General features: G+C 45.5%; 1 long non-coding RNA gene across 1 annotated transcript; it reads left to right on the top strand.

Moving 5' to 3' along the window:
• Window positions 1–17,032: 17,032 nt before the first annotated feature.
• On the top strand, window positions 17,033–44,849 carry LOC126529275 (uncharacterized). The gene is made up of 4 exons (XR_007599201.2): window positions 17,033–17,141; window positions 27,309–27,430; window positions 36,113–36,224; window positions 44,673–44,849. It is a non-coding gene; the product is annotated as an uncharacterized lncRNA (long non-coding RNA).
• Window positions 44,850–71,399: the final 26,550 nt, after the last annotated feature.

The raw sequence follows: 71,399 nt of genomic DNA, 5'->3' as shown, positions 1-71,399 counted from the left end.
AACGAAATCTCGCAGGAGCCCTCGGCAAGAGCGCCCGAATCTCACACGCAAGCGTGCGTAAGTACGCTCGTGTGTGATCCTGATATCACGCATATCTTACGCACGCTCGTAAGCTATCACGCATATCTTGCGCACGCGCGTAAGATATGCGTGCGTAAGTACGGAAGGCTCAAAGTTCATGTTACGTTCTACACGTGGTACAACGCTGATGCTTAACCGGCTTGCGTAAGTAAGCTTCTTGCGCACTTACGCTAAGCAAAAGTTGTCGGCTGTCGCGAGTTTTATTTGTTGCTGAGGCTGCCGCACTCCAATGACGACTAATCGAAACACTACCACACAGAGGAGGCCTAGGTCATCGGGGTGATGGTGAACGCTAGAAGAATCCCCGGCTGTCATCAATAATCCCAAGCCCTGCCCAACGGATTTTCTCGTACAACTTTTCGTACCACTTGTTGTGCCACAAGTGGTACCACTCGTACCAGTTGTCGTTTCTCGTACCACTTGTTGCATTGGCCAGTCGAAGCGATGTTTCGACCATATGGAGCGAAATTCACCGAGCTCTCTTTTTTTTCTCTCGAGCTGTTTCTCACTACGTGGTTACCCGCGCTAACAATAATGTGATCGATCTTATGATTGGCTGCGCTTTTTCTTATAACCAACCCTTGCCTGCACACCCTCTCACGAATACTGGCCCAGGGCTGGAATTCACTAAACCGTACCTATGCTAGAACTGTTTCCAAGAGCGTTTTCTCAAGCAGGCAACTTTGCCCGTGTTCAGGAAAAACTCTTATGGCAGAATCGTTCGCAAGAGCAAATTATATACCATCCTAGTGCTTGTCTATTATCAGAAAATGCTTCTAGCAAGCGGCAAAGAACACGTACGAATGGTGGGCCGAAATGCGTTCGTAAGTGTTATTCGTCATCGGCTGGCCGCTTTCTCGAATAACATGTCCAGCATCAGGATTGACTGCAGGATTTGCTGTTGCGAACAAAACTATGGTATGAGCTTTTTGTGAACATGGCTCGAAGAACTGTGCAAAGACAGCCCCCGTGGTTCTTACGCGCTTAGTTTTACGGCTATTTCAGGGCCCGTAATCCCGCTATTACGCTACAATTCTCCGTAGGAAAAAGCTTTGAGCCAATCCCGATGTTGGACAGATTACTAGCGAAATCGGCCGGCCAACGGCATAGAGCAGTTACGAAAGAGTCTCCAGCTCCTGTCGCAACGCGAGCTCAGTTGCGACATCGTTGCAAGGTGGCGTTGGAATTCCGTCGATCAACGGAGCACTAAGAAATGTGAAAGAAGCAGAAAAAAAGAAGTTAGCGCGCGCTTATTAACCGAAATAATCAAGCGAGGACTTCCTGGAGGGCGTTGTCGACCGCAGACGGGAAACGCTCCGGTTCCCGTCAAGTTATCCTTCCCCTTGACGCTTTCGTTTTTTTTTTTTTTTCAGCTTCCACCCGACTGACTCACGAAGTCGCCGAAGTTACCGCCGTCGGCTGTACACACGGCCAAATGAAAGACCCGTCGACCGAGGTCGCCCGGTTAGTCCGCAGTGTAGTTGTGGATTGCGCGAACGTGTTAAGTCGAGAACGTGGCACCGTCAGCTTTGCGGTGACGCCGATAAGCCGTGCACGGACAGGAGGGAAGCAATGAACGAACGAAAGCAATTCCGGTACGTCTGCTGTCGTAGCTGTCGGAGGGGCCTGCTCTCTGATTGTGCGAAAAAGTGATCCTTGAATACCGAGACGATGAGAATAGTGCCACCTTCGTGTGGGCGAGATTTGTTCACCTTGACGGTAGCAAATGCATCACTAGGACAAGAAAAGGAAAAGGGTAATGAAGAAACGGCCATCGTAACAGCGAAGGACTGGTTTCGCTGACTATGCCAGTTTTTCCAAATCTCTGCTAACTAGTTGTTTTGTTAATTGGTCGGACAGTTAATTGGTCGGCTAGTCTGTTAGTCCTTTGATTGGTCGGTTGGTTGGTTGTCGCTGGGTCGACGTACTGACGCACAGGTTAGTAGAAGACTAACTAATGCACGGACGCCTAAAAGGAAGAATGTACAGATAGGCGAGTGACTGTACCGCAGCAGCTGAAATGGAGAAAGGCGTATAGAACGTCGTGGTCAAAGGAAGCGCAATAACGATAAAACCGAAGATGATGGTACATTATGATAAAGGCGCTACAATAACTGAACAAATGTCTTCAGCCCTGCGAGCAGGAAAGAAGCTCAATGGACCAACCTGCCGATGCTTGGAAGCGTCGCGCTTTGAAAGACAAATCCCGGTTGTCTTTCGCCCAACAAGCGAAGGTGCTACTTTTTGGCAAGTGAAGCCAAATCGATTGTCTGCCAGAATAGTTTGGCCCCAATTGCATCAATACCCCATGGTGCACACGACACCGACTGTAGGTGCCATGTGTTGTTTCACTGCTGTAATTCATGAACACAAGATTACGACGATGATGATGACGATGACGACAATGGCGTCTTTGTCCTCTCCACGGTCACAATAATTACGCAGTAAAACAATACAAGGCACCTACCTATATACAGTAAGCGACAAGCAAAAAATTACAAAGAACCTCCGCCCACAAGAATGCAGTGCACCTACCCTTCACCTCTGAAAGAGGCGAAGGTATTGTAGCGCCTTTGTCATATGATACTGTCATCTTCGTGTTTTTTTGTCATTGCGCTTTTTTTGGCCACGATGTTTGATACACCTTTTTCACCTCTGAAAGAGAAGACAGAAATGCATGCAGTGCTCTGACTTTTCGGTTTTTTTTTTTTTACATTTACTGTCAGCATTGACAACGATTGGCTAACAAGAGTTCGGGTGAATCTTGAGCGGGCCGGGCGCTTTACAGGTACGACGTTTCTTTTTTGAGGATCTGGCTATTACCCTGCCACTACGGTGGTCGGAAGCTGAGAACATCATCACGAGCCTTATGCTCGTCCACGTGTAGAAAGCTATATGAATGATACTACAGGCCGTAATAAAAAGCCTGGAGGCTTGCAGGCGTCACAAAGCTTCATAAAACCGGCACGTTTGGTTCTCCACAACTCGGAATCAACTTCAGCGACTTCAGGAACATTGGCTGACGGTGAAGCTGAGGGCAACGAATATCGTCTAGAGGACAGCAAGTACGATGATACTACATCAAATTATGAGTTAAGTAATAAAGAAGAGATGGTTGAGGATGCACCATTTACTTTGGTGACGTATAAGAAAAAACGAGGAGAAGGCAACCCGGTTGTCTTTCGCCCAACAAGTGAAGGTACTACTTTTTGGCAAGCGAACCCAAATCTATTGTCTGCAAGAAATAGTTTCTGTTGCCAACGAAAAAGTGCACTCTTTCAGGACGACCAGAGATGGAAGTTTCAGTCAGCGTTGCTTTTTTAGCATCCGCAAAACGCCTTCTGATGCTCTTAATTGTACGTGGCCTAGAAGTCAAGCCTTCCATCTCAGAGTCATATGAAAGTAAGACATGTGCCTCTGCAGTATACAGACAAGCAACTCCTAGAGTTCTTGAGAGATGCAAACGTTATATCGGCACTCAGACAGATAAAGTATTACCGCCAGGAAGAGGGAGCAGTAAGGTCGCATCCACTTCACACAGTAATTCTGACTTTCAGAGATGATCGCCCTATTCCAGGAAGAATTTACATAGATTTCACCAGTCATCCTGTCTATAAATACATAGGACCAGAACTTCGCTTCCATAATTGTCAACAATTTGGGCGCATGGCGAAAGATTCCCGCAGCACATGTCGATGCAAAATCTTCTCAGAAGATAATGACCCCAAGGAGTGCGTCACTCCTTCAGCCTAAATGTGCGAACTGTGCGGGGAACCATGCCGCCTCCTACTCAGGCTACCTTCAGAACAAGGAAGCAGCACAAATGCGTCGACATGAACTTATTCATGGAAGACAATCGTGACGCAATGAACCCGCCTCAAACCTTGAGATTGTTCATCCAGTGAAAGGTCACCCACCCCAACGGGCACCGGAACCACCATTGCCAAGAGAACCAACAAGCTCCTCAAGGGAACATCCTCCTCAAGGGAACAACCAAGAGTGCAATCAAGAGACCAATCAAGCACCCAGTCTTATGCGTCAATGCTGCGGAAACCCACAAGACAACAGGCAGAATGTAGTACATCAGAAAGCTCCAATATTCGCAACACATTATTCTCAGCGGCCTTACGCGCCTCCTGCAGAAGTAACGCCAATTAACAGCAACCATACCACCGTATCGGTGAGGCAACTGATTTTGTCAATGCTTTTAGCAGCTCTTAAGGTAATCCTATCTGCTCTGCCGGAAGCAAACAACCTACCAGAAGTGAGTCTTGTTGCCACTATTGTGTCAACAATGCGGGCCAAGACTGCGGCAAGCAGTAGATAATAACCGCTGCAAAAATGTATCCATATTTCAGTGAAATACCAACAGTCTTCGAAAGAACTGTGCTGACTTTCGTAAACTGCTTGTACAATACAAATTTCCAATACTTTGCATTCATGAGGCGGGACCCAGTGACTAATTTCGCCTCTCGAATTATGTGATATACAACACGTCTCGTGAAGGTGCTGTTAGCAGAGTGCTCCTGTGCGTCAGAAAGGACTTACCATCTTCTCAAGCTCAGCCCAGCGATTCAGACTTTCCGGAATTCATCGCAGGTAAAGTATGCTTTGATAAGCTGTGCACCAAAGTTATTATCGTTCACCAACAACCTTCAAACCATATTCAGTAGAAGCGCTAGCGGATACCTTCAAAATAGCTCATTCTAAGGTATCTATATGTGGAGACTTCAATGCACACAACATTGTCTGGGGCAGTGATCACTGTGATGCACGTGGTAATGCTATTGAGTGCACCATATATATATGTGACTTGACTGTTTTAAACGACGGGTCGCCAACATTTCTTCGTGGACATAAATATTCAAGTCGCTGAGATGTTACCCTGTGTTCACAAGACCTAGTGAACGGTGTGGGATGGACAGCAGATATAGAAGCGCGCGGAAATGATCATTTTCCCATCCTTGTAAATCACCCTAGCATGCACAATGATATCAGGCGTTACAGCAGACTAACCAACTGCAAATGTTTTCGGTACCGCCTACGGATCAGATTAATCAACCTACAATGGTTGAGCGAGTTACTGAATTCTTTTCAGGATGATATGAACATATGAACATATTATAAAAAATTATGCCGCAGTTGACGGAGAGTGGGAACACCTAAGAGACATCAGACGCCGATCCGAAAGAGCGTACAGATGGAACGGAACTTTAGAATCATACAAAAATGCTCAAAAAATCATTCATAATGTAATGCGCAGACGCATGGACAATTTAGGAAAGCGGCGCTGGCGTGATTTCTGCGTCAGGCTGTTTCCTCACACATCTGTCCCACGAACTTTTCTAGTAATTTCTTCTTTAAGCGGACCTGCAACACAGAGATTCCTGTTTCGAGCTCTTGCTGTAGCTTGGGACACATGTGAAATAACCATTGCAGATGAATTTTGCGAGCATATTTCCAGGCCTTCTTTTTCATCACAATGTGCAGAATTTGATAATTCAATAGTGTTAGCTAAGCAGGAAATTACTGCTTGATCTTGGGCACAATATCCCCAATGAGATCATGCTTTCACATTAGGCGAGCTTGAATGTGCAATTGCATCATGTCACCAATAGTCTGGTGCGGGGCCAGACGGCATTACGTACAATATGCTAAGAAACCTCGGGCCCACAGGTACAAATGCTCTCTTAGACATCGATAATAATCTATGGAGAGGAAACTGTACCTGACACTTGGAAAGTTGCTTGAATCATCCCAATTTTAAAACCGGGTAAGACATCCTTGTGCTTTGCATCCTTCCACCCAGTTAGTTTGACAAGTTGTTTATGTAAAGTGATGGATAAAATGATAGACGCGCGACTTCAACGGTGGAGTAATGAAATAGATGCATTGTCCAACTACTTAGCAGGTTTGAGAAAGCAGAGATGCACAGAACGACAGAAAGCTGAGCTAGTTGGTATCGATTCATAATGCAAAGAAGGGGTAAGGCGTGCTGACACGGACACTAGAGAAGAAAAGTGGACAACACGAACGCCGACTATTAACTGAAGGAAGCGCTATGGATGCACAATGGAAGCAATATTGAATATAATAACCTGTGTGGAACACGAACGTGCATGTGGAAACTTGACGATAGCAGTATTCCTAGACATCAAGAGGGCATTTGACACTGTTGGACATGTTCATGTTCTGCTAAGTATGCTAGAACTCAGAATATCTGGCAGGTCCTTGCGATTGATTTCTGAATTTTTATCAGGTCACAAAATATTTGTTCAGATGGGTGAAGGAAATAATGCTGAATATATTGTCAAACAGGGAGTACCACAGGGAAGCGTACTCAGCCCTTTCCTTTTTAATTGTATCATGGCTGATTTAACAAGAAGACTGCCATCACAGTTAAGATTTTCACTGTATGCAGATGTGTGTATTTGGACATGTGGGTCCAATGTTCAATTACTTCAGATGACATTGCATGACAGCACAAATATTATTAACCAATTTTTGAGAGAGAGAGAGAGAGAGAGAGAGAGAGAGAGAGAGAGAGAGAGAGGGAGAGGGAGGGGGAATGGTTCTATCACACGCAAATACAGCTGTATTGCCCTTCACTCGAAGGCAGTTAAAAAATTTCACTCTTAATCTGGAAGCACAGCCTCTAATGATTGTCACACAGCATCGATTTCTTGGTATTTATTTGATAGGCAGCTATCCCGGGCACCCCACATCAAGAAACTTGAAAACAAGATCAGTGCGATAGTGAATGTACTTCGCAGACTTGCAGGCACATCATGAGGCGGATCAGTATCGTCCATGCTGACTGTTTTCAATGCATTAATACGACAAAAAATTACGTATTCCGCGCCCACCTTACACGAACTTCTTCCACACGTCAGAAGAGCGACTTCAAAGACTTTTAGCTAGAGGACTACGCATATGTCTAGGAGTTCCACGAGCTGTCTTGTAATAGGTGAGGCTCGCCGATCACCGTTTGCAGTTATGAAAACTACAGAAAGATGCCGACATTATTTCCGTCTTCAAACACAGCATAAAAGCCACCCGTTGGTTTCAGATATAATGAAACGAGATAGAAGTTATGCTCATAAAGAAATTCGAGAAAATGTTCATATTTTGCCAAGAACTGAATTTTGGAACTCAGACGTCGAATATGGTCCATGGCTGCTTAGACTTCGAAAAATGGAATTGTCAGTGGACGGGATATTCAGAACAAGATACCTGCTCATTCAAGTTGCTCAACAGCTAGCACTTTACCATATATATAGGGCAACGGGTCTTTCAAAATGTGTAGAAATACGTGGTTTGACTGGAATTTTAACAGCTCGGATTTGTATCACATTGATCCGTTTACTGAATGCAAATTTTCATTGTCATTAGACAGAAATATGAAAACCCTTATTCTTTGATTAAGGCTAGGCACAGAGTGAGTGAGTAAGTGAGTGAGTGAGTGAGTGAGTGAGTGAGTGAGTGAGTGAGTGAGTGAGTGAGTGAGTGAGTGAGTGAGTGAGTGAGTGAGTGAGTGAGTGAGTGAGTGAGTGAGTGAGTGAGTGAGTGAGTGAGTGAGTGAGTGAGTGAGTGAGTGAGTGAGTGAGTGAGTGAGAAAACTTTATTTCGAATCAGAACGATTCGCGTCCGGCGAGTTAGTGGGCTCGAGCACCCGCCGAGGTTACGGCCAAGAGTTCTTGCCTCTCGGCGGCTTCCTTAGCCCACTGGACTGCCCGGATGTTGGTCTTCTAGGTTTGAGCTGAGCAGCGCGGCCTGCTATCGCGCACGGAGGCTGTCGATGGCGGCTGCGCTCGCATTGTCCTGTATTAGTTCCTGGCATTCCCATAGCATGTGTTGTAGCGTGGCTCTGGTGCCACACACTTTGCATCTATCTGTTGTGTATATTTCTGGATAAATAGCGTGCATTAGTATCGGGCTCTTGTAGGCTTTGGTTTGTAGATGTCGCCACTGGACAGCTTGCGATCTAGTGAGTTGTGGATGGGGTGGAGGATAAGTGCATTTTTGCATCTTGTAATGGTTGGTGATGTCACTGAACCTGGTCAATCTGTCTTCCCATTCTCATACTTCGGAGGGCCCTGTCGAGGGGTCTACGTTCATCGCAGCTCGGAAAGTCAGTCCTCGAGCTACGTTGTGTGCCGCCGCTTTAGGGTTAGGCACAGACGACACAAAACATTTCTTACAAAGAATTGGCCATGCGGAAATCCCGGAATGTGATTGTGGATTTCTAGACGAAGATATACATCACCTCCTTCTAGATTTCCTACCTCTCGACACACCGAGACGCCGACCTAAATCAACCCTAATTGCATTTGACCGCAGACCTTTCAGTTTAAAGAAACTTTTGGGTCCTTGGCCAACAACAGCCTTGCAAAAGAGCGCTTCAAAGCATTAAACAATTTTGTCGAAGACAGCGGCATTGTTGGCCGTTATTAACGTTTTTAATGTTCCTTTCATTTCAAAGTCACTAAATATATCATTACGATATCAGATTTTGCGACAGATATTGCGTAACAATATGTATGTGTTTGTGGATTATGTTATGTTTACTGTTCTGTTGTGACCATATCTGGTAATGCATTTACACGTTGTATGCACCACTCGTTGACCAGAGACTGTGTTATTAGTAGGCTGTATTATTAGTAGTATTAGTAGTAGGCATCATTTGTATTTTCGAGACTTTCTTCTACAGAACTGTGGAGTCATTTAACTTGTATATTGTATGTACCATGTATTTCTTACGTCATAGCGTCACTGTGAAAACGTTGCTGGACAAGTTCTGGTGCTTTATGAAAAGGTTATTTGATATGCAATATTGAACGCTGTATGTTGTAGGCTAGACGCATTCAAGAGCTAAGGACTAGCCGGCACCTTAAATTGTGCGTCTTCATCACCTTATATCATATCAATAAAAAAAGAGAGCCGAGCCAGCTGGAGTCCACACACAGCTTATTAATTTTTCTCTGCAAATGAAAACGCAAGGTTAATTGCGAAATAAAAGCTCTTTCTTTTAAACTAAAGTGCAATTTTTTCATTGAGCAGTTATATAAGGATCCTTTATAAAATATGCCTGGGCGTTTAGGTTTCATCATAAAGCCAGTGACACAAAGACAGATCCCTTGTATGGAACTTCGCAAATATTTATGGTACTTGACTGTCTTAATGTTGGAATGATTCCATCTTTCACTTTACTGTGAAGACTATAGTAGGCGCCATTAAAGGCGCCAGCCTTACTTGAAATTTCTCATCAAATAGTAAAAGAAAAGAAGACAGGTCTGTGCGGAGAAAACAGCCGTTTTAAACACGCAATACCACTTGACTTCAAAAAAATATGCGAACCTAACGGGATTGCCCATCGATTCAAATTGTGTTTGATTTGGGCAGCGTACACTTAAAGGGGTCCTGAAACGACGTTCGGGCTTGGTGAAAAAAAAACCATTCTGCGGATAGCATACGATGGCGTAAACATCTCACCCAAATTTTGCAGAAGTCTGCGGCCCGTGGAGCTCGCAAGCTCAGCACGAAGCGACCTTTTTTCCAAGCACTCTCTTTCCAACGAATGCCTTCTCCCCACACGTCTCGGAGCGCCATATTTCGTCATACAGCAGATTCCCCTACGCGTGTGCTATTGGCCAATAGCTGACATCAACCAAAAAGAGCAGCAGGATCAATGCGCTTCTACCTACAGATACTGTGTGTATTTATTGGAGCAGTTCAATAAACAGGCCGAAGTAAGGTAAAATTTGTGTTTCGAAATTCGATCAAAACTAAGCAGTTCCGCAAGTACGACTGCCGTCTGCTGGCGCTCGGCCGCGCCTGCCGGCGTAGGAATGAAACTTTGGCCGCACTGCTTCTCGGTGCCGTAGCCGTCGGGTCTCGCTAACTTCTATTCGTTTTTGAACACTAAGCTAGCCTCGAACCAGATGAAAGTTAACGTCACACGAGACGCACGTACACTTGCCAGTGCTCGCTCACTCCTAGCCGCTCGCGGCTAGACCCCTTGGCAGACACGGCGCAGTTTGGATGTACCAACAATTGTCCGTCAATCAAGCTGGTGCAAGGCAAAGCTGGTCCGTAGCAAACAGCACGGCCCGACTGAAGCACCAGAGCGCGGACGCGCACTCCAACCCTGTCGTACGCATAATTAGTCACTACGGTTGCATACAGCCGCGTGCGCAGCGCAGCAAAGATACTGCGGTCTCCGCGTGGCGCCGAGACGAGCGCGTTCGCTAAGCTCGCCGCGGCTCGCTGAGGACAACCATAATCATCATCATCATCAGCCTATTTTATGTCCACTGCAGGACGAAGGCCTCTCCTTGCGATCTCCAATTGGCCCTGTCCTGCGCCAACCGATTCCAACTAGCGTCCGCGAATGTTATAATTTAATCGACCCACCTATCTTCTGCCGTCCTCGACTGCGCTTCCCTTCTCTTGGCACCGATTCTGTAACCCTAATGGTCCACCGGTTATCTAACCTGCGCATTACATGGCCTGCCCAGCTCGGTTTTTTTTTTCTCTTGATGTCAATTAGAATATCGTCTATACCCGTTTGCTCTCTGATCCAAACCGCTCTCTTGCTGTCTCTTAACTTTATGCCTAACGTTATGCCGTTGTCTTCAACGTAATGCTAGGCGTAACGTTGAGGGCAACCACACAACCCCTTTATAAACTTAGAGAAGGGAAACTGTACCTTCCACAGTGCAACGTAAATAAGAGTAGCGGTGGCGTTGTGAACTAAAGTATGCGACCGAAAGATGGCGCTGGCAAAATCAAAACTAATATCATTATCATTACGTAGTGAGCAATATGGCCGCTATGGTAGCGGCTGGTGCGGCTCGCCGCGCTGCTCGCTTGCTAGTTTTGGGCGTTTTGTTACCGCTTTCGAGACGGTATTCGTGTGTATGGTACTCTAACATGATTACAGATATCTCTATTATGTCGACAGGTGACCGAGACGCCTCAACTGGCAAGGAAACACTTCGAACTATAGTCGGGTACAACTCCAGTCTGCAGTGAAGCCCCACCACGCCCTCATAGCCACCAGCCACTGTTCCTCCGCGAGGTCGCAGATAGTTCGGGCCTCAAACTTTCCCTGTTACCTAAATAAGGCGGTAAGCACAAAAATAAAATTTTAAGCGAGTAATTTTGTTCGTTTTCACTCGTCTATTATGGTGGAACGGTGAAAGCCTAATTCTTCATGGAACTGAAATAAAGCGCATGCTTCGCTGCAGCTATATATTGTAAAGTTTAACTTCAGTTGGCAGTGAAGTTTCATGAGTAAAACGGGGTCAGCAGGGAAATGAACTGTGCCGCCGACTGTTGAAGAGTGAAAAGGTCAGGCTTCATACGCTTTGTCCGTGTCTCGTGCTCACCTCATCGCTTCTGCCGATAAAAAGACTCTCCATTTCTCTCTCTGTCTCTCTCTGGTTGGCTGGCGGAGTTACAATCCCGCGCGGTCCGTGTGCCTTGGTTGCCAACTGCTGTTTTTTTAAGATATACCCTACTATAGTAAGCTCACATTATTTATTGTAAGTGATGAATGAAACAGTACATGCCCACAATTTTCGTGCACGTCAGGTGGAGCTAATGCTGTCGGTCACTGAGTTTACAGCATACAGAAACACAGATAGCCATCTATTGAATGGAATTGAAAGTAGAAATCGAGCCAATATCATCGTATTCGGCATGCCGCTAAAGCAGGGAGAACGGAGCTTCAGTCAACAATTATGCGGCGCTACCCTCGTATTTGTATTGCGTACAAAGCTGCTTGACGTGTTTCATTCTATATGTATCTTGTCTGCGTTCGAAGATTTCAGCTAGATTAAAAACAGAAACATAAAACGTGCTCGGCAAAGATGTACTGTCAGCAAGATAAGCTCGAGCTGCCATGTCCCTTCATTTTCATAACACAATGGCGAGAGGCGCGAAGTGTAGGGAGGGGGGGGGGGGGGGGGGGGTGTTGTGCTAAATTTTCCACTAGATATTGTCTGCTCTTGTTATTTCTGCTGCATATTTAGTGTTCAGGTGCGGCCGTAAAGACTTTCACACAAGTGGAGTACTCGTAGGGAAGCAAGGAGACAACAATGCTTACCCGCTGGCTGCACGATGATGATTATTATTATAATATGTACTTATTTCAGGCCGGCTCGAAGGCCTTGTTGCACGATAAAAAACGCGCTGTTGGTGTTTTCAATGTGCGCAATCCTTAACGAAGGTTTGTGAATAACTATCGTGTAAGCGTGTGTGAGTGAATCTGCTGATTGTTATGTTGTTGTCAATGTGTATAACGTAATTATCACGTAATATCTGGAGTAGCACACCGCGTGATCAGCTTGGCTGACATTTCATCATTTCTAATAAAGTCTGCGTCTCTCCAACCGATACGAAAAAGTAGATGCGCCTGCAATCAAAAATATTAATCCTCTTATTTCAATTCAAATTGCACAAAATAGTGCAAGACTTACCACGCAGAATATTGCTTATGATATCGCATAACTGCTTCGCATAGCCCGCTAACAGCACTTTTTATTTTAAAGCTGAACATATTGAAAATAAAATGCATGTTGTATAACCTGGATTGTGCTTTTCTCAAGTCAGTGTTCAAAAATAGAAACGTTGGCCAGAAGGAAAGAAGAGGTGGCTACAGAGTCGACTTACTTCATCCACCTGTTGTTTACCAGTGAAAGCATTAGTCACTTCCCTCTTATACAGTAGAAAGTTGCTGCGAGGCTGTTTCTCTTGGCGACGCTGATGTCGCCTGCTTGTAGCCATTGTGTTTCCTTTATCCATTGAAAGTGCATGCGGAGAGCGCTCCACGGCAGGCGTGCAAACACAATGTCAATGCCATGTTTTCAAGTTCCGTAAGCTATCCCCATAGCCTCCTAAAAAATGTTAGACGACGGTTCATAGCAAGAAACTGCACCAAGGTTTCTGAACATGTTCGAAAGCTTATCAAGTAAAACACGTGCTCACATATGGAAACGCATTTCTGCATCATTTCTACACGCTGCGCAGCAATCATCCTATTCAGAAAATTCATGAACCAACCGAAACCCGGAGTAAAATACTCCAATCTTTGAAATAAATACTGTTTCCGCAGTCAGCAACGACCCGAGTGCCGCATCGCCGACTAAAGTCCTAGAGTTTGCAACGTACATACATACATACATACATACATACATACATACATACATACATACATACATACATACATCATTATCTGCCCATTTTTATGCCCACTGCCACGACCAAGGTCTTTGCTTGCGATCTCCAATCCCGCCTGTCTTGCGCTAGCTCATAGCAATTTGCGCCTGCAAACTTGGTGCGAATTGCGCCTGCACACACTCACCCCACTTAATTTTCTGCCGTCCTCGACTGTGCTTCGCTTCCCTTGGCACCCACTATGTAACTCTAATGGTCCACCGGTTATCTACCCTGCGCTTTACAAGGCCTGCCCAGCTCCGGTGCGCAGTGTTTCATCTTCTCCCAACCATGTTCCGGTGCGCAGTGACGACCACCAGCATGGATGCAACAAGAACAGAAGTTTATTTATGGATGATTACAGGTATATATAGCTTTGGTTGACTGCCCTATAACAGACACGTGCTTCGTTGATCAGTCTAATCGGAAGGGGCCATTCCAGGAGCGCATGCGTGACCTGACGATACAGGCAACACTTGACTTCAATCAACCAAGAGAACAGGCTGGCTTCGGGAAGGGATATTCTAGAATGGATCACATCCATGGCATCAATCTGGTAATTGAGTAATCTGCGGAGTACAATAAACATCTCTACATGGTTTTGATAGATTATGAAAAGGCATCTGATTAAGTAGAGGTACCAACAGCCATGGTGCGGCTACGTAATCAAGGAGCACTAGAGGCATACTTGAATATCTCGGGAAATATCTACCCATTCCACAGATTCATTGGTTCTGGTCAAGTAGAAAGTTACCTATCAAGAAAAGGGTCAGGCAAGGAGACAATATCTCCAATGCTACTCACTGCCTGCTTGAAAGAAGCATTCTAGCTAACATACTGTGAAGGCTCAGAAGTGAAGTGCAGACGGCAGCGCTACTACATTACCAGCGTGCCAAGTTATGCAGGATCTGTTATTCACAGGCAGGGGACCTACGCGATCCTCACAGACAATGAGCGAAACTCCCATTAACCTATAACCCAGTCAAAAAATCCGCCTCCATTGTACCCTCTGAAACTGATGTGCAGCAAAACTGGTGCGGACGTTAGACAAGTACCACAACCCCAACTGACGTTAGACGACGTTACACAAGCATGCCCGCCACAACTGATCTACGTCACGCGCGCACGCCAGCGTTGGGAAGAGCAGCATACATCCTCATTCTTTTAGGCCGTCGGCCAAGTGCAACTGCCTTATTGAACTAAATTTATGTTTAAAGGTAAACTGAGTCAGAAAACACGTGAAGCACAACTTGCACACAAGCTTCAGACATGATAGCCTGGGATTGTTATTGTAATATACGAGAAAACATAAATCTGTTACGTGAAGATTGAAGAACAAAGCTCGTTCCCCGCTGCCGTTTGCGGTCTGTCTGAGTAACCGCGGCCGCTATGTGACAGTATCGTTAGCACAGCATACATCATCATTCCCCTGGGTCCTCCGCCTAGCGCAAGTGCGTTATTGAGGTAACTGAATTTCTTAAACTTCAGTGTGCCAGAAAATTCGTCAAGTACGACATACACACAACTTGCAGACATTATAGCGTCAGATTGTAATTAAAATATATAAAAGCGGAAGCATGGAGCCAAATAGAGAATGCACTGTAGGCGTGCAGATGGAAAGGGTGGTCAGAATGCATATTTTGGCGAGGCGCGCGCGAGAGAGGGAGAGAAAACAAGGATAGGAAAGGCAGGGAGGTCAACCAGAACAGCATCCGGTTTGCTACCTTACACTGGGGGTGGGGGAAAGGGGAATAGAAAGAGGAAGAAAGGGAGAGAGTAAGCACTGAGTACGTGTGGGAGGGGCACCATACACAAGGACACTATAAACGGTCTCTTAAGCCGGCGCACTTCAAGTACTGCACTAGTGCACGAATCGCTTTTCGAGCCAGTGACGGGTGTGGCCACGGTCCGAGTATCTTTGAGTCGGTGAACGGTCTCGATTCCAGTCGGCGTAAAGTTGCCCGCAGAGAGAGGCGTCGGACATCGCACGGACGTCGGCCATTCCCATACGGTAGGAGGCGCGCGAATTGTAGTGTACATAATTAAAGCTTATTATGGTATTTTACATCCAAATGCATGTACTATGAATCACGTGGTTCAGTAACTCTCTGTGCAAAGTTAGGCTGACTGGATTTTTTAGCGTGCCCCTAATGAAAGATTGATTGATTGATTGATTGATTGATTGATTGATTGATTGATTGATTGATTGATTGATTGATTGATTGATTGATTGATTGATTGATTGATTGATTGATTGATTGATTGATTGATTGATTGATTGATTGATTGATTGATTTTGACTTTTACAAACAACAGAGGGCTATGAGAGAGGCCGTAGTCGAGGGCTCCAGATTAATTCTGAACACAGAGGGTCTTTCTACTTTCACCCAGAACTAAGATGAGAGCTTTTGCCTTTCGCCTGCATCGGAATAAGGCCGCCACAGCCGTTTTGTGCCTGCATATTTTCTAATTTCATCACTCCACCTAATTTCCTGCCGTCTTCGGCGGCGCTTTCCTTCAGTTGGCACTTAGTGCCCACTAAGTACTGCGTTATGGCAGTGTACTTGTGCTGCCCAAAATGCTGCTGTAACGCAACACTAAGCGCCGTAACTGCGTTTGATATTAGAACGACGTATCTTCTCGATATTGCTGACAGAACGTTCCTGTAACTAGGCCGATCTTTCGAAGTATACTTTTTTTCAGAATACTGGCCGTTGAGTAACACTGGTCCATAGCTGCGAAATTTAACAAATTACGAAAGGGTCAACGTCTGACTTTTTCTGAGCATGTCCGAGCTTCTGATTGCTGCCTCAATAACGTAGTGGGTGTCCTTAAACGTATATTAATATATTTCTTTAACATCAACTCATTAGAAGATGAGCACAAATTAACTGACCAGAATCCGTGACAGCAGAAGTCCCTACCGATGATTATAATTTTTCATAGATGCATACAAAATTATTTCCCTGTCATATATTTTTTCCTTCCATTTATGTTTGTCTTAATTCTTCTATGTTCGTATTAAACATAACAAGTAATTTTCACTATATTTTCTCTGGTTATTTTGTCTGTTGTCTTGATATGTTTAAATTTAACATCGAATGAACCCCTCAACCTTCTATTCTTGCCACTTAAGCCCGGTACGCCAGTAAGCAAACTCAGCCCACTGCATTAAACAGGTGCTTGCGCAAAAGCAGGTATCTGTCATCAATAAATATTCACCGCCACGGTATTCCTTCAAATACTGTTCCCACTGAACTTTTTACTCACACCTGTTGTGCCAGTGTACCTACACTAATCATTATACAGTATGCATAGCGCGGTAATAACAAAAAGCAGGTAGAGAAAGGACAGGTTCCCACTTTCAACTAAGGTTTGATTGCGGATCCTGAGCATACATATACGCCCATGTGAATCTGCAAATGGAAGAACTGACAGAGAGGCAGAACGTAAACTGCCACGTGCCCACTACGCCAGGAAAACAAACTCTTTCTTTGACAAAGCCACAGAAGGCATACAGAGTCATCTATTTCCTGCCCGTGCCATCTCCGTAGCTTCTATGACAGGCTGCTGCGGTGGCGATATACAATAACAGTCTACCCGTACACCTACCCGAAGTTTTCACCGTTTGTCCCCACCCTGAAAATTTATTGCAAGGCAGAAGAATGAACATTGTAGTTTTATGTCATTCTTATTCAGTGTAAAACCTACGAACACAAAATGTGCGTTCATAAAATGCCGTCATCGTACTTATCTGCTAACAATATAAAATGGTGCACCACAGCCATTTCCAAGTCGGCGAGTGGAAGCAGTGCAGCATCTTAGGTACTGTATCCTAAAAGGTATGTCACAACTCTTGCATTTATAATTATGCTACTTTAATTCGGACGCAGTCGGTTTTCTATATTGGCCTCTTGGTCATCCCTAGGTATTCACGCATATGTTACGCTATACAATTACGTGTCAATATCGTTTCTAGTATCCTAAGTGAGGACCAACGATTGTTATGTTCCTATAGGAGGCTGTGGCCAAGTGCTGCACCAAGGTGGTCAGTCCTGCTCTGGCGAGGGAGTGCGTTACCGGTTCTGGTCACCGGGATCAGGCCACACTCCGGGCCTGTTTTATGCAATTTTATGAACACGCGGATTTTCGTTAATCCGGTGGAAAATTGCGCGGCACCGGGATTCGAACCACGGTCCTTTTGCACGCGAGGAGGATGTTCTACCTCTACGCTACCGCTGCACCTACGGAACGAGCTATGGAAAGAAGAATGATAGGTGTAACGTTAAGGGATAAGAAAAGAGCAGATTGGGTGAGGGAACAAACGCGAGTTAATGACATCTTAGTTGAAATCAAGAAAAAGAAATGGGCATGGGCAGGGCATGTAATGTGGAGGGAAGATAACCGCTGGTCATTAAGGGTTACGGACTGAATTCCAAGGGAAGGGAAGCGTAGCAGGGGGCGGCAGAAAGTTAGGTGGGCGGATGAGATTAAGAAGTTTGCAGGGACAACATGGCCACAATTAGTACATGACCGGGGTAGTTCGAGAAGTATGGAAGAGGCCTTTGTCCTGCAGTGGGCGTAACCAGGCTGACGATGATGGTGATGAAACTTCTCTTTGTTCCTGAAGCCTTCTCTAACTACCATGTACCGCTACTTGTACATCTGCTACATGGCGTGCCACTTGGTGTAATAATATGCAACTGCAATGCAAAGTCAGCCCGCATCGACGCTACGCGGCGCGCATGTCACAACGCTTGTTTCCTCGCGTGGTGGGACGCGTTTATATGGCATTCTTCCGCTGCACGTTAGCAAGCGCTGGCGTGGCTGGCGCGGTGCACCGGCTGACTCTCGCACAGTGGGCCCGGGTTCGATCCCGACGGGAACTGGGTAGGCTATTTTGGTTTCACATTCCTGGCGATAGCTGCAACGGACACCGGACACCGGCGTCGGTAGACACCATCACCAACCGAAACAGCTATTGAAGTGAGCCCATAAAAGGTTACACTGGAATAAAGGGAATGGAAGGGCCAGATGTATTGTTAGTTACAATATTATGGAAAAAATTCCGGCAGAAGCAACCTTAGGTCACCCACTGTGGTTTCTTAGTGGCTGTGGTGTTAGGCTGCTAAGCAAGAGGTCGCGGGATCAAATCCTGGCCATGGAGGCCGCATTTCGATGGGAAAGAAATTCGTAAACCCCCATGTAGTTAAATTTAGGTGCACGTTAAGGAATCTTAGGTGGTCCAAATTATTCCAGAGGCCCCCCTACGGCGTGCCTCGTATCAGATCGTGGTTTTGGCACGTAAAAACCCATAATTTGTGAGCAATACTTTGCGCGTTACGACAAAAGATGCTCTTCAGATTACAGTGACGAATATGGCCTTGGAGCCACAATGGTGTGTAGTCAACATACGTCTGAGCAATACTTTGCGCGTTATGACAAAAGGTGCTCTTAAGATTACAGTGACGAATGTGTCCCCTCAGCCGGAATGGTGTGTAGTCAACGTGCTTCTGAGCAATACTTCGCGTATTATGACAAAAGATGCTTTTCAGATTACAGTGACGAATGTGTCCCTGGGGAACAATGGTAGGTTGTCAACATACGTCTGAGCAATACTTCGCGCGTTATGACAAAAGATGCTCTTAAGATTACAGCGATGAATATGGCCCTTGAGCCACAATGGTATGTAGTCAACATACGTCTGAGCAATACTTGCGCGTTATGACAAAAGATGCTCTTAAGATTACAGCGATGAATATGGCCCTTGAGCCACAATGGTGTGTAGTCAACATACGTCTGAGCAATACTTTGCGCGTTATGACAAAAGATGCTCTTAAGATTACGGCGATGAATATGGCCCTTGAGCCACAATGGTGTGTAGTCAACATACGTCTGAGCAATACTTTGCGCGTTATGACAAAAGATGCTCTTGAGATTACAGCGATGAATATGGCCCTTGAGCCACAATGGTGTGTAGTCAACATACGTCTGAGCAATACTTTGCGCGTTATGACAAAAGATGCTCTTAAGATTACGGCGATGAATATGGCCCTTGAGCCAGAATGGTGTGTAGTCAACATACGTCTGAGCAATACTTTGCGCGTTATGACAAAAGATGCTCTTAAGATTACAGCGATGAATATGGCCCTTGAGCCACAATGGTGTGTAGTCAACATACGTCTGAGCAATACTTTGCGCGTTATGACAAAAAATGCTCTTAAGATTACAGTGACGAATGTGTCCCCTCAGCCGGAATGGTGTGTAGTCAACGTGCTTCTGAGTAATACTTTGCGCGTTATGACAAAAGACGCTTTTCAGACTACAGTGACGAATATGGCCCTTGAGCCACAATGGTGTGTAGTCAACATACGTCTGAGCAATACTTTGCGCGTTATGACAAAAGGTGCTCTTAAGATTACAGTGACGAATGTGTCCCCTCAGCCAGAATGGTGTGTAGTCAGCGTGCTTCTGAGCAATACTTCGCGTATTATGACAAAACACGCTTTTCAGATTACAGTGACGAATGTGTCCCTGGGGAACAATGGTAGGTTGTCAACATACGTCTGAGCAATACTTTGCGCGTTATGACAAAAGATGCTCTAATATTACAGCGATGAATATGGCCCTTGAGCCACAATGGTGTGTAGTCAACATACGTCTGAGCAATACTTTGCGAGTTATGACAAAAGATGCTCTTATGATTACGGCGATGAATATGGCCCTAGAGCCACAATGGTGTGTAGTCAACATACGTCTGAGCAATACTTTGCGCGTTATGACAAAAGATGCTCTTAAGATTACAGTGACGAATATGGCCCTTGAGCCACAATGGTCTGTAGTCAACATACGTCTGAGCAATACTTTGCGCGTTATGACAAAAGATGCTCTTAAGATTACAGCGATGAATATGGCCCTTGAGCCACAATGGTGTGTAGTCAACATACGTCTGAGCAATACTTCGCGCGTTATGACAAAAGATGCTCTTAAGATTACGGCGATGAATATGGCCCTTGAGCCACAATGGTGTGTAGTCAACATACGTCTGAGCAATACTTTGCGCGTTATGACAAAAGATGCTCTTAAGGTTACAGTGACGAATAAAGCCCTTGAGCCACAATGGTGTGTAGTCAACATACGTCTGAGCAATACTTTGCGCGTTATGACAAAAGATGTTCTTAAGATTACGGCGATGAATATGGCCCTTGAGCCACAATGGTCTGTAGTCAACATACGTCTGAGCAATACTTTGCGCGTTATGACAAAAGATGCTCTTAAGATTACAGTGACGAATATGGCCCTTGAGCCACAATGGTGTGTAGTCAACATACGTCTGAGCAATACTTTGCGCGTTATGACAAAAGATGCTCTTAAGATTACAGTGACGAATATGGCCCTTGAGCCACAATGGTGTGTAGTCAACATACGTCTGAGCAATACTTTGCGCGTTATGACAAAAGATGCTCTTAAGATTACAGCGATGAATATGGCCCTTGAGCCACAATGGTGTGTAGTCAACATACGTTTGAGCAATACTTTGCGCGTTATGACAAAAGATGCTCTTAAGATTACGGCGATGAATATGGCCCTTGAGCCACAATGGTGTGTAGTCAACATACGTCTGAGCAATACTTTGCGCGTTATGACAAAAGGTGCTCTTAAGATTACAGTGACGAATGTGTCCCCTCAGCCAGAATGGCGTGTAGTCAGCGTGCTTCTGAGCAATACTTCGCGTATTATGGCAAAAGACGCTTTTCAGATTACAGTGACGAATGTGTCCCTGGAGAACAATGGTAGGTTGTCAACATACGTCTGAGCAATACTTTGCGCGTTATGACAAAAGATGCTCTTAAGATTACAGCGATGAATATGGCCCTTGAGCCACAATGGTGCGTAGTCAACATACGTCTGAGCAATACTTTGCGCGTTATGACAAAAGATGCTCTTAAGATTACAGTGACGAATATGGCCCTTGAGCCACAATGGTGTGTAGTCAACATACGTCTGTGCAATACTTTACGCGTTATGACAAAAGATGCTCTTAAGATTACAGTGACGAATATGGCCCTTGAGTCACAATGTTCTGTAGTCAACATAAGTCTGAGCAATGTTTTGCGCGTTATGACAAAAGATGCTATTCAGATTACAGTGACGAATGTGTCCCCTTAGTCCCCATAGTACGGTCAACCTCTTTCTAAACAATAGTTTGCGCTTTACGAAAAAAGATACTTGCAGATTACAGTGACGAACGTGTCCCCTCCGTCACCATAGTATGATCAACATCTTTCTAAACAATAGTTCGCACATTTCGACAAAAGTTGCTTGCAGATTACAGTGACGAATGTGTCCCCTCAGTCACCATAGTATGGTCAACATCTTCCTAAACAATAGTTTGCGCGTTACGGCAAAAGGTGCTTGCAGATTACGGTGGCGAATGTGTCCCATCAGTCACCATAGTATGGTCAACATCTTTCTAAACAATAGTTTGGGCGTTACGGCAAAAGGTGCTTGCAGATTACAGTGGCGAATGTGTCCCATCAGTCACCATAGTATGGTCAACATCTTTCTAAACAATAGTTTGCGCGTTACGGCAAAAGGTGCTTGCAGATTACAGTGGCGAATGTGTCCCATCAGTCACCATAGTATGGTCAACATCTTTCTAAACAATAGTTTGCGCGTTACGGCAAAAGGTGCTTGCAGATTACAGTGACGAATGTGTCCCCTTAGTCCCCATAGTGCGGTCAACATCTTTCTAAACAATAGTTTGCGCTTTACGAAAAAAGATACTTGCAGATTACAGTGACGAACGTGTCCCCTCCGTAACCATAGTATGATCAACATCTTTCTAAACAATAGTTCGCGCATTTCGACAAAAGTTGCTTGCAGATTACAGTGACGAATGTGTCCCCTCAGTCACCATAGTATGGTCAACATCTTTCTAAACAATAGTTTGCGCGTTACGGCAAAAGGTGCTTGCAGATTACAGTGGCGAATGTGTCCCATCAGTCACCATAGTATGGTCAACATCTTTCTAAACAATAGTTTGCGCGTTACGGCAAAAGGTGCTTGCAGATTACAGTGGCGAATGTGTCCCATCAGTCACCATAGTATGGTCAACATCTTTCTAAACAATAGTTTGCGCGTTACGGCAAAAGGTGCTTGCAGATTACAGTGACGAATGTGTCCCATCAGTCACCATAGTATGGTCAACATCTTTCTAAACAATAGTTTGCGCGTTACGGCAAAAGGTGCTTGCAGATTACAGTGACGAATGTGTCCCCTCAGTCACCATAGTATGGTCAACATCTTTCTAAACAATAGTTTGCGCGTTACGGCAAAAGGTGCTTGCAGATTACAGTGACGAATGTGTCCCCTCAGTCACCATAGTATGGTCAACATCTTTCTAAACAATAGTTTGCGCGTTACGGCAAAAGGCGCTTGCAGATTACAGTGACGAATGTGTCCCCTCAGTCACCATAGTATGGTCAACATCTTTCTAAACAATAGTTTGCGCGTTACGGCAAAATGTGCTTGCAGATTACAGTGACGAATGTGTCCCCTCAGTCACCATAGTATGGTCAACATCTTTCTAAACAATAGTTTGCGCGTTACGGCAAAAGGTGCTTGCAGATTACAGCGACGAATGTGTCCCATCAGTCACCATAGTATGGTCAACATCTTTCTAAACAATAGTTCGCGCTTTACGAAAAAAGATACTTGCAGATTACAGTGACGAATGTGTCCCCTCAGTCACCATAGTATGGTCAACATCTTTCTAAAGAATAGTTTGCGCGTTACGGCAAAAGGTGCTTGCAGATTACAGTGACGAATGTATCCCCTCAGTCACCATCTCTCCGGTGCCATCTGTCCGGCTACTTTCTTGGGAGTTTAGGTTAGCCCTGGGTCAAGATTAAATTACCCTCTCACCGCCAAGGCGGCGGATGTGGAACGCCCTTTCAAGTGCAGTCGTCATGCAGTACGTGAGATTAGGGGCAATGCAACGCTTCTTTAACCCTTTGTATGCTACCTAAAGTCACCAGGACTGCCAAATTTCAGGTCCTTGATAAGCCACCAGCAAGAACAATAACGAGATCTGAGCGGCTCGATTCTTCTTTACAGATCTCAGGGTCTCGATACTTTTTTAGTTACAACAATACACAAAAATTCCAGCGGAAACCATCTCAGGATGACTTAACGTGAATGCAGTCAGCAGTCAGGTAATTTCTCGCCATAACATGTTGGCACCTCCTAAATGCGCCATGCATAAGTCGTCTGGCGCAATCATGTTCGCCTCTCTTGCTTCCCCCTGGACAAGCTCTTCCATCGAGCGCCGCTGTCATGAAATGAGCTTGGGGCGCATGCCTGAATATGTTTAAAAAATATTGTCTGAACATATATGATGGTGGTTCGACTCCGCCCAACACCTAAGAAGTTGCAAAGGATGCTTTAGTCATTGAAGAGCGGTGCATGTCCATTTATCTTGGATTGCAGCGCGAAGGGACAAAGGCACAGACAAGTAGCAGGCAGGACGAGCGCTATGCCGTATAGCGCTCGTCCTGTCTGCTTCTAGTCTGTGTCCTTGCCCCTTCGCGCTGCAACCCAAAACCATGTTACCATACCAACTCGCCCAACTTTCTATTCTTTTGCATATCCATTGGCACACACCCAGCTACCCAGTACAGTCCGACAGTTAGTTTCGAAACAGATTTCCTACACACAGCAGCCCGATGTACTACCAATTAGACCATGGACTACTCAGTGACCCTAGTTGGCATAAGAGAGGTTAGCCGCGGACAAACATGCAGACATACCACAAACTAGGTGAAGTTCCCAAAGAATGGCAATCGCATTAGTGTAGACACTGAACGCAGACAATGGCTTCAGTGTTTGTTTTTCTTCATACGTCTGTAATTAACAAATGCGTGCATGGTAGCATAAATTCGAACAGGAAAACGCAATCGTGTTTCCTTCAGATTATTTTTCGTAGGGGACACGTTGCTTTGAATGCGCACAATATGACTTGCGACGGGACATATGAGAGTACTTCACAAAAGTAAAATATTGCAACTAGGCCAGCACCGCAGTTGTTTCTCTTCTCCCAACCTTTAACTCTGGGGAAAAAGTTCCGTGAGACATGTTATTCCACCAATTTGTAATCAGCCTTAGAAGAAAATTGCGCTTGTTTTGCACTTTCCCCGCGTAGTCCACTGTATGTAAAACTGTTTACACAAAGAAACTTTTGTAAGGAGCATGAACAGTAAACATTTCGGACATCAAATATAGAATCGAATATCAGGTGCATTTCCCCTCATCGAGTAGAATATGCGAATATTCTATTGTACCTATTTGTATGCAAAACTGTTTACACGGAGAAATTGTTAACACTCGTATTAGCTATGAATGAACTGGCACATGTTAATCTAAGTGTGCCGCCAACTAGTCCTTTTCACGCTAAGTATTATAGGTATATTAACGACAGTAAATGTGCATACATGGGTATAGCACAGGCTGCGCAGAACAAAATAAATGTCAGAGGGGTAAGAATCAATATAATTAAAAAGATAAGTACAGCTAAACGTAACATCCGGTTCCGTAAACTCAAATTAGCGTTCTACATGCGATGCACGCATCATTTTCCGGGAATGTTGCCCACTTCCGGAATTATTTATTTGGCCTTTAACGTTTGTTTTGGAGCGTCCCTTTTGATTACAGCCCTGTGTTTATCGCAACGCACCAGGGCCTCGGGCCCCGTTGCCACCTTTGTACATCCTTCTTGCCTTCGTTCACAATCTTTTCTCATCATTCCGTCTTTCATACGCATTTTCCTCTACCTTAGTATGAGTGGTAGCCAACACAAGATATACTCTAGTTAACCTCTCTGTCTTCCCTTTCCTTTTATGTATCTCTCTTTCTCCCTCTCTCTTTCTTTCTGATTCTTTATATACTAGGTGGTATTAGTTCTTTTGCTTAGTCTGCAATATATTCTGTTAATGCAGTCAACACGAAATTGCTTGGCCGTTGCTCACCGTATGTTGTCACTAAATTACTGTTTCTTATTCACACATAATAAATGTAGCAAATCCAACGAGTTGGAATCTATATACAGCATAGCTTTGTGGTAGTGCATAAAATATCGAGACACGGGTTTGCGTTTATGGAATCTCCGCACAAAGTTACACGGACGACCTTACGTAGGCATTGTAGAGAGACTAATGCAATGTGGCCGCCGCTGCCGCAGATACACCAAGGCGAGCTTTCTGGTTCTCTTTTTTTTTGTTCCCTCGCACGGCTGGAGCTGCCGCTGCAGCGGTTGCGCGGTGGCGAGCGCCATCAGGTGATTGTGCAAAGAACCCAGCGACGCTCGCGGCACGCGTGCTCTGTTGTGACTGGTTGGCCTATTCGGCAAGAGAACAGCCAGGGCGCAGCACTGTTGGGGTAGGGCATGTCACAAGGGGCAGCTGGCCCATGCTATTCTCCGACTCATCCACGCTAAGGACGTTGTTGAAGGGAGGAAAATTTCTCATGGAGAAGGAGGAGTACTGGGTTTATTTACAATATCTACACGAGGAGTGGAGAACGTTACGTCTCATCAGTCTAAGAGCATGACTGAATTGAAGCACACTGAGGAGCCGAAAAAAGTTCTCTTAAACCCCCTCTGTCCTGCCTAGATCCCTAGGCCAGGGAAAACTGCCACCCCACCTTCGTCCATTCGGAGCATCCAAAGTCATCGAAGGACCCGCGTTGAGAGTGAGGGTTCACAAAATCACTTCCGCACTTTGTTCAGTGAACACACGGAAAGGAAGTTTGAGTCCCGAACCAGTTTGATATCTCTTTCTTTTTTTCAGCTGCGAGGCTTTTCCTTCGAGGAACTCGTACGGGTTTCGTTTGTAGCAAATGCTACGATTGGGTGGATGTCTCATTTTCCCTCAATTAATTACTTCTCTGCGCCTTGCGGGTTTCGGCAGAACTATTACGTCATAAAGGAGGGGAGCTTCGTAGACGGGGATAGTCACGCTTGACTCAAGCTGGCGCGTCTTGTTTCCTGGGATGACCCAGCAGTTAGCTGGAGTGTCTGTCAAACGACCGTGGCAGTTACCGGAGTCCTTGAGGAAACGCCATAGAACACTCTTTTCCAGGAGCTTCTTGCTCCCATTGGTCTGTGACGGCGACAGTGAACCAACAAACAACACTCGATCCGCCAAACGTGTCTCGCCTTGCTGCCGCCGCAAGTCCGTCCGAAGGGGACGCATTGTTATCTTCACAAAGTGATTCGTCGCAGTGGAGCAGAAGAGGCTAGAAGGTCACTACCCCGCTTGCCGATCGTAACACTACATCAATACTTTTTTACGTAACACTACCCACGGTCACGAAACCTGGCGACGTTCGCCAGGAAACCCCTCGCTTTTAAAAGCACACATTATTTCAATATGCAGAATAACATTCTTTTATTTTTCGAAATATAAAGAGGCGGAACACTAGTGCGGGCTTTTAGACATTATATTACTACTATTAGTAAAAATGTATCAGCGAGAGATGGTGAGCATGACGTAAAGCACTAGACGAACTCTTCCCCACCCCAGAAAGATTTGTACCGCGCACATCATGACTTAACCTGTTTCTTACAAATAGGAATAAGGGCAGGTGTTTCAAGTAATGGCTAGGTGAAAGAAATGTTTATTGCAGTTGCATAAGCATATTTTTTCTTCATCAGAAAGCTCAAAAAGGTCTTGCCTCCCACGTGCCAGAGAAGCCATCTTCGATTGTTCCCGATCGAAACTCGTGCAAATTGCCAGTCACTGAAATATTGTGTGCGCTTTGTTGCGTGACAGGGATATTAGAGGCTGTGTATCAAGTGCACTGCGCTGAAGGAGTTCAACTCTGTAAACCAGCTTGCGAACCATTATACATTTTTATTACCCCAACGAAATCGAAGCGGCTCGACCACGTCCCATAACCTAAGCGGCACTTTTATCGGCTTGACACCATGATTTTTACGTTTTCTCTTCCAGATATTTACACAATCTTTTCATGATGTTATTCTACGTATTGATGGGACTTTTTTCAGCGTATTGCTTACTTCTAGCCCAGGACCAGGACATATTTGTTCAAGTTCCAGTACTGACCTCCGGCAGTAAGTAAGGTTTCTTGTTACTTAATTTTAGAAATCCATTTTACATAATGATAGATCATCAGCCCACTAAAGCATCCATGTTTTAGTGTGTGAAAGGGTAGACCATTCGCCTTGAACGACATAGTGACACTGAAAGCCGCTGCTTCATTTCATTCGTCCCAAGTGGCGCTGCCATTAAATTGTTCTCCTTCTCGCTCGTGTAGCTAATAAAACAGTAGACTGATTTCTGAAAAAATTACCAAAAAGTACAAAAAATAATATTAGGGTCAATATACTACATTTCATAGTACGAATCAAAATGAAATAATATGAATGGTCCAATACGCCCAACACTTGGGTTTCTAAAGGATCGTTGTGTAAGTATTGTATAGCTCAAATATTTTATAAGGACTGGGAAATATGTAAGGTTTATATTTATTAATGAATATATAATAGGAGATATTGAAAATGTGAAGCGCCCTTTATCGACTTGCAGCAAGGCGTCATCAGCCATTTTGTCTATGATGCGGCAAAACCGAGCTGCTTACTCGACAGCGTAGCTACACGTGTAGCTGGTCCTTTCAACCTTGTTCTGTGCTGTCCCCTCACTGGTCGTAATGCCATCGTGGTTCTCGCATCGTGACATTCCAGCTTTGTCATCAGACTCTCGTCATGACGTAGTCATCACGCCATCGTCGTCACACAGTCGTTGTCATGCCGTCGTTGTGACAACCCTGTCGGTCGAGCCCCTGTGGGACTCGACTGTTTACACCATGTTTCATTTGCCTTCGTTGTTTCCCGACATACGGATGCTCCTACCGCCTGGGTTACCACGACGTGAACAGACGATGCTGTATCGCCTGTGGCTAGGCGTTGCCTTTACGAACTCATATGCTTTCCTTATTGGAATGGCCAACAGCCCCACGCGCGACACATGCAACACGGAAGAGACGCTCACACACAATATCTGTGTCTGCCCGCGATATAGTGTCCGGAGACAAATGGTGTGCAGAGTACTGGACCAGTTGGACAATCGTCCACTATCATTACTGAAAGCTTTAGGTCAGTGCTCTGAAAGAACATCCGCGTTGAAGGCCTTACTCGCGTTATTAAGGTTCCTGCGGGCTACGGGGCTTAACGATAGACCTTAAGAACGCCGCCCACTACCGCTCTATAGTGTACGCGCTTTGTTAGTGCTCGTCTCGCTTTCTCTATGTATTCCCCTTCCACCCTCTTTCCCTTTTTATCACCCTTAACCCTTCCCCCGTGCAGGGTAGCCAACCGGAACTACCTCTGTTTAACCTCCTTGCCTTCCTCTGTATTCTCTCTCTCTCTCTCTCAATCGTGGTTATATCGCCCTTGCCATGTCGTCACCGGCAGACAGTTTCTATCATGCATCTGTTGTCAGGTCGTCGTCGTCAGGTTGTCGTGGTCTTGCCATCGCCCTGACTTCAGTTTCGTCGTCCAACTCTCGTCAAGTCGTTGTCGTCATTCAGGTTACATATTGCTGTCATCGTCACGCCATTGGAATTATACACTCGTCATCTTCCCAGTGTTCTCATCCCGTTTTCATACCATCGTTGTCATTGCATCGTCGTTACAAGTCGTCATGGAATCGTTGCCATAGCGTCGTCGGGATGCCGTCGTGGTCGTTCCATCGTCGTCAGTAATAGTTCGACATTCGACTCTCCTCATGCCGTCGTTGTGAGCCATTGTCATCACACAGTCGTCGGGACACGGTTATCGTAATGCATCGTCGTCTCTCTGTCTTCTTAAAATCGTCATCGCTTCAGTGGTGTCCTCCCATTGTAGTCATGCCATCTTCGTCATACCATCTTTGTCGATCAATCGACATCATTCCTTGTTCTTCATCCATTCTATCGCATGATCATGATGTCATCACTCAGTCGTGATTATGCCGCCGTTGTCATGCCATCGTTGGCGTTGCGTCATCGTCATCCAGTCGTCTTCATGGAATCATTGTCATAGCGTCGTCGGGATGTAATCGCGGTTGTTCCATTGTTGAATTGAATTCTGGCGTTTCGCATGCCAAAACAACGATTTGATTATGAGGCACGCCGTGGTGTGGGACTCCGGATTAATTTTCACCACCAGAATATCTTTAACGTGGCCCCTGTGTGCGAGACACGAATGCTCTTGCATTCCGCCCCCGTCAAAATGCGGCCGCCGCGGCCAGGATTTGATCCCGCAACCTCGTGCTTAGCAGCGCAACACCGTAGCCGACAAATCACCGCGGCGGGTCGTTTTGTTGTCGTAACTGTAACTTCAGCACCCGAATCTCGCCAGGCCTTCGTCGTCGACCATTGTCGTCCCACAGTCGTTGTCATACCAGTGTGGTCACGCTGTCGTTTCGTCATCGTCATCACTTCAGTGACGTCATGCCCCCGTGGTCGTGCCACCGTCGTCATTCCAGTTTCTTCTGGTTGTCCTCATACAGTCGTCGTCACACCCACGTCGTCACATAGTCGTCATCTCATCTTCCTGATGTCGGCATTGTCACGCTGTCGCTGTTACACCGTCTTCGTAAATTAAGAAGTGACATCTCATGGTCGTTATGGCATTGTCGTTATACCGCCTTTGCCGTTCCATCGATATTGTTCCTTCTTCGTCATTCTATCATCGCTGCGTCCGTGTCATGCAGTCTTCGTCATGCCGCCCTGCTCATGGGTGACCTTGGCAAGCAAGTGCCATAGCAAAGTGGGAAAATATCGGAGCATGGGGCGTATTCACACGTGTACTTGCCTATCTTTATCAGGCGACCACGTTTCACCGCCTAACAAATGTTATCGCACAGCGCAGGACGCGCTTGCATGTATCGGAAGTTTCTGGAATGTTATCGATGGTTCCATCCGCTGTCTGTGACCGAACGTTGTGTAATCTGATTACATTTGTGCGCGACGCGAATAATGTAGAACTTTGTGGAAGGCACGCGGGTCCCAGAGATTACTCTGGAACATTCGACGACTGATGTATAAAAGCCGACGCGCTTGATCCGCTAATCAGATTTTCGACGATCGCCGACTGTATTCGCCGCTATCGTTGCGCTATAAGTGTAGCCTGTTATTGTGGGCACATGTTCGCCCAATAAAAGCTAGTTTTGTCTTTCACAGTATTGCTACTGTGTTCTTCAACGTCCCCACCACGTGATAATATTGTCGAAGCGACGACAGTCTCAGAACTACGACTGCGCGCGTTGACTAAACGCGACTTCAGGAGTACGGTTTGTCGCTACATTTCTTGAAAGCTTCACGTCGGCAGTCATCATGCGATGAGTCCTTCCGTGTTTTCAGCAATGGGCATAACCAAATCAGCGAATAAAGTATAACCCGCATCTTAAGCAGTGGCCAACGCAGACGACGTTTCCCATCTCCTTCCCTCATGTGTGTTTCTGTATGCTGCTACGTATATAAAGAAGCCCTCCGCCCTAAAAGCAGAAAATTTCCGTCCGTGTGAGATACACGCCTGTTGTATCACCTTGGCACATCTATTCTAGGAGACGGGTCAAGAATGCCCACATATCCTAATCCCGTATGCAGTATCGAAGTTGTCTGCTCGGGCACATACCCAGTATCACGTCCCCAGGGGCTCCATGTTGTTTGCTCGGCAAGATTGCAGGCAGCAAATGCCTAGCGTCCCAAGCTAGTAGACAACTTGGGTCACTAGATGAAAAGAGATTAGATACAGCCATAGCGCAATGTGGGCAAAGTTCCCAAAGAATCCTAATCGCATTAGAAATAGAAGAGCGGGTGTGATTTCGGTGCACATCAATCTACGCATCTTCACAGTAGCCCACAAGGCTAGCGTGCTCTACATGCTGTCGCTACTACACCATACGCAGGGGGCTGTTGAGTCGCATGGGCGTTCGTTTTCCATACTTCCATTTGGAGTTTACTCACGGTGTGTTTCTTCGTTATTAGACGATGCGCCGTATACTACTCCTAACTGCGGTTTGCAGGGTTGCCTGTATTATTGCACTGTGCTTGAATACAGTGTAAACAGTGAAGTACTCAACTTACGACAACCTAAAATAGAAAAGCAGTGCACGAATTAAGCAGTGCACAGAACGCGAGCAATACAGAGCACGCGCGACGCCCTATTGTGTGACAACTTTATACTTGCGGCGGCGAACGGCAAGAAACGGCGCACGAAAGATATTGACTCCTGACCCTCAATTCATCGATCAAGTTTGTCTTACGTTTTTCACAGGACACGTATGTGCGACCTCACTCGCGCAATTTCATTTCGTACACGCTAGAATCTACAATCCAACGCGAACGAAGAAATCGCAGTGGTTATTAGTTCCGTGCAGCACTAGAGCCAAAGCTTCGATATTTCGCATGAGGCGCGTGTTCTTCCCGACGCAGCGAATCTGTGGGAGCTCTACAAAAATGCAAGGTTGTTTTATCGAATTCTGTCAAGAATTATACAGCGTCTGAGCAAATGTTTAGGGTGCTTTGACGCACACGTCGTTCGGCAAATGTTTCAGTTTCAAAGCAGTACGAGTCTCGAGAATATCGTCTGGATGGATATCCAAGGCTTGGAAAAATCCAGCGGGCGTGGCTTCGTTGATTCGTGGGCGCACAGTGATGTCATCTCTCCATTATTAGCTGGACGACAAAGGCGACTGTTACATTTTAGAGTCCCGCATAGCCACGGGGTGACGATAGCCGAACCGCGCAACGTACAGGTGCTTTGCAACTACACCTCTGAGAAGATAGTGACCGCGCCCAGTGTTGCTAGACCAACATGCATGTTGCATATCGTCTGTTATTCTAGAGTGAATTCAATTTCGTATTTATGTATTTTTGCAGTTGGCGAATTCATTCACTGAAGTTTTCATAAAGCAGTAATACCGCGGTGTCGTGTTCAAACTCATGTGTCTGAGTTCAATGCTAGTTCGGTCGAATCATTCTTACATTACTAAAAGAAACAGTGATGGACCCCAAATACGGACTCTTGTTCTACTCTATTCTATGGCGGGAGGCTGCTAATTATTATATTATGTGTCTATTTTCCTGGCTCATGCACTTCTTTGGAATGTTCGGAATACTAAGGGGATGCTAAGATGCGATGAGCGTTATGTATTCGCAATAACCTATGCATTGACCTATGCAGACAGCAGATGCTCTCTACTAGTACGTACCTAGCCGAGACGCGGGCTTGCGAAAGAGAAGGGAGATGGAGGAACAACGAAGAAATAAAGCTGCCGTTCCACCTATAACGTGAAGTAGTGACGAGATAGGTAGTGCAACGTTGGGTGCTGTAAGTGTTAGGTTTCGGGCGGCATCCGTTATAAGCATCTGCAGGCACGCGTGAGCAAACACCTTTCGAGACAAAAAAAAAAACAAGAATGTGCAGATCCAACGCATCGGTTGAAATCAACGTGAAGCGACGCTATCGTGAAGCTGATAATGAAATTCCATTAATTGGCCATTTCGTTCCTGTGTCATTGACGTAAAAAAAGAACAGGTGCGAGTATGTGCTCTCACGCACCCGTGCTACGCAATTCCTATTTCTGGTATTCCATTCTATTTGTCAGTATTTATTCATCTATTCATATTTATTTTAACCCGCCGTGGTTGCTCAGTGGCTATGGTGTTAGGCTGCAGAGCACGAGGTCGCGGGATCGAATCCCGGCCACGGCGGCCGCATTTCGATGGGGGCGAAATGTGAAAACACCCGTGTACTTAGATTTAGGTACACGTTAATGAATCTCAGGTGGTCAAAATTTCCGGAGCCCTCCACTACGGCGCGCCTCATAATCAGAAAGTGGTTTTGGCACGTAAAACCTCATAATTCAATTTTTTTTTCATATTTATTTTATATGTGCCGGCCACCCTTTGGCCGATCTCACTTTCGGGGTATGCGCCATGGTAAGAAAACCAAAGTCAACTCGCGTCAATCATCTCAAAGATTTAGTTGGCGTTGGCACGATATGTACCGCCTGCATCTTGGCCAATTCCCTCGTTGTGGGTGTGTGTCATGGTATAGTAATTATCATTGTAATCAACACGCGGACACGCTTCATGGCCAATCCCATGTCGTTGCGGACATGTGCCGCAGTATCGAAATCATCATCATAATTAAAACGTGACAACCACTTGAATAGCTAACTAACCCAACGAACGGCCGACCGACCGACCGATCCAGCCGAAACCATGGCATGGTAGGCAAAGGAAGTTGCGCTTTAAAACTTCACTTGCTGACTGCAGATGCATGGCGTCCTTCTGACAGTGGCGTTCCCCAGAGGTAAAGCGCAAAATGACGACCCCGGAGGCTGTCATTACATTTTCCTTCCTCGTCTTTCCTATCCTACATTTCGCCTCTTACAGGCTTGGTTTAAATTCTTTCATCTGGGCGCTGCCTTTTGGATAACCTGCCGAGCGTGGCGTCAACTCATCACTTTAGGTAGCGCTCAAGAGGCCAGCTGTATACTATCGGCGGAGTTGTTTAGAGGTTCAGTACCCGACTGGCAATCTGTAGGTCCGAAACTGAAATCCGGCATTTGAGGCGATAGCTTTTATTGGCTCTTTTCCATGTTTTCGTGGTCGGAGCTAGTATCTGGCCTGCATAGAATTTTATCTTCACCGCTCGTCCAGCACAGACACTTCACTGACTTCATTCCATGCCATCTTCGCCAAATGACTATGGCGCCATAGTCATTTCTGTCTTCCTAATTCGACGGTTATCGCACCGTCGTCATCATCGCTCTATGACATTGTTATCGCCACGTCGTTGTCCCACCGTAGTTAATGACTCGCATCGTCGTCGTCAGTCCATCGTAGTCGCCGTCGTCTTGTTACATACACGCTTGCACACGCACAATTTGACGTGTAAGCACTTTTATGCCACAATAATAGCGCCTAACTGGCAAATCTTATCACGATAAACATCAATTAACTAGCGCGTCTCGTTCTCTTGTTGATGCGTATGGACCGTGGAAACGTCGGTTACGCAGTTCTGTAGCATCACCACGCGCAGATCTCAAGTGCTGGCTATGCTCGGCATATCGATGAGCTATGTCACGCAGACCATCCCTGTAAATGATGTAAACATTCTCGAATAATGCATTCTAAATGAAATCAGGTGGTTGCAATACATTAGTCGCCATTGCCAATCAATGAGCCAATTTACCGAAGGAAAGCATTATGCGATGACTTTCATTTAGTCGTATAATATCATATAGTCGGCTACAAGGTTCTACGAGTCACAAGCTTTGCAAAAAGCTGAGCTGCCCCAAAGCGTGGGCACATTGCGGCGGATGAAATCTTTTAGATCGAAGCAGATATTGCGATTTACACAGCGATCCACTATACAAGCACCATGACTTAAAAAGAACTAAAAGACATGAGCCGTTCCACTCTGTGTAGGTGGATGACCAGCGAAGCTGTTTAGCACAAGACACAGAGGTGACCCAGAATATTGAACAAAGGTACGGACATATTTATTATCCTAATCTGTGGTCATCGTGGCAATATAGGTACGCACACCACATTCACGTATCACCTCTGTTATTAAAGCGAAAGCTTTACTGGCCGCGAACTTGCGATTTCGCCATGGCCGTGCTTCGAGGAGGCGCATGACGTCACACCGCGTTCCTCGTCGTTGCGCTCACCTCCGCTCGCCTCCGGTGCTACTCAAGTATACACAATACAAATGCGACACACTGTTAGTGTTCCTAACTCTGGACTTTTTCCGGTGCGAGCTGCTCTACTAAACAACGCAAGCCTCCCGCGCACGCAAATGAGCCATGGGATAGCGTTTACGACGCGTCACTTGAACCCAAATTATTCTTGTTTCAATCCCAGTTATACATGTTTGGAAAACTTTTATTTTTTTTTTACGTTACGCCATGCCACGCCTCAACAAAAGTGATGCACCAACAAACATTATCGGCTCTACATGCTAATGCTGTTCGCAGTAAAATTATAACCGAGTACACTTGACATGAAAGTGCAATGCAGCATGAGTACACAACCCATCCGATCAGCTCTTTGGCGCAGATGTAGGACCTATAGTGCGGTGTTGCATGCGGTGTTTATAGCCAGTTATAGTCTAGCTAACCACGTGACAGGGGCGTGCGTTTCAGTCTGACGGTCCTCGCTAGTCGTGGGACGTATCAAGATGGCATGGCTGGCAACAGCCAAGTTTCCAATTTCTGGCATGGTAATGACAATAGTTAGTGTACTATTCTCAGCTTCCACTACACCACAAACTCCCACACTACTTGAAATACTATAGTACGTGCGCACATGAGGTGAAGGAAGTGCTCGCTCCAGGAGAAGTCACGTGCTATTTGTATTAGGGAGCTTCGCATCGCTTTGTCAAGCGAGCAGCTCTACCACCTTTCTGTTTCGCAAGTTTGTTGGGACACCACTGGAACTTGTCTGTATTACTATGAATTCCGGTATCCTCAAGACAAATTCTCCCATAAAATAACTATAATCTCATAATATCTTGTAGGCAGGAAGGGGCGGCAATGCTTGAACGACGCTTAAAGATGTCACAGCGAGCGGCGGTGAGCTAGAAACAGGCACGATAATGCCATCTTCCTCCAATATCAAATCATGCAACCGTCGAAGTTAGATTTCGGCCACAAAATAAGTACTACTTGCTAGCCGCACAATATGTATGCTTCCGATTTTTGTATAATCATCAAATTATTCTTTATCACCCTTGCAGATCTTTGTCGATATCGCGATATAAACGTTTCAGACAACGGATCATACCCATCCGAGTGGCCTTGCGAGCTCGTAACCTGTAACCTAAGTGCTCATGAAGTCATAATAAGAGGGTGAGTTTCCAACTTGTGTTCAATAAAGTGCGCTAGAATACAATTTCGTTTTTTAATTACTGTAGGAAGATCTTAAGCGCATAGAATAAGTGCTCAACGCTATCCTCTTTCTGTCGTCGTAATCATGACGGCCAGAGTATTTGATGTCCAATGCAAGGCGCATGCCTTTCCCGACGGTCTCCAACTACAACTGTCTTGCGCCAGCTGACCCCATCTTGCCGCCTGCGAATTTCCCAATTTTATCCCACCACCTCGACTGCGCTTATTTCCTTCCCATGGTAAGCATTCGTTGACTCTGATAAATTATCCCACCTACGCATTAAATGCCCTGCCCAATTGCGTATCTTGCTCCTAGCAAAAATAGTAATTATGAATAAATTCTAGGGTTTCATGTGTCGAAGCCACGATATGATTATAAGGCGCGCCGTAATGGGGGACTCCGGATTACTTTTGACCACGTGGGGTTCTTTAACGTGCAGCCAATGCACGGGACACTGGTGTTTCTTTTTTTTTCTTTTTTTTTTGCTTTTCGGCCTCATCGAAATGTGGCCGCCGCCGCCGCCGCGATTCGATTCGATCCCCCAGCCATCGGGATTAGCAGCACAACGCCAAAGTCACTGCGCCACCACGGTGGCTTAATCTTAACCTAATCTCAACAAGCATATAAGCTACCCATGTTTGCTGTCTAATCCACAACAATGTGTTCCTGCCTCTTAACTTTGCGCCTATAATATTCTACATCATCGTTCATTGTGTAGTAGGTTTTATTTTATTTTTTTACTTTTCTCAAGTTCTTTTACGGCGAAGCTGTTATGCGACTAGAAGCGCTCAAGATCATTATATGACCTTTTTCAGTGGTTTTCTGAACAAACAAAAGTGCAAACACTAACGCAGTTGACATTTTGGTAATGCTAGGTGCAACAGGCTGACATTTTCGGAAACGTTTGTGTTAACTAGGGTCAAATGAAATTGCTAAACTCTCGACTTTGGCCCGTTTAAAAGCGTTATATGAAACACGTACAACGTTTCTCCACTTACCTGGAAGGAAAACAAACGGCAGACATTTCATATTTATAGCTCATAGGTAGCGCTGTATGGTTGACGTGTACCGAAAGTTTTAAATGTGCATGGTAATTATGCTTAAGAAGTTTGCAGGGACAACATGGCCACAATTAGCACATGACCGGGGTAGTTGGAGAAGTATGGGAGAGGCCTTTGGCCTGCAGTGGGCGTAGCCAGGATGATGGGAATGGTGATGATGGTGATAATTATGATGATGATGGCGATGATGATGATGATTGTGATTATGATGATGATGATTTCATTTAAAAGTAATCACCGAATACACGTGTACTCCCAATTTTTATGCTTGTATGAGACATGTAGTTGCTCTTTTTTTTGCAGTTTCCTCCGTGAATTATGCGAGGCACATTGTTCATATTTCTCAATAGGAAGCATGTTGTAAGTGACAAACGATAAGTGTTAATATGTGTAGGATATTTAAAGCGTTAATAAGGTTACTAAATAAAGCGTTCCAGGGTGTTTAAACTGCCGTATACGCTATACTTCCCAGAGTCATAAAACAACTGTATAAGCAACTTTCAATTCAGTGAAAATGCAAAGGAATGGGGCGCATAATTTTTTGCGAAGTTTTCACGTTTCTGATTTAATTAGAAACATGGAATTAATTATTTTAGCCTCTTGTATCCTTTCTTTCTTTTTATTTTTTTCAAACGTCCTACTACATTTGAAGTTTGTTTTCCCGTTGTCCTCTCTGAACTAAACAAGGCACCTTGCTTAACATTTGGCGATAATAAGGGGCAGTTCGTCATTAAAGTTCGCCAGGCTTAACAACGCACGTGTTTCTTCCGCGTCCCGCCAGCAGCTCCCGCGGTTATTTCTAATAAGTATTGACCAAAGGCGCCGACGCGGCAGCCCTGAGCGGCGAGACTGAGATGAACAGATTTCTTTTTCCAACGTTTCCAACGAGACGGCTAGGTGCCGCTGCCATCACCCGCACCGATGTCCTCTGTCTCCATCGCTGTTCACGCTTTATGTTAAAGGCATAGAAAGCCGACTGGAAAACAGCGAATTAGGGTTCGATTTATCCTACATGCGTAATGGACAAATGGTGCCACAGAAGCTCCCTGGACTGATGTATGCGGACGACATAGTACTACTAGCGGGCAATAAAAGAGATTGACAGACACTTGTGATATCTGTGGCAACGCAGCGACAAATCCAGGCATCAAGTTTAGCACAGAGAAATCAGGAATTATGATCTTCAATGAAGAGACGTGTAAATGCGTGGTGTCAATTCAACAGCAAGTCATACTCATATTCAAGCAATATAAATACCTTGGCGTACACATAAACGAAAGAAGGACTTAAGCTACACTCACTAAGATAATCTGAAAATGAAGGGGAAGCGCTATGATATGAGGTGGTGCGTTGAATGTGGAAAAGAGTAATGGTGCCAGTGCTAACATTCGCAAATGTCATTCTATGCTTCAAATCGGATACCTTGTCGCGGTTGGAAGTTAACAAAATATCGGTAGGCCTGCTGGCTTTCGGAGTCAATGGTAAATCCACAAATGAGGCAGCGCAGGGTGACATGGGTTCGGCCTCTTTTAAAGTCAGAGAAGCACACAGCAAATTTAATTTTGAAGAAAGACTCTGCAACATGGATGAAAATAAATGGACAGCTAAAGTGCACTAGTATCTGTACTTGAAAAGCGTGAACACGGAATGGAGGAAGAGGTCAAGAAAGTTGGCAACCAAGTACAGGGTAGTTGAAACTGTAAATAGACAACCAGGAGTCATCAGAAAGAAATTGAGAGAAACAGAGTCAGTGAATTGGATGCAAAGAATTGAAACAAAAAGGACCATGAATATTTACAAGAATGAGAAGAAAAATATCAGAAGGGAAAATTTGTACAACAACACAAAGGATAGTGTCTTGCTATTTGAAGCTTGAGCCGGTTGTCTAGGGTCAAAAAACTTGTCGGAGCAAATATTCGGAACGAGCTTATGTATATGCTGCAGCAAAAATCCGGAAACCAATAAGGACATCCTAATGGAATGCGAACGGATTCCCCCTGTGATACCGGAGGTAACGTATACCTTCCAGAGTTTAAAGTAGACCCAAGCGTCAGCCGGTCCGCATTCGAGATAAGCAAAAGACGTTTAGAGTATTGATGGAAAAAAAGCAGAAAAGAGATTGATACGAACGGATCTTTTACAGTCGTAGCTAGCGGTGCAAGGTAGGTTTTGAACGGAAAAGAAAAAGATTGAGGAGATGTATACAAGAATGCTACATAAAGAACATGGATAGCATACCTGATTTAATCAAGTCAGCTAAGTACCTATATGTCACCGCCTCGTTTCAAAGGGAATGCCATTAAATCATCATCATCATAATCGATGTACGCTAGGGTACGTAATCCAATGATACTTTTTTTATATTTGGCTGGTGCAATCTCAGCCAGAAAAAGAAGATTAACGCGTGATGTGTGCCCCCCTGGAAACATCTCAATGTGACGTCTCTTGCGATTCTCTACACTTGCCTTATTATCATCTTCACAATTACCATTTAAAAGCTGCCAATGCACTCTTAAGTGTTGTGATGTAAGACCGTAAAACTATTCCGGTCGTTCTTCAGCAAGAAGCCGACCAACATGCACTTCGTCTTGTTTTCGTAGAACGATCCGGCTTTTTTTGAAGCATCGTACATTATAGCTGGGACTTCCCTACCAACCTCCACCCTTTCCGCGAAGAGACGTAGCAGATCAGAGACACGATGCACCGGCCTATCTCCTTTCCTTTCTTCCCATAAAGACCTCAGGCGGAGCGCCTGCTTAGAGCCTTTCAATGTTAAAGTGCTTCGCGCGAGGGCCACTCGAAGCATACGTGTACCTTGGCCTCCAAAATCGGAACGGGGCACCTTTGTAAAGGTACGCGGCAGTGATCTTGGATACCAAGCATGTGCATCAAGCTCTCCGGTGCAGCCGCATAGGCGCTTCGACCGCGGGTGGGGCTATTTCTTGATGCGCGAGCTGCGCAGGAGCGTACAACGTGGCCCGTAAGCACCCCCGTGAAGAATGTGCACGGGTTAAAGCTAATCACATCAAAATCCCATCGCATATCTCGCAGACTTCACAATCAACATAGTTTTACTCGTCTTTTCGGCAGTGCCCAAGCCTTTAACACATCTTCGCTTTCGCGTGCAATTGGTCAATGGAATGACCTCCCTGATGATGTCTGTATTCATGACTATATGGCATTTAGAAATAAAATGCTAACCATCTGTGACTGTTTCTGCTAACCACATGATCGCTTGAAATCATGTTTATAAATTTCATAGGCATATCACGTAGGCCCACTTAATTTTGTATGAAACCTACTAAAGAAGAGTTAAGTGCTGGGCTAGTTGGTGATTCATACTGAAAAGATTTTGCGCCAAAAAAACAACACACACAAGAAAGACGACGACACCACGGGCGCTACTTCAACTGTTTAATGAGGGTGAAAGCACTCGACATATATAGCCACCCACAACACCGCGCATGCGTACAAGGCAACATGGAGTGCAAAGTTTTATCGGAATAGGCGTGATAGAAACTTCAGCTCAGCATCGTAAAGAAAAACCGACGTATCACTAACACAGCTCGGACCCTCTTTCTTGATGTAGAAGGCTTCCAATGTTTCACGTGATGTCTGATGCTTGCCTCTTTTCAGTATGAATCACCAACTAGCCCAGCACTTAACTCTTCTAAAGTATATTTCTTCTATATCGGGCTCGCCTTTATATCTTCCTTCTGTTGACCTTCAGGACGTGAACCAGCTCCTGATAAACATCGTGTTTGCGACATGTCGTGCAAGGTATCTTGGATTCTGCATCAGGAATTCTGTTACACCGGTAGAAGTGAGTGCTCTGTTTGGCCCTGTGGCACCCTCTAGGGGCCATGTGAAACGTGTCTGCAAGATCTGGCGATCTGAACTGTGGCGGCAAGTTCGTTTATATACAGATTGGCTACATGTTATCTGCAGTGCCCAGTACCCGGAATGGATTGCTCTAAGGCGTTTCTATTACCTTAGAAGCGAAGCTGCCCGTATGACTGAGATATGGTGGAATTGGAATTTGAAATTCATTCTTAGAGCCATGGGAAAACCAAAAGCGCAGGACCGTGTAAATGGAAATCTTACAGTTATGGGACGTGCCTCCATTCCTTCCAACATTTCAAATGTTCTTCAGAAAGGCTCTAAGTTTGGACTTGAGCCATTGGTCCCACCCCACCAACTGATGGCCTTAAACAGTGCTATGGCGAAGAAGGCCCCACAAGAAGATCGGGAGCGCTGCCTTTTGGACGGAGTGAACTGCCTTGCCAAGAGTGTCACGCGGACTGAACAGAACTGCTCTAAAGACCCTTTACGTTTTCTAGTTAATTTCTTCAAGGATAATGATCTCTGCCTTTTGCAGGCAGATAAGATAGGCGGCTTCGTAGTATTGCCTAGAACCGTGTATAGAGAGAAAGCAGCACAGGCGGTGAACAAAAACTTCGTGATTGTGAAAAAAGCTAAAACGAGAATTAAGAGCAAAGCGATTGACCTTTGTAAGCGCCTAGATCTGCAAGGACTAGCTAAAGATATAACTAAGAGTGAGAGGGGGGCGTTAAATGTTTTCTTTTCCGTTAAAACGCATAAACCCGAAGCTCCCTTCCGTACCATTGTGAGTGAAGCCGGTACCTGGCAACATTGCGTGAGTAAGTTCCTTCAGAAAAGTTTGAATAGCCTAGTAATAACTGATCCCTTTCTTACAACATGTTCAGGGGAAGTAGCCCATTTTTTCGAAGAAAAGAATGACATAGATTATGCTTTTTCTGTTGATGTAGAAGACCTTTTTTATTCAGTGCCCTATCCAGACCTGTTTGCCTCTGTTAAAGATTGCATAGACGAGAGCGGCCCGGTGGCTTTCAAAAATGCCGCTGGTATCACTGTTGATAACTTTTTAGTCCTTTTAGAATTTTATCTCCGAAGTACTTTTATCTTGTTTGACGAGCAACCTTACCTGCAGAAGAAAGGCATATGCATAGGCTCTTGCATAGCCCCTATACTTTGCAATATCTTTTTATCATCTATCGATCGCTCTTTACACGATCGTTTTAACCATTTTATTAATGACAAAGTCCTTAAAGTGTTTCGCTACATGGACGACTTTTTAGTGGTTTTAAACAAGCAGTGCTCCGTTTCGAATGAGGCTACAGTGAGCGGTGTTTTAGATGATTTTAGAAACCTGGGGAAAGGGCTTTGTTTTACTTATGAGTTACCGCATAATGGTTTGCTTCAGTTTTTAGATTTACAGTTAAAGTTTTCAGATGGGCACATTTGTTGGGCTTACTCCCCTCGTGCGCAAAAAGGGCTCTTGTCGTACTATTCGGCCCACTCAAAGGTAGTGAAAAGAGGCATTGCGAACCTCTGCCTAGAGTCTTCGCTCCGGAAGTCGTGTGTCCATGAGATGCAAGCAAGTTTTGACAACCAATTGGGCAGGCTCGTTGCAGCTGGCTTCCCTGAGTCGGTCTTGGTCCCTGTGGCAGAAACGCTTTTGAAGAAGTTGAAGGCTGGGGTAAGTAGGGTAGAGCCGAAGAAAAAAGAGTGGCCTATAGTGGTCCCATACATCCATAAAGTCACGCACAGCCTGAAAAAAGTGGCTAACCGGTATAATGTACCGGTGGTGTTCTCCGCTCCCCAAAAGCTTGCCCAGCTAAGCCGTCGCATAACTTGCGAAAGCCAAATGCCTGGCTGTCAGAAGAAACATGGTCAGCGTTTCGTAAAGTGTGCCACAAACGTGGTATATGAAATTCCTCTGTCCTGCGGGAAATCCTACATTGGACAGACGGGGCGTTGTGTCAACGACCGACTTAGGGAACATGCAAAAGCTATAAAGAATAATGAAGGTGAGCGACTTGTGGATCACTGCAGGGCTTGCACCAATTGTTTACCACGGTTCCGCGATGCGAGGATTTTGGGTAGAGGCAAGCATCAGACATCACGTGAAACATTGGAAGCCTTCTACATCAAGAAAGCGGGTCCGAACTGTGTTAGTGATACGTCGGTTTTTCTTTACGATGCTGAGCTGAAGTTTCTACCACGCCTACTCTGATAAAACCTTGTACTCCATGTTGCCTTGTACGCATGCGCGGTGTTGTGGGTGGCTATATATGTCGAGTGCTTTCACCCTCATTAAACAGTTGAAGTAGCGCCCGTGGTGTCGTCGTCTTTCTTGTGTTTGTTGTTTTTTTGGCGCAAAATCTTTTCAGTATGAAACCTACTAAGTATATTATTATTACTCGCATCGCATTTTATTATTACTAATATGGAGCCCTCATCAAACAAGCCTTATAAATAAAATAGAACGCATACGAAAATTAGAAGTTAGGTTTGTATATTCGGACTACAAGTGGCAGTCAAGTATCTCAGGTCTGCTAGCAAGGGCAAACCTAAAATCCCTCTCGCAGAGAAGAGCAATTTCGCGACTAAAATTCATCTATCAGTTATACCATGGTCATTTCCAGATAGCACGTTCTCATTACCTGCAAGATCCTCCAAAACGCTCAACCAGACTAAATCATTCCAAAACAATCTATCTTCCCCCAAGTCGTGTTAATGTTCACAAGCATTCCCTTTTTCCGTCGGCCATTTCGCAGTGGAACAAGTTAACTAACTATATTGTGGGTTGCAATAACATCGACTCTTTTATTAACCGCATTCAGTGTATTGACTTGTCATCATGATTTTTTTTTCATTGCATTTCTGTACCACTCCTGCACGGGCCGTGAAGGGCCTGCAGTATATTCAAATAAAAAAATTACTATGTTACACCACATCTGCTACATGTTTACTTTTGTATAATACCTGGTTCTTGAATTTCTTTCGTTTGTTTTCGTGTTCTTGTAAAAAATTATGTTCTTGGCCCCCTCTCATAATACTCCTACGAGGAGCCTGTGAGGTATATGTAAATGAAATAAAAAATCCGGTCCAGCATTCTTGTAACTACTTACGCAAATATTGGACCTCACTATCAGCGTCCAGGATAGTACCACTCGTGATTGCGGCCGACGGGATGATGCGGTAGCCAATACCAGGGGCGGTATTCTGAAGCGGTCACCTTCAGAGAGGGATACGATAACTTGCACGAGATTCTTAGCACAATGCCAGGATAAATGTCGCCCGCGTACGCCGCCGAGTTCAGTTCCAGTCACGCGGAATCTCGCGAAAACAATTGTATTCCTGATAGCGATCGCTCGAGACTACCGCCCCCGGATGGTCAATGGCACGGGGCCTCTTTCGTGAGTCAAATTTTGCGAATGCCGGGCCATCTTTGAATATCTGTGCAAAGCCATAATTCCTTTTCTTTTCTTTGTCCTCTTTTCTTGTTTTTTCTTCATGCAGGTGTCCAGCTCCGCCCAATGCCAAAGATAGATGGGAACTGAAGAGGGAAGATAAATGGCCCTATTGTTGCAACAGAACTCGCCATTAATTGCTCAGAAACAGCGATTTCCGTGCGAATATGGGCTTAATAATAATGTTCAACAACAATGTTTATTATTAAACATTATTAATAATGAACAGTATTGTACTATTCGCATCATTGTAGAAGCCACACAATCCTGGAGCCCAAGGAGAAAAAAAGCCTCTCCCGCGTAACCATCCTAAATATCGATGCATCGGCGAAAAATGCCAAAAAAGATATGAAATAAAATTAACTTCTTTTAATGACACCAAACAGCCGGTAAGTATTTGTGGCCCTGAATATTTCAGTAAGGGCTGCATGCGGTCACATATCTTATCTTGAGAACCTTACATCTCAAATATCGTTACGTACAATTATACACGGGAATGACTATGCACTGCATGTACGTTTACAAGCGCATATGCATTTAGGTGTAGATGTAGATTCGTGTGATCTACTGGCACGTACCCACTCTGGGGGATTGACCGAGAATCAGGCAGGTTATAATAAAGTGTAAAATAAATCAAAATTTTATAACAGGTAAGCTATAATCGAAAGATAGATTCTAGAGCCTACATGAGTTTATGAAACTGAATATTCTGCCATTGCCATAAAGTAAAACAATTCAATTTCAATTGCAGCAAGGAGAAGGCGGCTTAAATGCATTGTAAATCTCACAGATCCTAATAGAAAATCTTGGACGCCAGCGCTGATCTTCCCGTCACTGTGCCGAAGTGTAGAGGCACCCAAAGATAGTGCGTTCTGGACTGCTGAATCTAATGCAAGAAGGCAGAGTGGTGTTTTAGGGTTCCTTTTCTTGAGCAAATAAATCGCCCACAAGAAATTTTAAAAAAATGTTCTGTAATCTCATCTTCGCTACACATAGGACAAATCGGTAAGGGTGCCGAACCAGCGCTGTATAAATAAACATTTAAAGAAGGTAAAGCCAGCGAAGCGTACTGATAATTTCTTTGCTATTTCTCGACTTGAATACGGTGCTTTTTCAGGGATACAAAAAAATGTTTAAAATCCAAGGAATTTGTTATATATATTAGAGGGAATTTTCGCAACATCATTTGACTCCGAAATCTTGCAGCTATGATCAAGGCTGATGTAGGGTGAACTTGAATGGCTGGGCCAGCTATCGAAGTTTTCGCCAATGAATCAGCCGTTTCATTTAGAACTAAGCCTGTATGCCAAGGTACCAAGACTAAAGGAATATTAGTCAAATGTTGAGGTACTAAGGATTTGAACACTCGCAGATCCTGAAATTCATGAGGTGCTCTGAGGGAAGTACACAAGGACAAATTATTAGTAACAATAATTACAGAAGCTAATTTTGGGCTTAATTTACGAAGAGCAAGTACTACTGCTAAATATTCTGCAAAATATATTGGTACAAAGCCTGGAAGCCTCAGGGAAAACGACAATGAATATAAGGGCTGAATATACCAATAACACATTTTTCTTGGTTCAGCATGGCATCAGTCGCTATGACCACATTTGTTTCTCATTTTATTAAATAATGTTGTAGAATAGCACGTAACATTCTGTACGGTAGGTGTTTTGCATTGCTTGGAAAAATGTCGTTAAATTGTATGTTGAGAGAATGTTCCCCGTCGCAGATGGGCTTTACCTCTATGATCCTAACGTTTACTGGATCAAGGAGAGTTTGTACAAAATTAACTTGCGGAGTATGGGATCGAGGCCAACGTGGATCGAAAAACGTACTAGGTTGGGAAGTTAACACTGTTTGGGAACGTTTTGTTGGTGATTCGTACGCCCCTAACAATGTTTGTACCGCAAGTACACGGAATCGAGTTACAAGAGGAGTTATTACTTCTAGATACAAAATAGTGTTTGCTACAAATTTAGGTAGCCCTAAACATAGTCTTAATGACTTTTTTAGAAGAACAAGGGCAAGGGGGCAAAGCTTATAAGCATCCACCCAAGGATATAGCACACAGCCGAATTCCAGGACAAAGCCTACATACATACGGTAGACTGATAACAAGGTAGCCCTGGGCATTCCTGATCGATTGCTTCTCAGTCTAATTAATAAAGGAGAAAATTAGACATCCACACCATCGCAGCAATTGTTATAAAGAAAATCCACACAGGTTCCTCGAAAGAAAAAGCTTTGCAGTTGAAAAAAAACTCGTCCTGGTCCGGGACTCGAACCCAGGACCACCGCTTTTTCAAACTAACCAGGCGGCTGAGCTAACCAGGCGGCTAGCAGGTGGTAGGGCGAAGTCGAACTCATCAACAACTTGGAAGCAAAGGCAAGAGTTTGACGTAATAGTTCTGCAGAAACCCGCAGGGTAGAAGAAAGAAATTCACAGCCCAGGCTTCGAACGGCAGCGCGTGGACGTAAGTATCTTCTTTCTTTTTGTTTTGTAGCCTAAGCACATGGCTCACGCCTATGAGACTGAATGGCCAAATACCCCCCGTGGTTGCTCAGTGGCTATGGTGTTGGGATGCTGAACACGAGGTCGCGGGATCGAATCCTGGCCACGGCGGCCGCATTTCGATGGGGGCGAAATGCGAAAACACCCGTGTACTTACATTTAGGTGCACGTTAAAGAACCCCAAGTGCTCGAAATTTCCGGAGTCCTCCACTACGGCGTGCCTCATAGTCAGAAAGTGGTTTCGGCGCGTAAAACCCCATAGTTTAATGTTTTTTAATGGCCAGACGGAATACCATAATATCAACACATATCAAGGAGGAATATTACAATGACTGTATCAAACATAAAAGATAGTGAGCAAGAAGAACCGTGCAAATTGCGCTTGTATGTAAGACGAATTACACCCAAATTGCAATATTACACCCCGTTCCGTCCTTTTAAGGCAAACTTATCTGAGTATGTATGATGGCGGGATGATTTGTCCCCGCACTGCAAAATTTGCTATGACCTATTATATTGAAGAGGGGGGCAAACATCCAGTAGCACATACTCAGTGACCCAAGTTGGCGTGATAGTGGTTCATTGGAGGTCGCACATACCCAGTGACACGCACCCGATGACGTATACCCAGAGACCCAAGTTCGTCCGATGGTTGATTTTAACTCCTGTTCCATCAGCAGAGCAGCTGGATGGTGTAGCCATTAGACCATGATCAATAGAATGACCGCTGTTGGCGGGAAAATGGTTAGATATACAGCTAGACAGTCTGGTAAATGTGCGTGAGGTTCGGAAAGACCATTAATTGCGTTAAAGAAGATATCACGCTATTTCAATCAGCACACTGTTGTTTGTTCAAGGCATGTAATGTTCCGCACATGGACAAAATACTACGCAAATTACGACAAACACGTCAATGCGTGATGATGAACGAGGAGCAATACTATAATTAACACATGACTTCGCCCAAAAAAGGTTTCATCAGGACCACAATACCTGATGTTGTTCGTCTGAGCTACACTCGTTTGCACATATTTTTTAAACTTGCAGTGCCTAATGCGATATCTTTAAAGTCACAGCCACGGTAAACGTTTCCGACTCCCGCACCTACATAACTATAAATATGTGCGCTTCGAAGCTTGTGAAATATTGGCCTGTTTCCCAGGTTCGAGAGCATTGCTGTGCGATTCTTCTGAATAAAAACATGCGTGCACGGGCCAGTCATTGAACGCTTCAATTCACTTTGTCGTTTGGCGACACTATGGCAAGCAGACCATCAAATACTGTGCTCTGATTAGCTTAAGCATTATCAAACGATGCATTGTTAGACTTTTCTATTTCACAGGACAAAGTCAAAGCGCCTTCAACACGAGCCATTACCTAATCATGACTGTTACCACCTCGGCACAATCTGTACTTGTTCTATTACATGTGCTTCCAAAAGCCACACGTCTGACTTTTTACGATGGTATCCTACGTTGTCACGTTTCCTTTGTAGCCTATACTGTACTTTTTGCTCAGGAGATAGATATATCCATCGTTGTTCCAGTTATTACCAACGGCAGTAAGTGTTCAATGACTGTTATATTGCACGACTGTTTTGTCGAGTAAATACTTTCCCTGGGAGCTTTATTGCGATAGCAATTCTATGGAGACTCCAAGCGCATTTCCGCCGTCGGCGCTGCCGTCGCCGTAGCCGTGAGGTTCCGTATAAAGTCCAAGGGCGATACCGTCACCGCGCACCGTACGCTGTATGTGCGAGTGAAGGCGCGCTAGAGGAGCCGAAGATTGCGGCTCCATCTCACCCGCGCGAAAGAGACGAAAGCGGGCAGGAAGCGCGCCGTCTCCAGTCATGTTCGAGGCACAGGGGGGAGGGACGAGAGGGGAGCGTAGTTCTACTCCGGCTGCAACTGTGCACGAGGCAGCTGCGCGCTGTCGTCCGGCTATACCAGCGTTGGGGGCACAGTCTAGGTACGTCAGAGGCTCGTCAGGGGCTGGCTTTGTGCTTGCTGTGTTCTCGGCGGTCACTTTTCGTTGAAGCGATAAAAAGCACGAATGTCACTTCACTCGCTGCTGCTGCCGCGTTTCCTCACGCCAGCGTATTGACAGCGAGTTTCCGCGGTCATCGAGTCAGGTGCGTTCATGTTTGCTTGTGCGTGCGCGACATCATGCTTGCTAATTTAGTCAGTGTAGCTAAGTTTAATAGTTGATGCGGCCAATAAATCTACTATCCTTACTTCGTACAGCAGTCCACTAATTTGCTATCGCAAACAATGCTACGCCTTTCGGCCTAAACTGCTACTTTTTATTGCCAATGCCAACTTGAGAAATAATTTGCCGTAAATTTGGAACTCTTCAGCGACATTGCATTGAAGCATATGAGTGAACTCATTCTTCCTGCACATTTGTGCCGGGGCGCCAAATGAATGAGAAGTAAGGCACGGCTTATGCACAAAGTAATCACAGATAGGAGAAGCCAGGATCGCTGAAGCGTAGCGTCCCGGTGATCGTTGTCTTCTTTATTACTACAAGTAAACGGCTGGCAACAAGTACGTCGTTGCTGCAAGCTATTGTTCAAGCTTATTATCCTGTTGAAAACACTCGACATGTTAGATTACATACAAGTTGTTGCACCGCCCATGCGCCGACGCACCGATGACGACGACGAAGTGCGCCAGCGCAGCGCGAGGGGACCGAGCGCGTGAGGAATAATAAATAGTTGGTTCTTGCAGTTCGACATCGGAGCATCTTTTTGCTGCTCCGCAACAGTGGTGACTCGGACCACTGTGGTCCGAACACAACATACCAGAAGTTTCCACAGGGCCGCTGCCAAGCACCGACGAAATTGGCTAACAGCCCCCTTCGAGCCACCGTCGTTCAAGGAGTTCTGGCCTGGAAACTCCACCATCTAGCGACCCACGATGGAGGCAGCATTTTACCTCCGTGGCATCACGTCGCAGCGGGACAAGTACCAAATAACAGTAGCTATGCTCCCCCCTGTTCTGGGGCCCTGATGTCCCGCCTCCAGGGCTACAGACATACCACGCGCTGCGGACCTCCGTGCTGGCCCTACCAGAACCGGCAGTGACGCGACACATTATCGATGCCGTGAACCCACAACAACAGGTACTTTCGTGTACTGCAGCGCCAGCTGCATTGAGCACTACTCCAAGGCCAACTAGTCCTCGTGGTCTGTCACTTCTATCGCGTTCCGCACAATCCTGTTGTCCTTCACCCGATTTTTCTACAGTTCCCAGTCTTTTCCCGGCACCGACTTCCAAAACGCTTCAGTCAAAACTGCGCCCAGGTGCCGTCCTTACTCATCCCACACTTCTCGAGTCTCCTGAGCTACCTCAGTCTACCACGTGTCACCAGGGCAACACGCCTACCACTCAGCCTATCACCATTACAGCCGACTTTCAAGGTGTTCCGCTTCAGCGCCCGGAACTTGCGTCAACAAAAGTGAAACTCTTTCAAGCAAACCACAAAGTATATTTGCGATGAGTTCACCTCAAACAGAGGCTTCCCGCCAGTGTTTTAGCCTGAAATGGACTCAGAGAACGCGAGAAGGGGAGGAAAGAACGGTGAAGAACATAGGATATAGTTAACCAGCATCCGGCCTGCTACATTGGTACCAACAATAAAAATAAATTAGAAGGTGATTGGTGGCCGCTTACCAGTGCTTCTAAATAAACTTATTTGCTCGAACATTTTCCTCAAGAGCATTTCGAATTCACGCCTACGCAGTTACGTTTATTGGTCGCGGTGTGGCAGGAATAACTACTTAATGTCGGTATTTAGCCGTAGACTCTGCATATAAGCCAGCACGCTGCAATCCTCAGTGTACTTAACTTGTGCTAAAGCTCAAAAGAGCACGTATGACGACAGAAGGAGACGAAGACAAAGCGCTACTTCGCCTCCTTCTGTCGCCCTCGCGTGCTTTTTTGGTTTTACCACAAGTTATGCGGCACCAGCTAACCTCCCAGTTTATTATTTTCAACTTACTTGTCGAGTTTCCTGTGAATTTTCGAGCGTTGTGCCTTTTGAGTTTTATTTTACTCGCTGCAGAAATTTTACATGCTTTGGATACGTAGTTTGCATGTGTGCACGGCATGTACGAGGGCGAATGCAGTGATCCGTTATGTTTTACCATGATTGTTTCTAGCATCGCCTTCTAGATTTAGCACGCTCGCGGATTTCGCTCCTGCCGTCCCATTAAGCGTGCCGCCCAGCAAAAGAAAAAGAAATGGTACATAATGCAGTGCGAGTGCCAGACCACTCTTAGATGGCGCTGTTAGCCGAGGGCTCTGGCACACGCGGAGGCGACCGTACGAAGGCAGACCTCGCGAGATCTCAACGTGCGCGTTGTCTCTCTTTTCAAGTTTTCTTGCGCAAGATTTCCGCAGGATATATTCCAGGCGATTTTTCGAGCTCTCCCTCGAACATTATGACGTCTCAACCATATAGTTGATAAGTTCCATTATTTTTTCCAATGCCTTTCTGTATTCTTATCCATTGATTTTTGTGGTACTTACGTTTAATAATTTATTTTCTAAACAAATCTTGTGTGGCTTTACATGCCAGTCAATTTTGATGGGCTTGTAGCTTATCCTAGATGGCAGAGTTCAATTGTTGTAGCCTTGTCTTTCATTCTTTTCTTTCGTTCTTTTTTGCACTTTGCATTGCGGTGATTCAGCACTTGAATGGCAATTGCCGCTTTGTACCCCTATTCCGCAGTGCGATGATCTTCGTGTAATATTCAGTAGTACTCACCGTGCGCATGTTTTCCTGTTTCTAGTTTTCATTTCAAATGTAGTTCTTGTGTTGACTTTATTGAACATGTACGCTATCACGTTTAGCGAATGAAGCTTTTTTTTTGTTACATTTGTGCTTTTCTTTGCATCACTGCATAATGCTTGTCTTACTTGGATGTAACAGTAGTATAATCCCCTTACCCAATGCTGCCCTGAAGGCCTGTAAGGTATTCATAAATAAATAAGTTTTCTTAAAATAAATAAACACGCCATGATCCGATAAGCGGAGGAGATAAGACACGCGGATGAGAGACAGACGGATATTTGTGCTCGGTGTAATTAACATTCCAATCATATTGTTCATAATTATGATAACGCCGGATTGGGCAGCAACTGGAAACAAAGCTGTAAGGCGTTTTCTGCTTGTAGAGGGTGAGTGTTAGTGCTTTGCCAGGGACTCTACAATGCCGACCGGCAGACCGAGTGTGCCATGTACGCACGATATTGTAGCGGGGCGTGGCAAGCACCGCAGCGCCATATATTATCATAATTAGACACATTTTACCTCCCAAAGCACGCAAAGCGACGCTATGTGATACAGCCCCAAGTTAAGTTTTGAGCACTGGTCTCATTATTACCCCATTACCCCATTAAACCGAAGCACATGGCCGTACTTCGCATCCCGCGCCAATTTAATCCAACCTCCACGGCCCGAAGGCGAATCCGCTACTTCGTGCGCGGCATGGCCGGGAGGTTAGCCAGGGTCACACCCGGTTAGCTACCATAAAAGTGGGGAAGGGAGAATGAAAGGAAGAAAGAGAGCTAGTGCGCCCACCGTCAGGTGAATGCTTATAACCACGTATCCTGGGACCTTGGCCGAAAAAGCTTTATGATGCAAAATGCCACCAAAGCAATTATGTGCTTATAGAAGGCAGCTGGGCTATGCGAGCACTCAGCACCATAGTGTCAAAGCCACTAAGCCTCCAACGTGGGTAGTGCATCGAAGGAGCAAATGTTCCAGCCTTCCATACCGTCCGCCATTACGGACCTGGGGGCGTTCCGCAACGACGAGGGGAGCTGTGGGCGACCCTTTGATGAATATTGTTACTATGTTTCTATATTACTATGAATATGTTTCTAAGTAAAGGCATTTACACGGCCACCGACAACAATGGTGATCGGGCTGGATTTGTCTCTCCTGTCATATTGGTGTATGTGTGAACGTGGACAGGGAAGGCCGTCGTCGTCCCACAGTCGTCGTCATCGCATTGTCCTCAGGTTGTCGTCACGCTGTGGCCGCTATACCAACGTCATAATTTAAGGACCACCATGTCACTGTCGTAATGTTGATTTCGTTATGCACCTTTGTCCTTCCACCGACATCGTTCCTTTTTCTTCCTCATTTCATCGCCAAAGCATCGGCGTATACGCAGTCGTCGCCATGCCTCCATGCTAATGGGCGACTTTGACAGGCGAGAACCACAGCAAAGTGGAACGATGTCGGGTTATGCGGCACTTAGGCGAATCAACGAAAGCCTCCGAGTCACCACCACAAGCGTTAATTAAACGGGCCTTCTTGTCTACAGTCTCTCACTACATTTCTCCATTGCTATACGTATTACCGTCGACAGTCATCGAGCGATGCGTTGTGCCAAAATTTGTTTTTTTTTTTTTTCGTGAAACAGCTTGGTTAACATGTAGAATATAGTGCACAAAATTGCTCATTTTTGCTCGTACTGCACTTCCTAATTGTGTGTTTTACTCTTAACAGGCGGTCTCTATTGCTGCAATGACTGCTTGTATATGTGAAACAATGCTTCCACGCGCATTGCTGCACTACCTGTGCGTCGCTGAACTTGTGTAGCTGCGCATGTTACAGTGCTCATGCATTTCTTTTATATATATCAACTTTCGCTTGCGTGGAAGTATTGATGTACCGTGTGCTCGTGTTTCTCCCACTCTGCGCCTGTGTTACTGAACTGCCCTTATGTAACAATGAGCACCTATGTACCTTGTACAACTATGCAGGCACGTACCCAGAATTTTTTTTTTCGGGGGGGGGGGCAACCCAAGGTAACTTTTCTATGCAAATGAGGGGGGGGTACCTTTACTAGTACAAATGTTAATAACGCCCGCCATTCGCCGTAAAGACGCGTTAACCCACCAAAGAGAAATGAAATAATGTGTATTTCACAGGTACGCCTGTGAAATACACCTCTCCTTTACTAGGCAAGCAAGCAACCACATCAAATGAACTCGCGCAGGAAGAACACTGCTAAGAACAATCAAAAAAGCGAAAGTGTAAAATAAAGATTTCTATAGTAGCATACAACTTAAAAAAACAGCAGTTGACCAACAAGGCCCACGGCCCACGCGGAGCTGTGTTACTCTGCCAGCCAATCACAGAAACAAACAAAGTCGTCGTCATGCGGCCTTTTCAAAATGGCGTCGTACTTGATACCTCCCGAGCGTCTGCTGTTCTTGAAGAGTCTTTTCATCGACGGTAGCAATGAGGTGTGCAACAGACATGGACAAAGTGTATGGAGTCTTAGCATTTCACTCTTCATAAGTCTACCTGCCATGGTTGCTTAGTGGCTATGATGTTGGGCTGCGAAGCACGAGGTGGCGGGATCAAATCCCGGCCACGGCGGCCACATTTTCGATTGGGGCGAAATGCGAAAACACCAATGTACTTAGATTTAGGTGCACGTTAAAGAACCCCAGGTAGTACGAATTGCCGGAGTCTCTACCGCATGTCTCATGGTTTCGGCACCCGTAAAACTCCATAATTAAATAAATCTTCAAAAGTAGGTGGTACATTTCACTGCTGAGCCCGTTTTACTCATGAAATTTCACTGCCAACTGAAATGCAACTTGACACTATGCTGCATAGTTGCAGCGAAGCAAGCATTTTATTTCAGTTCAATAAAGAATTAGGCATTCGTCATTCCACTATAGTAGGCGAGGGAAAACGTATAGATTTACGCGCTAATAAATTTATTTTTGTGGTTACCGCCTGGTTTGGGTAACAGGCAAAATTTGAAGTACGAATTATTTGCAGGCTCGCGGAGGAACCGTGGCTGGCGGTTATAAGGGCGTGTGCAGGGCTTCACTGCAGACTTGAGGTGTATCCGATTAAAACAGCGTTTTTTTTTTAATTAGCTCTGGCAGAATTATAGAGGAATATACATTTGTGGAACACTCACAGTTCTTTTGGATCCCTCGTTTACTGCTCTACCAAGTTAAGTGCCACAACCGACTCGTATTGTTATTTGGAAAGTTACGTAACGATGCGTGGCCGCCAGTCCCATAGAACCGTGTAGAGCGCAGAACGCTGCGGTTCTAGACGTACTAAGCCCACCGCGGAAAGTTAGAATAACACCTATACATGAGCACAGTAGTGAAGTGGCTACGTCAGGCGGCTAGAGTGATAAGTGAAGATGCGTCATTCAAAACACACGGAATTGTTCTCCCCTTCCGGCGGCGTTTTCTCTACTTCCTTTTTAAATAAAAGGATGTTGATCCATAAAGATTTTCATAAACAGCGGTTAAATTTGTTAATATTCGCTTTTTCCTCCTGTTAGGCTGTTGCCTTGGCTCTTTCCCTTAGTAGATCGCTTAACTTCTCAACTCCTTGCGACTCTTGTTTCTAGTTGCAAAGTTTGCACGAAAAGTGCTGTACAATTAGGGAAAAACCAGACGAGGTAACGGGTGACAGTCATATTGCTTATGGGTTTAAGAGGAAGCCTTAGCTCGGGCGCTCCTATCTAAACATATGTAAAAGGAGAATTCGTTTTTCTCGGCAACCACTGCACCAAATTTGACGAGGTTTGCTGCATTTAAAAGAGAGACTTAAAATCTAGTCACTGTTGGTTTCCAATGTTTGATTTAGATTGTCAATTTGTTACAGACAAATTGGGAAAAAAATCAAACATTTTCAGAAGACGAAACTGTCGCGTTTACAACTCTCTAACACAGCAAGGCAAAAAAAATTATCACAATTCTGTGAATTGCACCTGATGTTACATCTAAAGGGGACAACATCGATATATTACACATGAAACTAAAAAGATCAGTAATATAGAAATACAGCTCTTGCAGAAACCCTCGTACACAATGTAACAAATTAGAAATATATAAATTGACGCATCGGATTTGTCCGCTTTATATGATCTAATGGATGCCGTTAACACAACCGCGGTATCTCTTTTTGATGCAGAGCTAATAATTTATAAACTTCGTGCTTCTCTTCTTTTCGAATTTCTGAAAATCTTTTTCACAAAACTCACCCCATAAACCGAAGTTCCACTTCCGCCAGTCACTATAATTTACCTTCTCCCTCAAATGCAACAAATTGTATTAAAATCGGTCCAGCGGTTATCTCCGAAACGTGTTCGTGCGTTTTACATCCGTTTGAATAGGCCGCGTCGGAGCTGGGCCCTAGCTAAAGCTTCCTCTTTAGGTTTATTGCAGAGTTTGATGATGGCCGCTCTTCTACAATATTTTATTTTACGCCTTTTCTAACCCATATCGCGGTTATATGGTTCCGAGTATCTGCCACCGCCACGACGAGCCGTCACTCGAGGAAATAATGAAGCAAAAGGACAAGTTAAACGCAACTGGCGTTTTGTCAGGCCGCAACACGTTTCTCGCGCATACAGACCAGCTGACTACGAACGGAATCTCTTTCCTGGTCCCTGTATCTGTCTAAACAAAGAAGGTTTAACTAACGAAGCAACAGCAATGCGCGTGGCCATTGAATAGGTGGTGATAGCTGAACGCATCTCGAGTTAATTGCGCCGGCGCCGAATCTATGAGAAAACTGGTCTTCACACCCCATGAGATGCCGATAACTACCGCCGTCCAAAAGGAGTGAAAAAGGCAGCAAAATGTTGACTGCCAAATAGCTGTGAAATCTCAACATTGATTTGGCGGCGCTTTAGCAATGTGTGTGAGGATTGATGGCGTGTGCGCGGAGGGGGGAAGGGGGGGGCGGGCCAGGCCCCCCCTTGGGTACGTGCCTGCAGCTATGTATTCAGCAGTTGATCTAAAGTGCTAGCATCTTCTTTTACTAAATTTAGGAAATTTCAATAGAAGGGTGCACAGGCGATTCATATGAGGAACGATGTGGTAATATCGACGCTGACAAAATCCATGCCAATGCTCAAGGCTCCCTATTCTCACAAACTGTGCTAGGTATACTTCCAATGTTGTCACTTTGGCGTGATGGGTCTAGGATTAGACAGTAGCAAAACTGTTAGGTACGAAATAATGCTTTACTGGGTGAACTTGCCCCCCCCCCCACCGAAAGAAACGGCACTCAAAGCATAACGACAGCGGCGAGAACAGTCGTCGAAATGTAATCTATCGGTCAAGTGCTTCGGCTATTTATACATAACTGTTTGTACACGCCAGCTTACTCTTGGCGCTCTCGTGCGTTCCGCAATGTACAACACTATACGGCAACGCACGCGATCTGATTAATATGATTTTTTCGCTATAAAATCGGCGACAACCTATCGACAGAGTTCCGGTACATGGCAAAAAATTTTAGCAGGTGAGAAATGGTCCCCGGAAAATGAGGAACAAGCACGCGTGTCAATACTATACATTCAAATATGCAGTTAAATATCGTAAAGCGTTCGTCCAATAGTTTCGATTTACCATCGGCCGACCTTTTGAAGTATTTAATTACAATTTACGTAGACAACGGCGCCGCAATCCAGACATGTGTGCTCGGTTCCGAAACGTCGTTATTACCATTTCCATACACATTCTTCCCACCCGCCACGGTTGCTTAGTGGTTTTAGCGTTGCGCTGCTAAGCACGAGGTCCCGGCACCAGATCCCGGCCGCATTTCGTTAGGGAGCAAAATTCAAAACCACTCGTGTACTGCGCATTGCGAGCATGTTAGAGAACCCCAGGTTGTCAAAATAAATCCGGAGACACCCAATTACGACATGCCTCATAATTATATCGTTGTTTTGGTGCGTAAAACCCCATAATTAAATTTAATCTTAAATTCACCGTTCACTGGTGGCCAACAGTGCGTAAGCGAATTATAATGTGACTCGCTTCAACGTAGGCAAGCGCCTTCCATCGCTTCCGGTCGAATCCCTTCCGTGCTTACTGCGCATGCGCCTGACTGCGTTCTATTCGTCCCGAGAGCCCGCATCGTTTTTCGCAGCCTGTACAAGTTGTCCGTCGAAGTGAATCACCGCGGAACATCATTACGCCACCGGTTGCGCCAGAGCGTCGTGTCTCTTTTGCTCCTTTTCTCATGCCGTAATAAACGACAGAAACAAAGACCCGCACGCGGCAACGCGGCCAGCGAGTCGCCAGACACGGAAGAAACCGCTAGCTTCTTCATCGCCGAATGAAAGGAAGATCCCCCCCCCCCCTTTCACCTCGCATCCGATGCTATCACGGCCGGCTCTGCGTCGGCACCGCGAAATCGAGTAACAGCAATATAGTAGCGCACAGTCTCGGCAGGCATGCCAGCGGAGTATGTCGTGGCTGGCCACCGCACTGAGACGTAGGTATGGCCCGGAGGGGTGCGCCATCAAAAGCCACGAGCTCTGTGCGTGCTTGCGTGCTTATGTGCGTGTGTGCGTGCTTGTACGTGTGTGTGCGTGTGTTGGCACGGGCGGGGAGGGAGAGGCGGCTACAAAGTGTCCCCAGCAGCTATCACGAGGGCCACTTGAAAAGAAACCCGTTTTTGGAGAGCGCACACACCGGGTTGGCGTAGCTAGCGACGCATGCTCCGCATGTGTGTCATTGGCCGTGGCAAACGAACTCTCCTTCGTGGCGGACGAAGAGGAAAAAAGAGAGCCAGAGATATATATTCATATCTCACGCTACCCTTAATTAAGCCGGTGTGAACCACTTCTACTTCTGCGTCGGGTGTTACGTAGGTGCGAACGCAGTGACGTCACGACAGTGTAACGCCGCGACGACAGGGCAACGCAAGATGTATCGTCCGTTGGTTAGGCGTCTTTGTCTGTTCGGCGTCTGTCGGGTAAATTCCACCATTTCTTCACGTCAGAACGAGTTAGATTTGAATGAAGAAAGCGGGGTGTCATTTGCTCTACAACATTGTCGTACCTTGCTTTTTTACTTAGTACACGGTGCTTGATTGCTCCGCGTGTGGCATGGAATAATGCAATTTAGTCCGTTTCAACTACCCATCAAAAAAGTCACGAAAGGCCTAAAGTACCCCCGCAAGCGTGAGAAGCTCTTAATCGATGGGGGTGGCATACTTCGGTTACTACAAAGATGTGGCAAGCACCTCACGCTTCGATTAAGTAAACATCAGGCCAAGAGCACATGTATTCACGGTGCTTGTGGTCCATGGTCGATAGACTGCCTACCATAGAACGATGGCGTTAATTAGCACGACCTCATTAACTGCGAGAATATGGATGGAAGGCCATTTCCAACGCGCTAACGTGAACGCATTAGAGCTTTAGATTAGGGCGCTTGGGGCATGCTAGCGCTTAGGGCACGGTACTGCGCATGCGCATTATACAGTGGCCTAGCGGGTCCTAACGTGTCCTAACGCTTGCGTCTCCCTAAATTAAAAATCTCTATTAATCATGCTGAGAAGGTTTCGTATAAGTTGGTTAGAATACGCAAATATCTCAATGACATGAGACCAAATGTAGTTCCACGAGACTAAAGAGCGGAAAGCAGAACCACAGACTTGAGCAGAATCAAAACTGTATTTGCCGCTCTATACAGTAGGCTACAATCAAACGCAGTTTATAATGTGGATGGTTACGTCGGGCAGTGTGAGCAATAAAACCGAAATTTCTAACTATTTACAGAATGGAACAGGAAAAGTAAACTAGCCTGACACTCCCAAAATGAAACGCGGTTCTAGGCAACCTTGTCAACGGACTTCAGCTATAGACCCGATCGTGCCGTAGTATGCAGCGCCAGAAAAACAAGGACCAAAGGATAAAAATGGTCTCACGGTGTCGCGTCATAATTATTTTACCTTGACCCTTGCATTAATCACGCTGTATGCTACGTTGGCAATGGACATTCTTGTTAATAGTTATGTCCCCTGACTGCAGTGTTAGAAAACACAAGTACAGTCATTGCATTCGACCGTTGCGTAAGGGCTTAAACATAGCAATGAACACAAAGATGCATAGAGAAACCTCCAAGGTCGCTAACGAGTGTGTTACACAAATAAGTAATCGTTAGCTGTTGCGTAGGTTAAGCGTTTTCGCTGCCAACCTCCAGCTCGCAGAGTCGATTGGGGGTCTGAAAGCCCTACTTACTCCATGGCACGCTAGCGTAAAGGATGCCCGCGCAACGAGCAACGGAACGAAAATGGTTGGGTGCATTACGGGACTGGAAGAGAGCGTTTTGTATTAGAGAGCTAACGGGGTTCGCCAATATTCTAGTTGACATTAGGTGAAATAAATGGAGCTGGGCAAGCCATGTAATGACAGATAAACGGTGGCCGATTAAACTTACAAAATAGGTGCCAAGAGAAAGGAAACGCAGTTGAGGACGGCAGAGAATGAGGTCATGTGATGAAATTGGGAAATTCGCCGGCTTAGAATGCAGCCAGCGGGCGCAAGGCGCTGAGGCCTCCATCCTGAAGCGAACGTAAATATGATTATGATAATGGTAATGATAATGGTGGCGGTGGTCATAATTATAATGATGATGAACTGTGTGGTATGAGACACCGTAGCGTAGGGACTCCAGATTAATTTTCATCACCTTGGGTTATTGCACGTGCAACTAAATCTAACTACACATTTTTGCATTCCGCCTCACTCAAAAATTTGCCCACCACGTTCGGGAATCAAGGAAGTGGTCTCGTGCTCAACAGCGCTACACCACAGTCCCTGAGTACCACGGCAGGCAATGAATCTTAATCAACTCGCCCATTTCGCCATTTTGCTCCGTCCGTGACCATTTGTTCAGACACAAATCGTACTAAGACCCCCTTTTCTATTCCACTAAGCGCGAGTTTTCGCGTCGATTTCTCGACAGAGAGCGCACGCATCTTATTATCTGCCACAACAGGTCAATGTGGCCATTCGTCGATTTCTTCGTCTCGGGACTACTAATCAAGGAAATCTGGGATATTCTGTTGCATTTCGCGTACTGCTCGGCCCATATGTTTCCCTAATGCGCCCTACCCCGGATCCAGGCTGTGGCCTTCAGGGGTCTTCTGTAAGTGTCCGCCTAGCAGACGTGTCCATTTAGCCTGCTGCTGAAGTGCTGATTGGCTGGGGGAACCTGTCTCCTTCGCACTTGTACCCCAGCCCAGCCAATCAGAACTTCAGCAATAGACGAAATGAACATGTACACTAAGTGGACACTTACAGAACACACTCCTTCCCCCCCCTCCCCTGCCATCCGTTCTCTTACACGCCAACGCGTTACACGGTGACAACAGGCATCTAGTTGCTTGAATGAATAAGATTCTTCAGCAACTGCATTTTCCAAACTGCGATCACAAAGAATTCTAGGATAGGCAAAAGAAAAACACAGTATTTGGTAATTTCAAGCAATAATAGAAACAAAGAACACAAGCGCGAGATAGCTTGAAAAGCCAACGAGGAAATTGAACACAGGCAACTAAATAATAAAACATTACCGGTCCCCAGACTATTGCCAAATCGTCATGTGTCATGGTGATCACTCGAAGGCTTGAAGTTACGCAGATAAACACAGGTCGGGACTGTGATCCCCGGCCACAGCGACCTCAATGCGTTGAGAGCGGAGCGCCAAGAAGTTCCTGTACTTATACTGTACCAAGCTCTACGCAGCTAGGACCTTAGAGCACAGCTCTAGACTATCCATAGGGCCCGCGACGCAGCGGGGGGGCATGGCCTCTCTGTCCCGACGTGGGAGCGCCCCGCTGCGCACTAATCGCGCGCACCGACGGACCTCAAGAAAGTTATTCATTCATCCATCCATCCATTTAGGTGCACATTGAGCAAGCCCCCGGCTGTGAAAAATAATCCTGAGTCTTGCACAACGACGTTGCTCATAGTCCAATTGCCAACAGTCAATTGAGTTTGTTAAGGCCGCGTGAAAACAGAAAGATGAGAGTCCATAAGCCGCGTCAGTCCTATTGGTAAACAGCCTCAGTGCTGTTCGGGAACTGCAAGACAAACATATGTTGGCAATGAGCCAGCATTAGGGGCTCTATCTTTCCGCGAGGTGAACGCCACGACACTCTAGCTACCTTTAACCACACGTGACCTCCAATGGTCAGCGACCTCCGTGCATATATCTACTCCGCATGGTTTCTAATCCCTCAACCTCGGCACATTCAGCATGGAGACAGACACTCGGACGACGGGAGGTCGAGACGTGGTCACTCGCCTACGTGGCGCGTGAAAACCACGATCGCCACTCGCTCGCGTCTCTCGTCTTTTTTTTTTTCCTTTTTTTTTGCAGGCTCGTATTTGCCTTCAGCGGCCGCCGATGCAAACACACACAGGCGAGGGGTTCAAGGTCTCACTGCATCACAGCGATGCTCGTGCCTCGCTGCGTATGTACGCGGCGCATTGACCCATATTTCGACACCCCCGTCCCGACTCACGATATACCACGCGCGGCTATCCCTCAGTCATGCCACCTCAATAACGAACAGCACGTACAAGACGGCATGTACGCACCCCGACCTGCCCCGGAGCGGTCGACCCGTGGGAGATTGTGTCGAGGCTCGCTGCCCAATCAAGTGCCCAGATAAATGACGCGGCTGGCTGGCCATCCGTGAAGGACTGCACGAGCTGAGGTAAGACTTCATCACTTCTGGCCCTCCTCACGACCAACGACGCTTGCGTCTTCCTGGCTAACCTCTTCGCTGAGGTCAACATTTCGACAATGTGTGCGGTGCCCTTGCGTATGGGACGTAGAATGAGATTCTATACGAGAAGTGATGCGCAGTGATATCGGAGGGGGGCCCACAACCGAGCGATGACAATGAGGGTCTTTATTTTTGTCACTGGCCCGCACGCTCGTCACGACATAGATCCAGTTCCGCGCAGGTGTCACGACCTTGATGCTTTTGATTTGCCCTCTGATTAGGATGTCCCGTTAGAAAAGTTGCGACCTTTAACATGTGTGGCAAAGGAGCGGCTCCAGAGTCTACAGCGCGACACACATGCGATTCTCTGTCTGCGTGTGGTCTCTGCGCCTGTAAAGGGGTCCAATGTGATGGAGCAAGCTTGAATGGCTCGGCGTTGGTACTTTGCGTGTCATAAAATGTCTTGACGTATTTCTCGACGTTGTTTCTTTCTAGCGAACATTTTGAATTTTTTTAAGACATTGCGTGTGGCAGATATAGCACAATTCTGGTCCATGAACTGGTCTACACGAAGAGGCACACATTACTTGCGCAACAAGGTGAAATGCACTAATTTATACTTTATAATTTATAATTTAACAATGTGAAACTAATTTATACGAATTTGTTATTTGTGGTTTTAACTAATTAACTAATTTTGACCTAATTAGCGTACCCGTGAGCGAAAGTTCGTGCGTACAGCGGTGGCGTAGAGGTAGAACACCCGCCTCGCGTGCAAGAGGTCCGTGGTTCGAATCGCGGTGCCGCGCAATTTTCCAGCGGATTAAAAAAATTCGCGTGTTGATAAAATTGCACAAACAGGCCTGGAGTGGAGTCTGATCCCGGTGACCAGAACCGGTAACGCACTCCCTCACCAGAGCAGGATTGGCCACCCTGGTGCAGTGCATGGCCACAACCTCCTATATGAACACAACAATCAAACCCCGGCCCTCAGTCCCCAGCAGCTGCGAAGCAACGGACCACGGCGGCGGTCAGACCTGCGACGCAGCAGAGGGGGCTAAGAATCCCTGGCTCCGGACAAGCCGCCATAGGAATATGAACCTGGCTACGTTTAACGCTAGAACGTTATCTAGTGAGGCGAGTCTAGCAGTGCTATTGGAGGAATTAGAGGGCAGTAAATGGGATATAACACGGCTCAGTGAAGTTAGGAGACCAAAAGAAGCATATACAGTGCTAAAAAGCGGGCACGTCCTGTGCTACCGGGGCTTAGCGGAAAGACGAGAACTAGGAGTCGGATTCCTGATTAATAAGAATATAGCTGGTAACATAAAGGAACTCTATAGCATTAACGAGAGGGTGGCAGGTCTTGTGAAACTTAGTAAGAGGTACAAAATGAAGGTTCTACAGGTCTACGCCCCTACATCCAGTCATGATGACCAGGAAGTCGAAAGCTTCTATGAAGACGTGGAATCGGCGACGGGTACGGTGACAACAAAATACACTATACTGATGGGCGACTTCAATACCAAGGTAGGCAAGAAGCAGGCTGGAGACAAGGCAGTGGGGGAATATGGCATAGTCACTAGGAATAGCAGGGGAGAGTTACTAGTAGAGCTTGCGGAAGAGAATAATATGCGGATAATGAATACCTTTTTCTGCAAGCGGGATAGCCGAAAGGGGACGTGAAGAGCCCGAACGGCAAGACTAGAAATGAAATAGACCTCATACTCTGCGCTAACCATGGCATAATACAATATGTAGACGTGCTCAGCAAGGTGCGCTGCAGTGACCATAGGATGGTAAGAACTCGAATTAGCCTAGACCTGAGGAGGGAACGGAAGAAACTGGTACATAAGAAGCCGATCAATGAGTTAGCCGTAAGAGGGAAAATAGAGGAATTCCAGATCAAGCTACAGAACAGGTATTCGGCTTTAACTCAAGAAGAGGACCTTAGTGTTGAAGCAATGAACGACAATCTTGTGGGCATCATTAAGGAGTGTGCAATAGAAGTCGGTAGTAACTGCGTTAGACAGGATACCAGTAAGCTACCGCAGGAGACGAAAGATCTGATCAAGAAACGCCTATGTGTGAAAGCCTCTAACCCAACAGCTAGAATAGAACTGGCAGAACTTTCGAAGTTAATCAACAAGCGTAAGACAGCTGACATAAGCAAGTATAATATGGATAGAATTGAACATGCTCTCAGGAACGGAGGAAGCCTAAAAGCAGTGAAGAAGAAACTGGGAATTGGCAAGAATCAAATGTATGGGTTAAGAGACAAAGCCGGCAATATCATTACTAATATGGATGAGATAGTTCAAGTGGCTAAGGAGTTCTATAGAGATTTATACAGTACCAGTGGCACCCACAACGATAATGGAATAGAGAATAGTCTAGAGGAATTTGAAATCCCACAAGTAACGCCGGAAGAAGTAAAGAAAGCCTTGGGAGCTATGCAAAGGGGGAAGGCAGCTGGGGAGGATCAGGTAACAGCAGATTTGTTGAAGGATGGTGGGCAGATTGTTCTAGAGAAACTGGCCACCCTGTATACGCAATGCCTCATGACATCGAGCGTACCGGAATCTTGGAAGAACGCTAATATAATCCTAATCCATAAGAAAGGGGACGCCAAAGACTTGCAAAATAATAGACCGATCAGCTTACTGTCAGTTGTCTACAAACTATTTACTAAGGTAATCGCAAATAGAATCAGGAACATCTTAGACTTCTGTCAAGTAAAGGACCAGGCAGGATTCCGTAAAGGCTACTAAACAATAGACCATATTCACACTATAAATCAGGTTATAGAGAAATGTGCGGAATATAACCAACCCTTATATATAGCTTTCATTGATTACGAGAAAGCGTTTGATTCTGCCGAAACCTCAGCAGTCATGGAGGCATTACGGAATCGGGGTGTAGACGAGCCGTATTTAAAAATACTGAAAGATATCCGTAGCAGTTCCACAGCCACTGTACTCCTCCATAAAGAAAGCAACAAAATCCCAATAAAGAAAGGCGTAAGGCACGGAGATACGATCTCTCCAATGCTATTCACAGTGTGCTTACAGGAGGCATTCAGAGACCTGGATTGGGATGAATTGGGGATAAGAGTTAGTGGAGAATACCTTAGTAACTTGCGATTCGCTGATGATATTGCCTTGCTTAGTAACTCAGGGGACCAACTGCAATGCATGCTCACTGACCTGGAGAGGCAAAGTAGAAGGGTGGGTCTAAAAATTCATTTGCAGAAAACTAAAGTAATGTTTAACAGTCTTGGAAGAGAACAGCAATTTACAATAGGTAGCGAGGCACTGGAAGTGGTAAGGGAATACATCTACTTAGGGCAGGTAGTGACGGCGGATCCGGATCATGAGACGGAAATAATCAGAAGAATAAGAATGGGCTGGGGTGCCTCTGGCAAGCATTCTCAGATCATGAACAGCAGGTTGCCATTATCCCTCAAGAGAAAAGTGTATAATAACTGTGTCTTACCAGTACTCACCTACGGGGCAGAAACCTGGAGGCTTACGAAAAGGGTTCTGCTGAAATTGAGGACGACGCAACGAGCTATGGAAAGAAAAATGATAGGTGTAACGTTAAGGGATAAGAAAAGAGCAGATTGTGTGAGGGAACAAACGCGAGTTAATGACATCTTAGTTGAAATCAAGAAAAAGAAATGGGCATGGGCAGGGCATGTAATGTGGAGGGAAGATAACCGATGGTCATTAAGGGTTACGGACTGGATTCCAAGGGAAGGGAAGCATAGCAGGGGGCGGCAGAAAGTTAGGGGGGCGGATGAGATTAAGAAGTTTGCAGGGACGACATGGCCACAATTAGTACATGACCGGGGTTGTTGGAGAAGTATGGGAGAGGCCTTTGCCCTGCAGTGGGCGTAACCAGGTTGATGATGATGACGACGATGATGATGATGATGAGGAGAAGGAGGAGGAGGAAGAGGAGGAGGAGCGAAAGTTCCCGTATACATTTGGGCATATGTTTATGCCACACCTTGCTATATGACATACAGTATATGCGAGTTGTATTTCCCCACCATTCTGTCACTAAAGTTGCTCATACTCTGCCTTACATTCGTGACAGAGTTATTCCTCGGAATTTTAAAAATAGCAGCCCACAAACAAATGGCATGAAGCAAAACATCGACAGCGCGTGCATTTTACATTACATTTTCTCAGACAGAACTATTAAAAGGGCTAAACAATAACAGAGACCTGAAAATGGTGTTGTTCTTTTTTTGCGCGACTGCTTACAACTTCCGAGGTCGGCCTACGCAAGAAGCCACGTTCCTAGCAGAAATCTAGCGTTCGCCGCCAGCGTTTCCCGTTAAGCATTAAGGTTACATAAGCTGTAGTTGCCGGGAAGCGCGAGCAGCAGTCATGGAGTGCTTTGAGTGCTATCGCGTTCCACATTTAAAGGCAAAGCCCCTTAAGTGTCCTCCAATTATTTTTCATGATCGTACGAGCGCGAACCTAAAGACGCCCGTTATTCTTATTTGTTTATTATGAGTAAATAAAGATTTCCTGAAATAAACTTGTGTCACGACTGCTTTCGCGAAAGTGGGAGTTTCTGAACTGTTCGTTTGAACCGGCTGCCCAAAAGCTCAAGACACTACTAAGGAAAAATAAAAAGGAGAAAACAGGATGAAACGTGCTGAAAAGAACAAGCAACCAAAAGAATAAAACAAACATTGTGTCACAAGCACGTATGCAGTTCCACCAAGGGCGTCAGTTTTAGAATCACAACCAAGTTACGTCCTGCAGCCACCACATTACGTTGGGATTACGCCGTATCAAACTTGCAAGCAAACGTAATGCGTATGGTGAAAATGAAATTTTTATAAGACCAACGGAAAAGTAATATGCAACACGATGTAATAATTTAGCCAGGAAATTGCCCCGGATCAAGCTGACATCTCTCAGTGTCGGCGCAGCCATCCCGCTGAGAATGTCCTACAGGAGAGACTCCCAAAGGCAGAGTTTTAGGGGTGGAAATATTGAATCCAATAACGATCTCTCTCTGCTTTTTCCTTCTTTTTTTGTTCTAGAACACGGAAAGTGGGTAGTCACTACATTGTGATCCCTCCATTTAGAAGACGCTCGACATTCCTTTTCCTGTTTCTGCCACGAAATAAGGGTGAAGTGCGCTTAGTGACCTGATACTCCACCAACCTGTTTTGCGGACTGAAAATACGACGCACACTTTTCAGACTTGTGGTCGCTGAAAGAAACCTGCACGCCGAGTGGAGTTCTTATTTCTTTCTTTCTTTTTAGCTTGTTCCTTATAGGTAGATATCGATGCCAATGAGAAAAAAGCACGTAGAGGGACAAAGCGAGCAAACAAAGCAATTCAACTTGCTGTGTAAGGCGAAAGTTAATAATATGTACCTATTTTTCACATTACGTTGGTTTTTAACAGTTGATTCATTTCATGTGCATGAATATATATGCTTGGTTCACCTGTGGTGAACGTAGTGAAGAGCATGATGAGTGGCGTAAGGCCGCTGCTGTTTGCTGAAGAAGAAAACTACTCTATCACGCACTACTTGTTTCTTGGCCCATCGCCCATTGGGGCTACGTGCCATGTTTTTAAGGCACAACAACAACAACGATTGCGATACCTGTCTAGTAACACTATTGCGTGCTGGCGGCTGGTGTATGCGTTTCTAATGCGTGTTGATATGCTTTCTTGCTTGCTTTCATTTATTACTTCAAGATTCTTGCTTGGTCATTATTTTTGAGAGTCTTCGATAGCCGGGCTTAAAGAGGCCTGCCTATTTTGCCGGCTTACAGCGAAGCTGTTAGTCTCTCGGTGGTCGATATCTTTCGCGTCCGCGTTCGTTATCAGAAATTATCATCTGCAATGGCTCATATCCCTGTCAGCAAGCAAAAAATGCAATCGCTCATACATCCGTAAGGTAGAGGCTAGAACAACTCATTAAAGTGAACCGAACAGTGCATACCATTCCTTGAAATCGCGCATGCAACATACAGAGCAGCATATGTTTCAATAAAAAAAACAAGCACGAAACAAGAATACGAACCCCATAATTGATGATAAAGTGCTCGTGATAGCAATGCAAAGCACGTAGCTCTCCCCGCGCACGTTCTCCGGTAAATATTGCTGTTCCACAAGCTACCGCGGTGACGGCAGCTTGCGCCTGGGGAGTGATGTCCCTAGCTTTTCGTATAGAAAATAACCAGCCTAGCAACTGATTTCAATGTTGTTGCAGCACTACTACGGGCGGCGGCGTGCTGTCAAAATTACCATTACTCTCATTAGTACAATTACTCGAAATTATCATTACTACCATTACTCTAAAACAGTACAACATTGCATAGCCCCCTCATTTGTTATAGGGGTGGTTTTCAACAGCTTCTCTGGGCATCCACTTTCGCAGGGCGGGGATGGCGGGTCAATTTGTTTCTACAATTAAACAAAAAAATACAAGTACTTCAATAAGATCACGACATGCAACACAATAAGCTAAAGGAAAATATTATTATATACATTAAATGAAGACCACTCCCATTCGTCCTTGTTTTTTGGGGTAACGATCAACGGTGGTAAACTGGCGATGGGAGTTGTCCAGCAAACCTGTGGCTCGTACACACTATGGTGGGATTGTCCAAGAAAGGGGTGGATTATTCCAAATGATATTCAGAAATAAATGTTCACGACTGTTATAGAGTAAATGCTGCCGAAAGGTGAAATTACATGTTAAAATTATGTTGTTTGTCGGGTTACATTCTCTCTAAGTGTTCCTTTTCTTCTTTATTCGACAGAACTAAACATCTGCCATGACTCGTTTTGTGAAAGTGCGCATTTGTGAACTATTCGCACCAGTTCTTCAGCATTTCCTTAAGTACCTTTAGTAGGCCACTGCGGCGTTGATCTTGGCTGAGCATTTCTCCTTATTTTTTTTAGCAGTAGAACGTCGAATCACAGAAGCAGACGGCATCCAAAAAAGCATCCACATCAGTTTAAATACATGTTTATCTTTTTACCATAAAAATCTTCGTCCGCAGCACCGACGGCTTTAAGAACCAGCCGTTTCTAATATTGACTCTACCGCTTCGAGTGCAAATCAGCTTGTTGCAATGATTGCAATGAACGAGAAGAATAAGAGGGTCCGACGGATTTGGATATTTAGTTAGTTTCTACCATACGCAAAATCAAACAAAGACGTCAGACAAAAGATACACGAACTTAACTATTACATTTAGGTGCAATTCAGAAATAATAAGAAAAAAAGGAACTGAAAATTCGACGAGATGACAACACACCGCAGCGGGAATCCGAACCCATATCAGCTGCTTCAAGCGTGCGAGGCCTTATTAATTAGCCCACTGCGCTAGGCTATCCTGTCATTTACTTTCTTTAGCTATTTTTGTGCGCGTACAAGATCTAGCACTCGGAATGTTCACAGGTGCCACTCACGACCACGGTGGCGTATGTGGAAAATCAATTCAACAGCGGGCTTCTGGTAGTATTGCTTTCTTTTTTTTACATTTCAGCTACACATAACAGTTAATTTCCCTTATGGTATCCTTTGCATCATTGCCTGTTTTCTTGTAGGTTTCTTGCCACCAATCAGTCATCGTGCCTTTTGTATAGCGAAAATGATGTGATGCACAAGGCAGAAAAAATAGAGGCTGCTTGCTTGCTTTCCTTTGCTTTGCTTTGCTTGCTTGCTTGCCTGCTCGCTCTCTCCCTCTAACCTTCTGTGCTTTGCTCTGCTCTGCTTTGCTCTGCTCTGCTTTACTTTCCTTTGCTTTGCTCTGCTTTGCTATGCTATGCTTTGCTCTGTTCTGCTCGTCTCTGGTTTGCTCTGCTCTGCTTCAAACTGCTCTGCTTTTGTTTGCAATGATCTGCTTTGCTCTGCACTTCTCTCCTTTCCTCTGCTTTGCTCTGCTTTGCTTCGCTTTGGTCTGCTCTGCTTTGTTCCGCTCTGCTTTGCTCTGCTTTGCTTTGCTTTGCTTTGCTAAGCTCTGCTCTGCTCGGCTTTGCCCTACTCGGTTTTGCTCTGCACTTCATTGCTCTGCTTTTGCTTTCCTCCGCTCTGCTCGGCTCTGCCTTGCTGTGCTTTTCTTTGCTTTGCTTTGATCTGCTCTGTTCAACTTTGTCCTACTCCGCATTGCTGTGCACTGCATTGCTCTGCTATTGCTTTCTTCTGCTCAGCTCGGCTCTTCATTTTTCTTCTTTTGCTTTCCTCTGCTCGGTTCAGCACTGCTCTGCTCTACTTTGCTCTGGACTGCTTTTCTCTGCACTGTTTTGCTCTTCTCTGCTCTGCTTTGCTTTGCTCTGCTCTTCACTGCTTTGCTCCGCTATGCTTTGCTCTGCTTTGCTCCGCTCTGCTTTGCTGTGTTTTGCTTTGCTTATCTCTGCTCTGCTCGGCTCTGCCCTACTCGGCTTAGCTCTGCGCTGCATTGCTCTGCTTTTGCTTTCCCCTGCTCTGCTCGGCTCTATTTTGCTCTGCTTTTGCTTTCCTCTGCTCGAATATGCTCTGCTCTGCTCTGCCCTACTTTGCTCTGCTCGGCTTTGCCCTACTCGTCTTTGCTCTGCACTGCATTGCTCTGCTTTTGCTTTCTTCTGCTCGGCTCTGCGCTGCTTTCCTTTGCTGGGCTCAGCTCTGCTCTCCTCTACTTTCCTCTGGACTGCTTTTTTCTGGACCGCTTTCCTCTGGACTGCTTTGCTTCGATC

This window comes from Dermacentor andersoni, chromosome 8, assembly GCF_023375885.2.
Source record: "Dermacentor andersoni chromosome 8, qqDerAnde1_hic_scaffold, whole genome shotgun sequence".
NCBI lineage: Eukaryota > Metazoa > Arthropoda > Arachnida > Ixodida > Ixodidae > Dermacentor > Dermacentor andersoni.
Note: the sequence above shows the minus strand (reverse complement) of the source record. Positions and strands in the feature narration are given on the sequence as shown.